Source organism: Lactuca virosa, chromosome 5 (assembly GCF_052849685.1).
Source record: "Lactuca virosa cultivar CGN04683 chromosome 5, Lactuca_virosa_CGN04683_v6, whole genome shotgun sequence".
Lineage (NCBI taxonomy): Eukaryota > Viridiplantae > Streptophyta > Magnoliopsida > Asterales > Asteraceae > Lactuca > Lactuca virosa.
In genome coordinates this window covers 263,667,970-263,740,058 of record NC_136430.1, presented here as the reverse complement: position 1 = coordinate 263,740,058, position 72,089 = coordinate 263,667,970, and the positions used below count along the sequence as shown (strand labels likewise).

General features: G+C 38.0%; 1 protein-coding gene across 1 annotated transcript; it reads left to right on the top strand.

Moving 5' to 3' along the window:
• The first annotated feature begins 33,708 nt into the window (after positions 1-33,708).
• Positions 33,709-39,196, top strand: LOC145114909 (homogentisate phytyltransferase 1, chloroplastic-like). The gene is made up of 12 exons (XM_079051029.1): positions 33,709-34,163; positions 34,550-34,800; positions 34,927-35,010; positions 35,120-35,194; positions 35,275-35,358; positions 35,465-35,554; positions 35,637-35,738; positions 36,025-36,120; positions 37,234-37,305; positions 37,404-37,499; positions 37,634-37,738; positions 38,919-39,196. Exons 1-12 carry the CDS (start codon positions 34,073-34,075, stop codon positions 38,958-38,960), a joined length of 1,188 nt encoding a protein of 395 aa, XP_078907155.1. The 5' UTR covers positions 33,709-34,072; the 3' UTR covers positions 38,961-39,196.
• Positions 39,197-72,089: the final 32,893 nt, after the last annotated feature.

Below are 72,089 nucleotides of genomic sequence, written 5' to 3'. Positions count from 1 at the left end.
TGAACGAAGAAATAGGTCTCTACGCGAAGCAGCAAGGACTATCTTAGCATATGCGAATCTTCCACAATACCTTTAGGCTGAAGCAGTATCAACCGCATGTTTCACTCAAAACAGATCTTTCATTCATCGTCAATTTAACATTACTCCATATGAAATTCTCAACAATCGAAAACCTAACGTCAAATTCTTTCATGTTTTCGGATGTAGGTGCTTCATTATGAATCTCAAGGATAATCTTACAAAATTTCAAGCTAAAGTAGATGAAGGGATTTTCTTGGGATATTCGCATAATTCAGTCGCATATCGTGCGTTGAACAAAAGAACACGAAAAGTTGAAGAAACTTTTAATCTTACATTTGATGATTACTACATTAAACAAACTACATCGCAGTTTGAAAATCATCCTATTCTGAAAAACATACAAGATGAATCTGAATCCTCATAAACCTTAGATATTGATTATGATTTAATTTTTGGAATTTCAGATCATGCTGTTGATGCTGAAATAAATGCAAGTGATAATCATATTTCTGAACTAACAAAGTTTACTGATGATTCAACATCAACTTCTCCAGAGAATGGCGAAAGTATGCAAAACAATCCAGTGGAGGGGGAGCAATTGGATTCGAATACTATAGTTGAGGAAGAGCATTCTTTCGAGGGGGAGAATGGAAGAGTGAATGCTAATGTTGAGAGGGAGCATAATGTTGAGGGGGGGCATTTAGAAAACATTGAGAATAATCATGATTTTGATTATGTTTGTTCGATTGCAGGTTCACAAAACGATGATATATACGAAGATGCACCTTTGGATTTTGATCCAGCATATCCGCCAATGGAAAAGTGGACAAAAGATCATCCGAAGAATCAAGTAATTGGGAATCCACAAGAGGGTGTGTTAACAAGAGCTCAAGTTCGTGCAAAGAATGAGGTATTGAATACTCATCAAGAATTTTGCATGTTCAATGTTTTCATCTCTAAAATAGAACCAAAAACAGTTAAGGTTGCAATGGAACACTCAGATTGGGTTGTTGCAATGCAATCTGAATTGTCTGAATTTGAACGAAACAAGGTTTGGAGATTAATTCCTAAACCTGAAAATGTTTCGATTGTCGGGTTAAAATGGATATTTAAAAATAAAACCGACAAAGATGGAAATATTGTTCGAAACAAAGCCTGACTTGTTGTTAAAGGATATTCACAACAAGAAGGAATCGACTGTGAAGAAACTTTTGCCCCTGTCGCAAGACTCGAGGCGGTTCGTATATTTCTGGCTTATGCAGCTCACAAAGACTTTGATGTTTATCAAATGGATGTAAAGTGTGCATTTTGAAATGGAGAGCTAGAAGAAACAGTTTACGTGGAACAACCTCCAGGTTTTATTAACGAAGAATATCCAAATCATGTTTATATTCTAGATAAAGCAGTTTATGGGTTGAAACAAGCACCACAAGCATGGTATGCTACTCTTACTTCATTTTTAAAACAATCTAAATTTAAACAAGGATCTGTTGACCCCACATTATTTTGAAAGAAAGTTGGGAATCATCTAATGATTGTTCAAATTTATGTTGATGATATTATTTTTGGCTCAACTGACCCTGCTTTATCTAGAGAATTCGAAGATTTGATGAAAAGTAAGTTCGAAATGAGCATGATGGGAAAAATCAATAATTTTCTTGGATTGAATATTCGTCAAAACAGAGAAGGAATTTTTATTAATCAAGAAAAATATACGAAGAATCTGCTCGAAAAGTTTGGATTGACGAATAGCACAAAGTTACGAGCTCCAATGGCAACTGGCATAAAGTTGACACCTTCGTTAGATAAACATGCAGTTGATTTAACTCTTTATAGAAACATGATTGGTTCATTACTTTATCTTACAGCAAGTAGACCTGATATCATGTTTTCTGTGTGTAATTGTGCAAGGTATCAGTCTAATCCACGAGAACCACATCTCACTGTTGTGAAGAATATATTTCGTTATCTTAAAGGAACAATTTCGTTAGGATTGTGGTATCCTTCGAAAACTGGGTTCTTTGTACAAGCATATTTGGATGCAGACTTGGGTGGATGTAATTTTTATCGAAAAAGCACAAGTGGTGGATGTCAATTTCTCGATGGCAAATTGGTGAGCTGGCAGTCGAAAAAGCAAACATGTGTATCAATTTCAACAGCTGAAGCAGAATATGTGGCGGCTGCTGCTTGCACTTCACAAATTATATGGATTCAAAGTCAATTGCGTGATTATGCAATCAATATGAAAAAGATTCCATTATATTGTGATTCTCAAAGTGCAATAAGAATTTGTCATAATCCTATGTAGCATTCGAAGACTAAACATATAGCACTTCGTTATCACTTCATAAAGGATCACGTGGAGGATGGAAATATTGAAGTACATTTCGTGAAAACAATTGATCAGTTAGCTGATATTTTCACGAAACCGTTAGATGAAAAATCCCTTGTGAGAATTATAGAAGGACTTGGAATGATCGATGGAAATTTTGTTCCATGCGAAAAAGAAGAATGATGGTTAACAAGGAATGAATCAGAGGCGCTGAATAAAAGACAATGCAATGTCATTCAGCATTCAGAGGTTACTGTTCATAGTCAACGCTTCGACCCCTTCGAATTCGTAAATTTCTCACTAATTTTAAGGGTTGATTCAGAGGTTACTGTTCATAGTCAACGCTTTGACCCCTTCGAATTCGTACATTTGTCCCTTTTCAGGGGATGATAAAATTTCGTGTTTTTGCAAGAAGTACAGTATATTTTCATTTTCGAAAAATTCAAAAATCCAAACAGATTTTTTTTTCATTACATTTTCGAAAATTCAAAAATCCAAAAAGATTTTCGTTTGTTTTGTCATTTAAATTTTCGAAAAATTCAAAAATCCAAAAAGATTTTCGTTTGTTTTGTCATTTAAATTTTCGAAAATTCAAAAATCCAAAAAGATTTTCATTTGTTCTGTCTTTACTTTTGAAAAATTAAAATAACAAAAATATTTTGATTCTTTGTTCTTTTTAGTATTTTGTTGCAGATAATCATGAAGATACAGAGTGGATTATGCTAGCAGTTCTAGGGTCAGGTACATTTTTCGTATGAATCGATATATTTTTCATCATTTGAACTAGTTAAGTTGTCCCTAGAAGCATGCTGCTGCATGTTGTCCAAAAGCCTCCAATGACTCAATGTGTGTGTACGAAAGCCTTAATGAAATTATTCATATGAAAATTTCTTCCCAATCAGGCTTATATTCACATTAGTCTCTGAGCTACCTGACTCTTCTCAAAATGAGTTAAGAGTTTACTGTTTGGTCCAAAATAACAGAGGTACTTTTCGTGTCTTACATCAATCTTTTTCACCCATAAAGTTCTTACACGATCACACACGAAGACATATGTCCGAGAGGTCTCTGATCAAACCCATCGAGACTTAGACATATCAAAAATCTGTGTTTATGATCTGACATCATGAGACCGTGATGAAAGTGAAACCCAATTTTCACCACATTTTTAAGGAATTGACGGGGAACAATGTTCCAGAATTTCACGAAACTTTTGTTTCTGTACCAAAATTCGAAACTCCAAATCATATTCATTTCGAATGAGTGGTCTTGTTCAAACATTCGAAACCCATGATGTTTGTTACCCAACAAGATCCAGCACAAATTTTTGTTCTTGAATATGATTTTCGTGTGAGTTTCATTCGAATGTCAAAGCCATTTCAAATTAATCAACGCAAACTTGTCACTGACTACACTGGTCAAACAAGTAATTTCGGTTACAGTTTATCAACTTATGTTTAGGTTGACATGTAACGAAATTTTTGAACTACCCACGAAGCTTATTAAAAGAAGCCCTTCAATACTTATCAACAAGTATTTGATTGTAATTCACGGGAAACTACACAAGCTATTGATCATTTCTCTTAATGATTAATGAAGTAATCTTTGCCCGGGATTTCATCTGCTTTTGTGTCAATGATTTGACATCACCATTTCCCAAATTTTTATTATCTTTGTATCTCGTCTACATTCTTGGGAACACTGCACTCACGAAATCCTGGAGGCTCTGAGTAATACCAACTCAGGCTGATGATTTCAAACTTCTGGCATATGACTTCGCTTTTCATCCCAAAAGTGAAAGAACCTTGCTTCCATTCGAAGGGTTCTGACGATTACAATATTCTTGGGGATAACAAGACAGGCTGTTTATAAATGACGTATGGTATTCTGTCCGATTTTCAAGGCGATGTGACAGCTACTTTTTGACGCATGGCTACTTTTACGCAGTAATGGTCCGATTTTCAAGGTGCCACGTCGGATATCATTAATTACCTATCCCGCTTCAAATTCAAACTTTAGGGTTACATATAAAAGGGGATTCAAGGGTTCATTATCAGTTTACGCGATCAAAAAGAAAAATTCCCAAAATTCTCTGATTATCAACATATTCAAATTTAAGGGTTACATATAAAAGGGAATTCAAGGGGTTCATTTTCAGTTTACGCGATCAAAAAGCAAATTTCCCAAATTCTCTGTTCATCATCATCTTCAAACCCTAAAAATGGCGACTTCTGCTCATGTTGATTCTCATACCACTGAAGATGCCTCTTCATTACCAATAATGAAGATTCAAGCAACAAACTATTACTTGGAGGGTGATGTTTCTCAATACCCGGAAGATTTGAAGATGCTTATTGTTGCTTTGAAGAACTCCGTTTTGTCTACGGCGATGTTCAACTCATTCTCTGTTCCATTATCCTGGCTTTCTCAAGCAAGATCAACTGCTACGTACAACAAAGCTTCTGACACGATTAATTTTCATCTGGTGAACGACAAAAAGGTCAGGCTATCCAAGAAACTATTTTGCCAAATTCTTGAAATTCCGAATTCACCTCCATATGTTGCTTTCACATTCCCTCAAATTGTCAATATGTTTAATGAGATGGGATATCAGCCTCCACTATTAAAGATCGGTGATTTTAAGAAATCTGGTCTTCCCAGACTATGGAATTTCTTATTTGGGATTTTTCTAAGATGTTTGACTGGGAGAACAGTTGGTCTTGATAAAGGAAGAATGGAGGTTTACGCAATGGTTGCTGGAATCTATTATGATCTTCAAGTGGATTATTCTACCCAATTATGGAAGGAATTTCAAAAGGGTGTAGAACACACGAATGCTATTCATGGTATTTCGTGTGCACGATACTGGAGCTTGATTTTGCAATACTTTTACAACAAGGAAGGGATTTTGGTACCCAATGATGAAGAAAAAGCAGTTTTTCAATCGTACCACTATCCGAAGGATGTCCCAGATAGTGCTGAAGTTTTTCCATCAGTTGCTCGTATTCCCGATGCAATGCTTAAAAGAGTTGATCCTTCAAATTCTGTTTTGGTGGCATATTTGAAGACCATTGATTCTATAATCGAAACTAGCATACTATTGGGCAGATGATAAGAAATCCAAGAAGACGAAGTAGAATGCTACTGAGTTAAAATCTTCGAAATCTCCAAAGAAGAAGCCTGAAACAGTTGAAGTATTTGTTGATGAGACTCAAGTGATTGAGAACATTATTGAAGAAACACAAGAGCAGGTAATACTACCTTCGAAGACTGGTATGTTTCGAAGAATCAAAATGAAGTCAACCAATAAAAGCAAGTCTCCTACACATAAAGTGGTTCGAAAACCTCAAATCACTCATCAAGGTGTATTAATTAAAGAAGTGTCAGCACCTGTTTCTCCGGTGTCCAAGAAACGAAGGGCTGAGGATATGGCAAAACATTTGTCAAAGAAGAAGAAGAAGAAGACCCGAAAACTTGTGATTTCTACTGAGTCAACAGAAGATGATGGTGAAAGGATTCCGGAAACACCAGAGACAGTCGTCATACCACCGGAAGATTTGGTTGCCAAATCAGTTTCTGTCACACCCCAAAACCAAGAACGGCGGAAACGTTCAGGGGTGGAGGACGTCATGTTCAGTATCACAACAATGCAAAGTAGTAAACAAGCAACAACATCATCCATTGCATTAATAATATAATTTAATACAAGTGTGTTCTGTCAAGTTATATAGACACCAAAAATATGAATCAAAATAAAAGATGAGTCTTGAACGAGCTCCATCTTCTCAAAACCTGGCACCGGTACGTGTCTACTGGTGACCTGAGAATACAAGTTATTTTGAAAGAGTTTATCAGCTTTAAAGCTGGTGAGATCATAAGTATGTTAGTGTCTTTATTTGTATGAAAGTGTTTGTAAGTCTGTAATTGTATAAGTTTGTAAAAGTTTGTAATTGTTTTGAACTCTCCTAGAAAACCCTATGTTTCCTACTAACAGTAGCCTTCTACCAAGGCATCTAGTATCTGTGTGTGAGTCTCTTGTAAGAGTGTGCATTTTCCCAAATCTGACTATCATTAACCAAAAATATAGTTTTTAAATTATTTTTTATTGTGTGAAGATCACAAAGTAAATGTAATGGGATAATGAAATAGTACTGTAGTGTTGTATTAAGTAACTACAGCTGTACTAACTACTTTAAACTAGTTGTTATTTAAAGTACCATGTGATCGGCCTGTATCCTGCTACCGACTCTAGAAAAACGACGATGTAAGACGTCGTAAGAAATGACGTTTGGCACCCGTAGACTTGCAAGTCCCACTGTAGCGACCAGCAAGGTGTAGGATAGTCAATCCAGTATAGATCTATACACAAACTCATACGTTCCCCACTTAAGGAGATTCTGGATACAAAACGGTCATGACAGGTAGTGCCATGCCCCGTTACGTGGCTCACATAAATGTAGTAATGTTCTAGTATATGTATGTGCTAGCTGTATTGTGTGTTCTCTCCCTGTCTAGCATGAATTGTTTGTTTCTCATCATAGTATTCTATTGTTTGTTTCTCATCATAGTATCTATTGTTTGTTTCTCATCATAGTATTTTATTGTTTGTTTCTCATCATAGTATCTATTGTTTGTTATTAACTCATGTATGAACTGACTCATTGTATGTTTCATTGTTCTAGTAATAGTATTAGTATCTCCCTAAACTATACCTATTATAGTTTACTAGTAATGTTGTTTGAATGTATGAACATGTTTGTATACCTTTGCTACCCAAAGGTATTGAACTGAATGAAGTAACCTTTTATATCTATACACATATACATGATATATAACTAGGATTCAAACGACCTTCGGATAAATAACCTGAATACCCTAAGTCCACAACCAAACAAGGAACAGGAAGTAAGGTGAGCTATCAGTCCTAAGTCCTTTCAATCCTACTTATATAACTATATCTATATAGATAAACAGAATATAAGTTAAAATAGTTTAATAAAAGTATTTGATATGAAAAAGAGTTTGTAAAACAGTTTGAAGTAAAACAGTTTGGTAACACAGTTTGAAAAGTAAGAAATCCACTTGTTTGGTAGTTATTAATCACATGTGATTGATATAATAACTATAATAGTTCAACTTGTATTCCCCCCCCCCCATAAAAGCATTTAAAAACATTTAAAAGGTTAATTGAGGGGTACGAACTCACCTATAGTGAGTGGTTTGGATGCACGGATGGTATAGGATGCTAAGTGTCATGTGAAGACTTGAACACACACGCGGATCCTATTTAACATATAATGATACATATATGAATATAATTAGTGCTTAAAACAACTAATTTATTGAATTGAGACCACCTTAGGGACTAGTAAACACTTATTTTGAAGTGTTACAACCATATATGATTGTATATAAGGGGTATATGGCTATACAAGGGAGTGTATGGTCAAAATGCACAACTTTTGAGTGTATGCGGCCAGGGTGTGTGTGCGGCCGCACACTCCCTATGGAATGTGCCAAAACGTATTTTAAGGCTTTAGGACTCATCTAGGAAGGTTTCTTACTTCATGCTTTAGCCTTATATGGAGTTTATTGCCATTTTTGGACCCCAAAAGGGTGTGTGCGGCCACCATGATGTGTGCGGCCGCACACCCTTTATGAAGGTGATAAAATCATGATTTTCTAGTATATCATCAAGTGTTCTTAGCATATAACAAGTTATGATAAGAGTATACACGTTATAGAGGCTTGAAAGGGTGATTAAGGTCTAGAACTAGTGTGTGTTCTTGGTGTTCTTGGTGTTCTTGACTAAAAATGGATGTTTTCATGGATCAAACCAAAGGGTTTTGCTAGTTAAGGTCGTATATCAACAAATAAAAGGAAGGATTTCTACCTTTTTATGAAGATCAAGATGAAGATTTGGATGATACTTGAGAGAATTTCGAGTTCTAGCTTTGAAGAAGTGGAAAAGTGTTCAAAATGACTAAGTGTTCTATATATAGGTGGGAGTGTGCGGCTGGGATGGGTGTGCGGTCGGCTGTGTGCGGCTGGCTGGCCGCACACTCGGGTGTGCGGCCGCACACACCTTGTGTTGGTGTGTTTGGCTCATTTGCAAGGTGTTACACTCACAAAGCTCATCCCACGATTCCTACCCTGATTATACTATATTTTAAACGCTCTAATTGACTCTAAACAGTGCTAGAAAATAGCAAAAACGAGTCTAGCCTTCATTGATTTGAATAAGTGTATAAGATAAAAATTTCGGATTGTCACATCATCCCCCCGTTAAAGAGAATTCCGTTCCGAAATTAGAGTTTAAGCAAATAAGTAGTTACAAATAACTAAGTAAAAAGACGAGGATATTTCAGTTTCATCTGATCCTCTCGCTCCCAAGTGAATTCAGGTCCTCGCTTGGCGTTCCAGCGAACCTTCACTATTAGGGTACGACTTTGTTTCGTTTGCTTGACCTCCCGGTCCATGATCTCTACAGGTTCTTCCACGAAGTTGAGGCTCTCGTTGATCTCGATCTCGTCGAGTGGGATTACAAGAGTCTCGTCGGACAGACACTTCTTCAAGTTCGAGACGTGGAAAGTAGGATGTATGTTACTGAGTTTGCGGGGTAAGTTAAGTTCGTAAGCTATAGGGCCGATTCTAGCGAGAATCTCAAAAGGCCCTATGTACCTTGGATTTAGCTTTCCACGCTTTCCGAAGCGTATCAAGCCTTTCCAGGGTGAGACCTTCAATAGAACACGGTCGCCCACCTGGAATTCCAACGGTTTCCTTCGTTTATCAGCATAGCTTTTCTGTCGGTCTCTAGAGGCTTTCAATCGTTCACGAATCTGAACGATCTTCTCTATCGTTTCCCGAATGATCTCTGGACCCGTGAGAGTGCTTTCAGGAACTCGTCCTTTAGCTAACTGGGTATCACCCACCTCAGCCCAGCACAGAGGGGATCTGCACTTTCGGCCATAGAGGGCCTCGAATGGAGCAGCCTTTATGCTCGTATGATAACTGTTGTTGTAGGAAAATTCTACAAGGGGTAAATGAGTATCCCATGCTTTCCCAAAGTCGATCACACAGGCTCGCAACATATCTTCCAAGGTTTGGATCGTTCTCTCACTTTGTCCGTCGGTCTGTGGATGGTAGGCTGTACTCATGTCCAACCTAGTTCCTAGGGAACTTTGTAGCGACTGCCAGAACCTCGAAGTGAACCTACTATCTCTATCCGAGATAATGGATATGGGAACACCATGCAGTCGTACAATCTCCCGTATGTAAGTTCTTGTAAGCTTCTCCATCTTGTCTGTTTCCTTGATAGGCAGGAAGTGTGCGGACTTGGTCAATCTATCGATGATGACCCATATGGTATCAAGTCCACCCGTTGTCTTGGGCAACTTGGTTATGAAGTCCATAGTGATCCGCTCCCACTTCCATTCCGGTATCTCAGGTTGTTGTAGTAGACCTGAGGGTTTCTGGTATTCGACCTTGACCTTAACGCAAGTAAGGCATTTACTCACGAAGGTAGCAATCTCTGCCTTCATGTTAGGCCACCAGTATAGCTTGTTAAGATCCAGATACATCTTATCTGAACCTGGGTGGACGGAATAACGAGTGTTGTGCGCCTCGTTCATGACCAAGTCTCTGAAACCACCGTATTTCGGGGTCCAGATCCGATCCATGAGATAATAAGCTCCACCACCCCTAACCTCCAAGTTCTTATCCATCCCTCTCAGGGATTCACTCGCCACATTTTTAGGTTTCAAAGCGCCGAGCTGAGCTTCCTTAATTTGTGTGGACAGGTGTGAATAGATAGTCATAGTCAAAGATTTGACTCTACGACCAGAATATTCTTTCCGACTTAGAGCGTCAGCTACTACGTTGGCTTTACCCGGATGATAACGAATTTCGCATTCGTAGTCACTGAGTAGCTCGACCCACCGTCGTTGTCTCATGTTGAGCTCCTTCTGGTCGAATATATGTTGTAGGCTTTTGTGGTCGGTAAAGATAATGCTTTTTGTACCGTACAGGTAGTGTCTCCAAATCTTCAGAGCAAACACAACTGCTCCTAGTTCAAGATCGTGGGTAGTGTAGTTGACCTCGTGTGTCTTTAGCTGTCTCGAGGCATAGGCAATGACCTTGCCTCGTTGCATCAGAACACAACCGAGCCCTTGATTAGACGCATCACAATAGACAACAAAGTCTTCTATCCCTTCGGGGAGGGATAGTATTGGTGCGGTGCACAAGGCTCGTTTGAGCGTTTGGAACGCTCTCTCCTGCTTCTCTTCCCAGTCAAAGGCCACGCCCTTCTGGGTCAGTGTTCTAAGAGGTTTTGCAATTTGGGAGAAGTTCTGAATGAACCTGCGATAGTAGCCAGCGAGGCCTAGAAATTGACGAATTTCGGTAGGCGTCTTCGGTGCTGACCAGCTCTCAATGGCTTTGATTTTGGAAGGGTCCACGTGTATTCCCTCTTCGCTAACCACGCGCCCTAAGAATTCGACTCTTCGGATCCAAAATTCGCATTTCGAGAACTTCGCATAGAGCTTCTCCGAACGCAGCGTTTCTAAGACCTGTCGCAGATGTTGACTATGTTCCTCCTTACTACGAGAGTAGATAAGTATGTCATCGATGAAGACGATGACGAACTGATCCAAGTAAGGACGACACACCCTATTCATTAAATCCATGAATACTGCGGGCGCGTTAGTTAATCCGAACAGCATCACTACGAATTCATAGTGCCCATAACGAGTTCGGAAGGCTGTCTTCGAAACATCCTCCCCTAGCACTCGTAGTTGGTGATATCCGGATCTTAAGTCGATTTTTGAAAAGAAGCTCGCCCCTTGAAGTTGGTCAAATAAATCGTCAATACGAGGCAAAGGATAACGATTTTTGACGGTTAGTTTGTTGAGCTCCCTGTAGTCGATGCACATACGAAACGATCCGTATTTCTTCTTGACGAACAAGACCGGAGCTCCCCAGGGTGAGAAGCTTGGTCTTATAAAGCCCTTGTTGAGCAGTTCGTTAAGTTGACAGGACAGTTCTTGCATCTCTGCAGGTGCTAGACGATAGGGCGATTTAGCTACGGGAGTAGCCCCTGGAACTAAGTCGATTCTGAACTCGACTTGACGTTGCGGAAGTAATCCTGGGAGTTCTTCTGGAAAGATATCGGGAAAGTTGCGTACTACTGGAATGTTATGGATGTCTTTCGTTTCTTGGCTCACATCGACCACATGAGCAAGGAATGCGCGACATTCCTTTCGCAAGAATTTCTGAGCTTGAATGCTCGAGATGATACGAAGGTTCGTGCCGGTTTTGTCGCCGTATACTACTAGAGTTTCGCCAGACGACAGATTAAGGCGTACAGCCTTTTCGTAACACATGATGTCGGCACGATGAAGACTCAACCAATCCATGCCGATAATGACGTCGAAACTTTTAATTGAGACCGGCATGAGGTCGATCGAAAATGAATGGCTATCTAGAGTTAGGGTACACCCTATGAATATACTGCTAGTGCTCTCTGTCTTTCCATTATCCATTTCTACAGTGAACGGTTCTTTAAGTGCTCGTGATTTTTGCTTATGTAAATGAGCAAATTTTTGGTTCACGAAGCTCCTCTCCGCTCCACTATCAAACAGTATGCATGCATAAGAGTTATCGAGGAGAAACGTACCAGTGACCACTGTGGGGTCGGCAACCGCTTCCTCGTGGCCTATAGCCAGAACTCTTCCCGCTCTTCCGACATTTCCTGCCTTAGGGCAGTCCCTCTTGTAGTGGGCCTCCTCGCCACAACTGTAGCAAGCTTGGCCCATACCAGCGCCGGGGACTTGGTTGAGTGGTCTCGCCGGTGCCTTGCAGAAACGGGCAGTGTGCCCTTTCCTGTTGCAGTTTGAACACTGCATTTCCCGGCAGGCTCCCGTGTGGTGGAAGTTGCATTGGTTGCACTTAGGCAAACTTCCAGCGTACTGCTTTACCGGAGCAGCAGCAGTGGCAGGTGCTATAGCAGCATGAACTGCCACGACCCGCTGCTTTTTGGCAGCCTTCTTCTTTTTCTTGTCATCCCAGAACTTCCGCTTGGAATCAGCGGTTCTGGCGGGTTCTGAGATGGCCAGGGTTGTTGTTGCGACCGGGGTACGAACCCCATGGTCTATAAGCCGTTGTGCCAATCGCTTGGCACTATCGAATGTAGTGGGGTTTGAAGCCAAAACATTTCCCTGGAATGGAGGCACCAACTCCCATATGTATCTTTCAATATTCTTTCCCTCTGTATGAACCATGTTGGGACAGAGGGCCACCAGTTCACAGAACCTGGCGGTATAAGAGACTATGTCGGAGCCCTTCATGGTTAGGCTCCACAGTTCCTCCTCCAGTTTTTGGATCTCGCCCCTCGGGCAGTACTCCTCGATCATCAGCTCTCTCAGAGCTTCCCAGCCCATAGCATTAGCCACCACGAGAGATACTGACTTGACATGGCTATTCCACCACGTCAGGGCTTTTTCCTCAAAGGTGCAAGCGGCGAACGACCTTGCTCCCCTCTGGACAGGAGCAGATTTCGAAAACCGATTCGGTCTTCTCGAACCATTGCGAAAGGGCAATGACTCCGCCAGTCCCTCTAAAGGACTTGGGCTTGCAGTTAGTGAAGTCCTTGTAGGAGCACTCTCTCAAGCACACAGGAACTTCAGCATGAGTAGATTGAACAGGAGTTCCTCCTCCAGTGGAACCCGAAGAATGATATTGTGCCATGGCTGTAGCCACAGCCGCAGCTACAGCAGCATTTAGAGCTGCCGTATCGAACTGAGGAGCAGGTGGTGTCGGTGCGGGATGATCGCGTCTTGTTGATTTACGAGGAGGCATCTTTCAACTATAAGTTTAGAAAGATGAAGACATTGATAAGAATTTAATAGGAAAATTGATGAGAATGACTCATGGACTAACTCTCCATAGTCCAACAGCACAAATGAATAGCACGATTGAATGCAGATCTAGAACTAACAGATGATAGCATTTGGATACAAATTTCCATGAGATTAGATATCTGTCAATAACACTGGAATTACAGATGTAATGAGTTCGGGAAAAATGACCTAGAAGTAGGTCTTACATCAACCAAGATGGGAAAATTTTGACAGAGTACAACCTAATCAAGACCTAACGGGTCTAAGATTTACAAAGATAGGAAATTAGACTAGAGTTTTTACACAAGCTAGGTTATATCCTAAGGAGAAGTCGATGAGACTCTAACGGCGACGAGAACTACTAGAGTGAGTTCTTGAATCCGACAGAAGACGTTCTATGTCCCTCACGCGCCTATCAGATCTTGCTTGCTGAGCTCGGAGTTCCCTGACTTCAGCTTGGGTATCAGCAAGTTCTCTTTGCAGAACTGCGTTGCGGACCTGAGTCCTTTCATGAGCAGACTCTAGTTGGCGAATGCGGATTGTGTTAACGCCAGAGTTGGCGTCAATCTCCACGACTCGATCGATAGTCGCTCGACCCTGTACAGTGCTCCGAGAAATCCAACAAACCATGATGGGTAGAACCCTGTCAGCTGAACCTCCCTCAGTGAGGTTGTAGAAGCTTCTGTCTCCATTGTAGGGGAAGGGTTGACCCTGTTCCTGACTCCATCTATTCAAGTTTGTGGCCTACAGAGGTGTGGGTCCTTGAAATGTTGGATGAGGATTCAGGTTTGGGTCTTGAGCAGCTGGGGGTAGGTTGTTGACTTCTGCCTCTGAGTCAGAACCATTAGAAAAACCTTCAGCTTCGTGATCATCCAAAGGGATTGGGTAATCATCTTCTGTCTCATCTCCCAGCCATCCTTCATTGCCGTTGTTGAGGTAGTATGGGTCTCCGGGGATATGGAATCCAGCCATGCTATCTACGCGAGAAAAGGGATAAAGAAATAACTAAATAGACGAACTAATTAGATAATTATAAAATGATCTATATCAGTTACTTCAACATTTGCGTAGTGCATACCAGTCATATGTAACCAAGACAGGATAGACCTTCGAATAAGTGACCCTAACTCTAAGCCCACAACCAAACAAGGAACAGGAAGTAAAGCAAAGATCACAGATTCTAAGTCTATGATATCCTAGATACATATAACCTTAGCGTATCCACACTTACGCACATGCTAGTCAACCCTCGGATAATATAGTTGATCAGGCTATATCTTCCCAGTTTTGACTATATGTCTCTAAGTCTACTTGTGTTGTCCAACAATCGTAATACTTTTGTTCTGTCCTAGTGACACTGATTTTAGTATGAATGCAGGTATGTATACTTGGTTAAATATTTTATTATTTAAAATTATAAACTCTTTATCAGAGTATTTTAATCCCGCTGTGTTTATAGTTCGTATATCTTTTATGGGTTGATATACTCGATTCACTATAAACAATGCTCTGATACCACTCTGTCACACCCCAAAACCAAGAACGGCGGAAATGTTCAGGGGTGGAGGACGTCATGTTCAGTATCACAACAATGCAAAGTAGTAAACAAGCAACAACATCATCCATTGCATTAATAATATAATTTAATACAAGTGTGTTCTGTCAAGTTATATAGACACCAAAAATATGAATCAAAATAAAAGATGAGTCTTGAACGAGCTCCATCTTCTCAAAACCTGGCACCGGTACGTGTCTACTGGTGACCTGAGAATACAAGTTATTTTGAAAGAGTTTATCATCTTTAAAGCTGGTGAGATCATAAGTATGTTAGTGTCTTTATTTGTATGAAAGTGTTTGTAAGTCTGTAATTGTATAAGTTTGTAAAAGTTTGTAATTGTTTTGAACTCTCCTAGAAAACCCTATGTTTCCTACTAACAGTAGCCTTCTACCAAGGCATCTAGTATCTGTGTGTGAGTCTCTTGTAAGAGTGTGCATTTTCCCAAATCTGACTATCATTAACCAAAAATATAGTTTTTAAATTATTTTTTATTGTGTGAAGATCACAAAGTAAATGTAATGGGATAATGAAATAGTACTGTAGTGTTGTATTAAGTAACTACAGCTGTACTAACTACTTTAAACTAGTTGTTATTTAAAGTACCATGTGATCGGCCTGTATCCTGCTACCGACTCTAGAAAAACGACGATGTAAGACGTCGTAAGAAATGACGTTTGGCACCCGTAGACTTGCAAGTCCCACTGTAGCGACCAGCAAGGTGTAGGATAGTCAATCCAGTATAGATCTATACACAAACTCATACGTTCCCCACTTAAGGAGATTCTGGATACAAAACGGTCATGACAGGTAGTGCCATGCCCCGTTACGTGGCTCACATAAATGTAGTAATGTTCTAGTATATGTATGTGCTAGCTGTATTGTGTGTTCTCTCCCTGTCTAGCATGAATTGTTTGTTTCTCATCATAGTATTCTATTGTTTGTTTCTCATCATAGTATCTATTGTTTGTTTCTCATCATAGTATTTTATTGTTTGTTTCTCATCATAGTATCTATTGTTTGTTATTAACTCATGTATGAACTGACTCATTGTATGTTTCATTGTTCTAGTAATAGTATTAGTATCTCCCTAAACTATACCTATTATAGTTTACTAGTAATGTTGTTTGAATGTATGAACATGTTTGTATACCTTTGCTACCCAAAGGTATTGAACTGAATGAAGTAACCTTTTATATCTATACACATATACATGATATATAACTAGGATTCAAACGACCTTCGGACAAATAACCTGAATACTCTAAGTCCACAACCAAACAAGGAACAGGAAGTAAGGTGAGCTATCAGTCCTAAGTCCTTTCAATCCTACTTATATAACTATATCTATATAGATAAACAGAATATAAGTTAAAAGAGTTTAATAAAAGTATTTGATATGAAAAAGAGTTTGTAAAACAGTTTGAAGTAAAACAGTTTGGTAACACAGTTTGAAAAGTAAGAAATCCACTTGTTTGGTAGTTATTAATCACATGTGATTGATATAATAAGTATAATAGTTCAACTTGTATTCCCCCCCCCCATAAAAGCATTTAAAAACATTTAAAAGGTTAATTAAGGGGTATGAACGCACCTGTAGTGAGTGGTTTGGATGCACGGATGGTATAGGATGCTAAGTGTCAAGTGAAGACTTGAACACACACGCGGATCCTATTTAACATATAATGATACATATATGAATATAATTAGTGCTTAAAACAACTAATTTATTGAATTGAGACCACCTTAGGGACTAGTAAACACTTATTTTGAAGTGTTACAACCATATATGATTGTATATAAGGGGCATATGGCTATACAAGGGAGTGTATGGTCAAAATGCACAACCTTTGAGTGTGTGCGGCCAGGGTGTGCGGCCAGGGTGTGTGTGCGGCCGCACACTCCCTATGGAATGTGCCAAAACGTATTTTAAGGCTTTAGGACTCATCTAGGAAGGTTTCTTACTTCATGCTTTAGCCTTATATGGAGTTTATTGCCATTTTTGGACCCCAAAAGGGTGTGTGCGGCCACCATGATGTGTGCGGCCGCACACCCTTTATGAAGGTGATAAAATCATGATTTTCTAGTATATCATCAAGTGTTATTAGCATATAACAAGTTATGATAAGAGTATACACGTTATAGAGGCTTGAAAGGATGATTAAGGTCTAGAACTAGTGTGTGTTCTTGGTGTTCATGGTGTTCTTGACTAAAAATGGATGTTTTCATGGATCAAACCAAAGGGTTTTGCTAGTTAAGGTCGTATGTCAACAAATAAAAGGATGGATTTCTACCTTTTTATGAAGATCAAGATGAAGATTTGGATGATACTTGAGAGGATTTCGAGTTCTGGCTTTGAAGAAGTGGAAAAGTGTTCAAAAATGACTAAGTGTTCTATATATAGGTGGGAGTATGCGGCTGGGATGGGTGTGCGGTCGGCTGTGTGCGGCTGGCTGGCCGCACACTCGGGTGTGCGGCCGCACACACCTTGTGTTGGTGTGTTTGGCTCATTTGCAAGGTGTTACACTCACAAAGCTCATCCCACGACTCCTACCCTGATTATACTATATTTTAAACGCACTAATTGACTCTAAACAGTGCTAGAAAATAGCAAAAACGAGTCTAACCTTCATTGATTTGAATAAGTGTATAAGATAAAAATTTCGGATTGTCACAGTTTCTGAGGAGGTACGAACTTCAGGCATCCCTGCACACGTATCTAATACGGATGAAAATGTCAATATGGGTGATGGAGATGCGACGCATGAAGCTCAAGGTCAAACTACTTCTGCTCCATTCGAAAGTATTATTTCTTTATCGCAATCCACTATTCCCACTACATCAACCACTGATTCCCTAACCTTCGAACATATTATCAATCAACCATTCACTTCTATTTTTTCTTCTTAATCCACTGACACACCCAAACCGACTTCGACTGTTCAAGAAACCATTGTTATGGAGACAGAAACTGATACTGAGGGGTTTGGAGGTATGTTTGAAGAATTGGAATTTCATGAAGAAGAAGAGCAGTTTCCAGATCATATGCTGATGACCATGAAGCAATTTAAAATTCTGAATCAGAAGTTGAATTCGATAATTCAATCTCAAGCTGATCTGGGGGGTGGTTCATCTGTATCAAGTTTGGAGGTTGATACTATGTTAAAGATGTTCGAAGCCAGAGTTGTGAGCAAAGTATTTGGAATGCTTACTGACTCTGAATCTAGACTTTTGGAGAAAATTGATCTCAGTGATCAAAACAATGAAATTTGAATCAATTCTCAAAATTCAAAGTTTGTTGGAGATCTGAAAGAGTTGAAAAATGTCGCAAAGGAAAGGCATGTTCTTTTTGTTCAAGATGTGAAGAAAGTCAGGGAGGATGTAAATTTGCTGATTCATGAACTTCGTGAAGATATGCAAAAAGAAGTTGCTACTGTTCAACAAGATTATGCATCCCTGAATCAAAAGGTTGATATAATTTGTGACGCTGTCACCAAATTTGTCAAATTGTATGAAAGTTTGAGTCCACAACTAACTCAACTTTCAACATTCGAAAATGCAAACTTTGAGGAAGTGCTTACTTTGCTTAAGGAGTTAAAAGAAATTTCTGGCAGGCCGGTTTCTTCTTCCCTGATTACTCCTGAATTTTTATCACAAAAGTTTATCCAATTCGAAGCCATTCTCAACAAGCAACTTGCTCCTCTCTTTCGCATATCAAGTCTACTTCCAACAAAAAATGCCCCGCCTGTTTTCACAGGGGTGCAAGGGGGAGAAAGAAAAACTAGTGAGTCGAAGGCTAGTGGTGAAGATGCGAAAGTCGTAGGAAAAGTATTTTCTTCAAAAATCCCGACAACAAAGCCAGTTATAGTTTCTGCTGGGATGGTTACTTCAACAGTTGTTACAACGTTACCTATTACAAGACCTATTTCAAAAGGAATTGTAATTGGTAAATCTACAGAGATTGGTGAGAGTGGTTCGAAACCAAAAGAGGCAATTGACAATTCAGCTTTGAAAGATAAAGGGAAATCGATTGTTGTGGAAAAGTCGAAAGAAGAAAAGAAGGCTGAAGCAGAAGCTAAAATCGAAAAACTAAGGTTGATTCAAAGCATTATGGCTCAACGTGCTAGTGATCCGAAAGGAATTGACAAAGGTGATCCATCAAAACACTACAATTACGAAACTATTGAGGCCAAGGTAGCGTATAATCACATGTATTCGTTTGAGAAGAAACCAAAACAAAGTTATTTGGTTACGAATACAGATGCAAGCCAGTTGGATTTTCCAATAAACGAAATGATGTTCATCATGCCTCAGTTCAAAGCAGAAGGAAATTTTAAAGAAAAGGATGAAGGTACACACATGAAAATTCGTTTTCATGCTGTTCTTGCACAAGCCCCTGAGGAGGTGTGGTCATTGGTTAAAATCAAGAAAGTGATCAGTATGAAAAAGGATGTGGTATTCGAAAACACAGTCCAAAATTTCAAATATGTGGTTGCCAGGGCAAATGGAAAGATTTGTGAGTTTACTGTTGCAGATTTTCCATTAATGAACTTGTATGATCTTATACAAGTCGCATTAATTTTGAAAGACAAATCATTTTCATACCTTCAAAACACAGAACCTGATGAATTCAAGCTTGGAGTTGCTCACATCAAGATTTTTATCGAAAACTATTATGAGTGTTTGGCATTAACAGATGTGGAATTAGCAACTGCCATAGGAATGGAAATAAAAGCACCAATGGCACCAACGAAGACTCAAACAGAATTGAAAAAGTATGCAGATGGTGAAATCTGTTTGAAGCCTTTTGGAATGGTATTCGTAGGAAAAGACAAAGCTGGAAAAGCTAAACGGTTCTTATTCCAGGCATGCGAAGTGGAGAGATATTCAACGTCTCAATATACGAACTTAATTGTTCGTTTGAATCATTGCAAGAAGAACAATGAAGGAGATAAGAAAGAACTGAAGAAGATTATCTCCTGGTACACGGAGATTCGAAGAGTGATGTTGTATTCCATCCAGCTTCTTACTAATTGAGAATTTCGACTTTGATTACAAAGGGGGAGATTGTAAGGGTCAAATTGTTGTAATTAGTCGAAATGTATTTTGAACTCTTCGAATGTTTTGTAATGTATTTTACTAAGGCGCTTTTGTTCGAAGCGTTAGTGTCTATGCCTTAGTATATTTTTTGTACGCTTTCGTTTCCCTATAAATAGGGATATTTACTAGAGTTAGAGAAGAGTTTTGACAGACATGTCTTTATTCTCTGTAAACATTCGAAAGCGTAATAGAGCTGAAACAAGATCATATTTACATCTGGTGTTCAATCTCGCATTCATAATTGATTTCATACTCTGATTCATTTAATACTCGATTCTTTGATTCATCAGATAGTCAAAATGAGAATATGGAAATATTCCCATAGGTGGAAGTTATTCATTAAATCTGTGTAAGATTAGGAAACTTAATGTAAGAAGGATGTTCAAAGCAATGTACTTTGAATTTGAGACTTCGTTTCCATGGAATGATCTCCATTGGAATACTCTATAATGTCTGTTGACAAGTCTTTGTGACTTTGTGCATAATCATTACAAGAGGATCAATGCATATAAGTTTAGAATCTAACAGATTTAGGTAAATGGCAGGAATTTGGAATTCTTGCATTTGCGGTAGGGATTTGGGATTGTGAAATGAGAATCATTGGAATTATGTTCAATCGATCTATTTCACAGAGTAAAGATCATAAACAAACTTAGTGTGCATACTTGGTGTATGGCATAACTAATGTTTAGACAAACATAGTGTGCATACTTGGTGTATGGCATGACTAGTGTTTAGAAAACATAGTGTACATGCTTGGAGCATGGGACAACTATTGTTTTTAATTCAAGTATAAAGTTGATAGTTTGAAACAGTATGCAATGAATAATGTGTGATCAACATGGTGATAAATAAAAGGTATTCTATTTATATTCATAAATTTTGAGACCATATTGGATTCGATTATTCTTGTGTTTCACTTTGCATGTTTTGACTTACAGAATAACTAGGTCGTTCTTCCCGAATGACTAAGTTATTCAAACCATCCACAATCGGTCATATGTTGGAAGTAGATATGAATCAAGACTGTCATGAAACTGGTTTGTAGATGTCCAAGGTAGTGGACATAGTAAGAGTTGCTGCAACATTGATTAGTGCTTATAAGTTCTGAGTATTGGATTAAACCCACGCTCATTTGACTCACTTCATGGATTTTATCACGAGTGATCATGAGACGATAATATCTTATATTCTTCAAACCTAGAGATATGAGTTGTTGCCTATGAGTTGGTTATACATTGATTGTACGAAAATGCATTGGTAACTCGATGTTATAAAACGTGCCTTTGTGTATGATTCAACAAGTAGTAGAACAAGCATATGAGTCGACGTTTATCCATTCCTTTTACCCTTAAAGGGATAAAAGCGATATTTGTGGGCCCCTCGATGATTTAGTGATGACACCCCGAAGTGCTTGGCCAAGCCAGGACTGATTTGATTTGTTCAATTAGTCGGTCGTCGTAAATCGGAAATCGGGAAACACCAAATGGACAGAGAGAATGATCATAATCCATGTCTCAGTCCATATGATATCTATAATGGAGGAATATATGATCCCTTATCTAATGGACGCGTCATTGATTTGTTCAGAGTTCCACGGCAGCTTTCAAGAGCTACGATTGCTAGTCGGGTTTTGGAGTCATACGCAATAATAGTTTTAGACTTATCCAAGTGAGAGACTGTTTGGATTAGTGTCTAAGCCCATAACTATAATTGGTATGTACTTGACCCGATTTGGCATGGTCCATTTGGGTTGCATGGCATTTGAACAATTTGGATAGACTTTTGTGAGAAAAGGATATTTATGATTTGTTAATATATTATAAGTTCTAATATATTAATATGAAATCATATTATTTAAATAGTATTGATCAAGAATTAATTTGGAATTAATTTTGTGGTCAAAAGGAGACTAATTAAATATATGGGGATTGATTGTGTAAATCATTCATTATTATATATGTGGGCTTATGATTCATAGGTCTTCATGTTGGGCTAAACCCATGGAGTAACCCATGGATACTCCATGGAGGTTTTAACCCATGGAGCATGAAGAATATGGAAAAACATGAGTTACATGGTGTAACCCTGAGAGCCACCATATATAAGGACCCCATGGCTCAAGAAATTGGAACTAGTGTGTGTACACATGGGGGCTAACCGATTTGAGCATAGGAACCTTTTCTCTCAAGTTATTCCAAGATGTTGGTGATGTTGTGTGAACCATTTGAGGTGTCACACTTGAGGCACTAGGCTCTTAAGCTCCATGGAATCAAGCTACATAAAAGGTATGTCTTCTAACTTGTTTATATTACCCAAGTATAAAGAATGTATGCTAGTTAGGGTAATACCTTGGAAAGTTCAAGTTTGCATGTATAATAGAGAAAACATAGATCTAAGGTATTTAGGGTTGCATGTACACCATAGGAGTGTTAGAATGCTCAAAACCCATCAGTAACCTCAGATCTGGAATCTCCCTAGCCTCTAAGTCCATAAAGTTTTCAGTTTTGGCAATTATGAGCCTCTCCTCAAGTTTAAAACTCCATTGCAAGCTTGGTTTTGTCATTATAAGACTTTAGAACCTTGCATGCACGTAAAGTTTGCAACTTTGCATGATAAACATGCCTTGGGAGGCTGGATCTGCAATATGGAACCTTAAGATGGCTTAATAAGCATCTGTATGGATATGGACTGAGGGGACTCGGCGAGTTGCATGGTCAACTCGGCGAGTCCGATGAAGATTGCCTTGGGCTCGGCGTGTCAGTCTAGTGACACGGCGAGTTGGCAAGTTATGCAAGGAACTCGGCGAGTAGCTGAGGGTACTCGACGAGTTGAGGTCAACATGGACTGTTGACCTTGGCAGTTGACTTTGACTTTGACCAAGGGTTAACCAGTTGACTTTTGAGGGTATTTTGGAAAATTGGATATTTATAGCAAATGACATCGGTGTATATAGGTGTGAGAGTTGGAGTTACTTTTGGAGGAGTTTGTAACACCAGCAAAATTAGGTCAAAAATAAATTTGTTCAGTAACCATAATTGAGTATACTAAGTGGTAGATATCGTAACTAGGTTTCCAAAAATATAAAGAACACTAAAATCCGAGTTATAACGAGGAAGTTATGACTGATCGACGATACGCGACAATACCGGTAAAACACTGTTAAGCATAAAACGAGAAATTTCAATAAAATACTTTTCAACCGTAGGTGTCTAAATGAAAGTTATAGATATCCCAAAACCGTGAACATGCATAAAAAGAACGCCCAAATCTGACTTCATATGAGGAAGTTATGATTTTTCGAAGTTTCGGACATAGCAGTAGACAGCTAAAAACTCGAAATCGAGATCGAGCGACTTTTTGCCAACAAGACCTAAACGAGAATCGAAGATCTCATCAATGGTATTGTAACGGTAAAAAGTCTGACGAAAACGGACATCAAATGAAGAAGTTATGGATTTTTAACGGACTTTTCCTGTCCCGGCCTGTTAAAAATGTAATATTAAAAATAAATCAAAATTAGCCGACGGAGTCTAAATGAGAGTTGTAGAGCCTTTTCACACCTACACGTGCATATAAAGAACGTCGAAATCGGAGCTCGTACGCGAAAGTTACGGATTTTTCAAGTTTGGGACACAAAACCCGAGGCTGACTCAGCCTCACGACGTGAGGGAACCATGCTCACGACGTGAGGGAACCATGCTCATGACGTGAGCTCGTGACTGATGGGTTCTAGAGTGTCAGCCATGTCAAATCGTTGAAGAGGATCATGTTGACTAAGCCTCACGACGTGAGCAATCCAAAACTCACGACGTGAGACCCCAAATCAGCCCCTATAAATAGAAGCTTAAGGGTGCCGGGTTTGGTGCTCATCTCTTTCCATCTAAGTGTCATTACTCTACGTGATTACCTCGAGAAGCCTTCCTGAAGCCCCGGTTTTTCATACTCGAGTCCCGAAGGAAGTTCTACACTCCCGAGATCTCCGAGAATCCCGAGATTTCAACTCTCTCTAGTCGAAGTTCTGCTCGATTCTTCTCTCGACTACTTCAAAACAACCACTTTAATCAAGTGAGTTCATACCCCCATTTCTACGCTTTTAACTGATTTTAAATGCTTTTGAACACTTTACGGGGGAGAATACAAGTAAACACACGGTTAATCCTGTGTGAAAACATCTATCTTTCGTTATACATTTCAGATTGTTTTTAATAACTATCATATGGATCAGGTCTAACATACAAAACATCTTACTTTACTTTACCCTCACGGAATGAAATATGAGTATAAATATCATAAGCTCTATTTATACGTTTACATCATATTTAGGGTAACCACTTTCGTCATGACATCTTTATACATACAAGAACATACAAATCATTTTATGCCTTTATTATCATTATGAAAAAGGATAATCGTTACAGAAACAAACATATACATTTTAATACGTGACTTAATTGAGAATTCGTGAGGCATTCATCTTCAATATACCTTTTAAAGGTACCATTAGAAGTCCTGTTTATAACCAGAATCTCCCGTCCGGAGAACGTGACAAGTGTGTATAGATCTATATGGGACTAATGATCCCGCGCCCTGACTGCTAGCTACAGTCCCCGGGGTGACAAGTGTCATCTCATTTCGACGCCTAAAGAACGTCGCTACAGGCAAATTATGATAGTACGGTTATGAAAACTCACTGGATAGACAATTATTATGGTATTACGTTTTAATGGGGAAAAGTAACAAATACAGTTCTTTTCACATTCAAATACAAATCTTCTTGTAGTTTTGTTTTATAATAAGAATATACATCATCTTTTGAGCATGTCATATTTGCTTACAGGTTACGATCTTGGACATTTAAGACTGCATCTCATTTAGGAAAATATAGGATTTTCCTGGTTCAAATACATACAGTTTATACAACGATCTTTCATACTCATTACATACATTTGTTAGAAAATATCGAATTTTCTGGAAAACGTACACGAACTTTCGAATGGCATACATTTTATCAAAACACTACTTATGAACTCACCAACTTTGTTGTTGACACTTTTTCTTTGAAATAACTTGTATTCTCAGGAAAACGCTAAATCAGGTAGCAACTACTTTTTGAAGACTAACGCGCTGGCGTTAGTAACATATTTTGGATCACCATATTGTATTTGATATTTAAACATGTAACACATACAATCATGCAAACTTTTCAAATATATTTATATTATGGTGGTGTGTACTTTCTTTACTATTCAATTGTTATGATACTGTACATGACGTCCTCCGCCCCCGAACGTTTCCGCCGTTCTGGTTTGGGGGTGTGACAGATTGGGATCAGAGCATTGTTTATAGTGAACTAAGTATATCAAAACCATTTATTTTTGATATACAACTATAAACACAACTGGGCAAAAACACTCTGACTGAGAGTTATACTTTTAAGATGAAATTTTTCTAAAGTATACATGCATACATCATATAACAGGGTCAGTATCATGATGAAAACTATATAGAAGTATTATAGATGAGTTGTGCACTACAGTCATGCCTTGAGATATGTAATCGGAACTGGGATGAGTATAGCCTGATCAACTATATTTGTCCAAGAGCCGACCAACATATGACAGGGGATAGCTACAGTGGACAACAAGTCTAAAACTTACCAAACTTATAAACCTTAGAATCAAACATAACATTTAGAATACTATAGAAGTATTTTATGCATACAATAGTTTAACTTTGATGTTCAACCTTATGTGCCTTAATTCTAGACGATTCTTATACCCCTATTCTCGTACAGACACAATGGCCGGATTCCACCTACCAGGAGACCCCTACTACCCGATCCAAGACAGTGGAGAAGGGATAAAGAATGATCCAGAAGAAGAAATGCAAGAAGATTCAGACTCAGATCCCGAAGACAATAACCTACCCTTAGTGGCTTCGATCCAAAACCCTAATCCTCGACCAGAATTTCATGGCTCGACACCTCTATGGGCAACCAACCTGAATAGGTGGAGTCGCGAACATGGTCAACCCCTTCCATACAACGGAGACCGAAGCTTCTACAATCTGAGCGAGGGAGGCTCAGCAGACAGAGTCCTTCCTATATTGGTTCGCCGAATTTCTCGCATTGATGAACAAGGAAGGACAACCATCCATCGAACTAAGGAGAATGATGCGAACACTGGAGTCAATACAGTTCGCATCCGACAGTTAGGATTAGCTCATGGAAGAATCGTAAATCAAAATGAGGCCTGGCAGAGAGAGCTAACTGCAACTCAAACTGAAGTTAGGGAACTTAGAGCACGCCAGGCAAGGTATGAAATGTGTATGCTCGAGATGGAGCGTCAGTTGGCAGAACCAAAGGCTCACCAGAACAGTTCCCATCACGAGTAGGGGATACTCTACTCGCTCCTTCTTTTGGTTTGTGGAATAACCTTCGTACGTACTCCAAGTAGTACTCTTTTCATGTAAATATTCCCGTCTAGCAATTACTGTTTCACTAGATCTCTAAGCTGTCAAGTTTTTCCCTGTTTGGTATACTGTAGACCTACTCCAAGGTCAAATTTTCCGAATTCTATGTAACTTCTATACCGACTATTATGACAGACTTCTTGTTTCTTCTAAAAAGATCATCATTATCAACCCATGCTTTGGGCTGTGTAAACAGTTCGTGTCATAAACTGTTATAGCAACTCACTACACCGTCCCTGTTGATCTAATCTAATGCAGTTCAATGTTATTGAACTCGACAACACTGGCGAAGTTTTGCCACCATTTCGTCTGTAACCCTATAGCTGGAAATGCCTTCTCGCTATTCAAACATAATCAATCCTTCAATAAATCCAACTTTCATCATCACGGACCCTGCCGTGAAATGCATTGCACTAGGTGCAACAATAAGGGACACACCGTCCGCTACTGCAGGGAACCAACCCAACCGACCGCTCCAGCCACAAATGTCGTAGTAGACCATATTTGTTATGAGTGCGGAGTAACGGGGCACTTCCGAAGGGACTACCCGAAGGCAAACAACAAGAATACTGGGGGAAGTGGCCAAGTAATTGCAATGGACCAGGAGGAAGCCGTTGCAGACTCCACTGTTGTTACGGGTACGTTTTTCCTCGATAGAACATTAACATGTATTTTGTTTTATAGTGGAGCGGAAAGGAGTTTCGTGAGTCTTAAATTTAAAAGTCTTCTTAAATAAACACCCCAATCATTAAGCAAAACCTTCGTAGTAGTAATAACAAGGATAGACTAAAAGCACTGAAAGCACACATGTAGAATGCACTATCCCACTAACGAACACTTGTCCTTATCGACTTCATAATTATTACGATAAGAAGTTCCCAAATAGCTACTAGAAATGGATTGGCTTGGTCTTCACCATGCCAATTGCATGTGCTATGAAAAGACCCTTCACTTTCACCGTTGGCTAATGAAACTCTATCGATTTATAACGACAAACCCGACACAACTCCCAAATCGTTTCTAGTTTCAAAATCCCGTGGAAATCATATGAGGAGTGTTATATCCTTTGCAACCTTCCCGAAGTATTACCGACAGACTATTTAGGAATAGCACACGCACGACGAGTCAAGCTCAAACGAAGAGGCTAGGAATGATTACGGTTAACCTATCACTACAAAGTGTGTATGCGAATGGTATACACAAAGCGATGATAGACGGACCAGGTATGAATTCAACTATGAAGTTCAAGACAAAGCCGACCTGTATTACGAGTAATCAATACTAACATTTAGATGAACATAGATAAATAAACCCAAATCCACACGACCTCTACCGATCAAAACAATAGACAAAATAATGAAGATCCGCTGGAACACCCACGCTAGGATCTGGATTCACTAGAGAACAAGAAGATCAAATGGAACAGAAGTACACACATCTTTCCTCAACGATTGAAGTCCCAGTCAAAATGCGAATTTCGGGACGAAATTCTCTTTAACGGGGGGGATAATGTAACACCAGCAAAATTAGGTCAAAAATAAATTTGTTCAGTAACCATAATTGAGTATACTAAGTGGTAGATATCGTAACTAGGTTTCCAAAAATATAAAGAACACTAAAATCCGAGTTATAACGAGGAAGTTATGACTGATCGACGATACGCGACAATACCGGTAAAACACTGTTAAGCATAAAACGAGAAATTTCAATAAAATACTTTTCAACCGTAGGTGTCTAAATGAAAGTTGTAGATATCCCAAAACCGTGAACATACATAAAAAGAATGCCCAAATCTGACTTCATATGAGGAAGTTATGATTTTTCGAAGTTTCGGACATAGCAGTAGACAGCTAAAAACTCGAAATCGAGATCGAGCGACTTTTTGCCAACATGACCTAAACGAGAATCGAAGATCTCATCAATGGTATTGTAACGGTAAAAAGTCTGGCGAAAACGGACATCGAATGAAGAAGTTATGGATTTTTAACGGACTTTTCCTGTCCCGGCCTGTTAAAAATGTAATATTAAAAATAAAATCAAAATTAGCCGACGGAGTCTAAACGAGAGTTGTAGAGCCTTTTCACACCTACGCGTGCATATAAAGAACGTTGAAATCGGAGCTCGTACGCGAAAGTTACGGATTTTTCAAGTTCGGGACACAAAACCCGAGGCTGACTCAGCCTCACGACGTGAGGGAACCATGCTCACGACGTGAGCTCGTGACTAATGGGTTCCAGAGTGTCAGCCACGTCAAATCGTCGAAGTGGATCATGCTGACTAAGCCTCACGACGTGAGAAATCCAAAACTCACGACGTGAGACCCCAAATCAGCCCCTATAAATAGAAGCTTAAGGGTGCCGGGTTTGGTGCTCATCTCTTTCCATCTAAGTGTCGTTACTCTACGTGATTACCTCGAGAAGCCTTCCCGAAGCCTCGGTTTTCCATACTCGAGTCCCGAAGGAAGTTCTACACTCCCGAGATCCCCGAGAATCCCGAGATTTCAACTCTCTCTAGTCGAAGTTCTGCTCGATTCTTCTCTCGACTACTTCAAAACAACCACTTCAATCAAGTGAGTTCATACCCCCATTTCTACGCTTTTAACTGATTTTAAATGCTTTTGAACACTTTACGGGGGAGAATACAAGTAAACACACGGTTAATCCTGTGTGAAAACATCTATCTTTCGTTATACATTTCAGATTGTTTTTAATAACTATCATATGGATCAGGTCTAACATACAAAAGATCTTACTTTACTTTACCCTCACGGAATGAAATATGAGTATAAATATCATAAGCTCTATTTATACGTTTACATCATATTTAGGGTAACCACTTTCGTTATGACATCTTTATACATACAAGAACATACAAATCATTTTATGCCTTTATTATCATTATGAAAAAGGATAATCATTATAGAAACAAACATATACATTTTAATACGTGACTTAATTGAGAATTCGTGAGGCATTCATCTTCAATATACCTTTTAAAGGTACCACTAGAAGTCCTGTTTATAACCAGAATCTCCCGTCCGGAGAATATGACAAGTGTGTATAGATCTATATGGGACTAATGATCTCGCGCCCTGACTGCTAGCTACAGTCCCCGGGGTGACAAGTGTCATCTCATTTCGACGCCTGAAGAACGTCGCTACAGGCAAATTATGATAGTACGGTTATGAAAACTCACTGGATAGACAATTATTATGGTATTACGTTTTAATGGGGAAAAGTAACAAATACAGTTCTTTTCACATTCAAATACAAATCTTCTTGTAGTTTTGTTTTATAATAAGACTATACATCATCTTTTGAGCATGTCATATTTGATTACAGGTTACGGTCTTGGACATTTAAGACTGCATCTCATTTAGGAAAATATAGGATTTTCCTGGTTCAAATACATACAGTTTATACAACGATCTTTCATACTCATTACATACATTTGTTAGAAAATATCGGATTTTCTGGAAAACATACACGAACTTTCGAATGGCATACATTTTATCAAAACACTACTTATGAGCTCACCAACTTTGTTGTTGACACTTTTTCTTTGAAATAACTTGTATTCTCAGGAAAATGCTAAATCAGGTAGCAACTACTTTTTGAAGACTAACGCGCTGGCATTAGTAACATATTTTGGATCACCATATTGTATTTGATATTTAAACATGTAACACATACAATCATGTAAACTTTTCAAATATATTTATATTATGGTGGTGTGTACTTTCTTTACTATTCAATTGTTATGATACTGTACATGACGTCCTCCGCCCCCGAACGTTTCCGCCGTTCTGGTTTGGGGGTGTGACAGAGTTTGACTCTATCTTCCGAGCTACTTGCGAGGTGAGTTATCCTCACTATACTAAGGGGTCTAAGGCACGAAGGCCGACCCATTGGATATGTTATCCTAGCAGTGTTAGATGTTGATTATGAGTTAGTGCTGCATGCTAGTGATTATGCCAGTTAGGTAGATCGGTAGGACTACCTGTGTTGTTATATGATTATCTGCATGCTCTGTAGTTATGTTATATGTTGATATGTTATTTGGGATGGGTTGAGGATGTATTGCTTCGTGTGGTGACCAACAAACCCTAGGAGCATTCCATATACGAGTTGTGGGCCCGGTAGGTAATCCAGACTCGTACTGTGGGCTCGGGAGCATTCCAGATACGAGCTGTGGGCCCGGTAGGCAATCCAGACTCGTACTGTTGGCTCGGTGGCAATCCAGATGTGAGTTGTGGGCCCGGTAGGCAATCCAGACTCACATTGTGGGACCAGGGGTATTCCAGCCTGTAAAGTTGTGGGCCCGTTACATGTTGTTATTTGTTCCTGTGTTATTGGATTGTATGTGTATCGGTATTTTAGGGGTAACTCACTAAGATTTCGGGTTTACAGTTTCAGTTTATTGTTTCAGGTACATCAGGGGATCGCGACAAGGCAAAGGTGTGATCGTACATTTCCTCATGTTTTATTTATGTTTCTGGGAAAACTCTGATATTGAGCTATTTTGAAAACAAATTGTAATAACTGAATGGCTTTATATGATTTAAAAAGTTTTAAATTGACTCGAATTTTATGGATGTTACACCAACGTACTCCCCCTTGTACGCCTAACGTACTCAACTTAACCCAAAACTGTCCAAACTTCAAACGCTCATAACTTCTTCGTTTCAACTCCGATTTTGACAATCTTTATATCCACGGAAAGGTATTGAGGAGCTCCACAACCCTATCTAATTACTTTTGACTTTAAACACATCAAACTAAAATCCATAATTCATAAAAGAAGTCTGAAACACTACTTTCCCATTTTACCTTTTGACTCCAAAGCACAAACCGAACTCTTGGATCACATAATCTACATTATCCACATCCAAATGGGTCTAAGCCTCTTGTTACCAAAGCTCGAAGCCTTATGATACTTGATCTTCGGGTCACAACCCCGAATTATGAAACGACTCGAAATAGGGTGTTACAATTGTAGAAATCAATTTCGACTCCAATTAAATACGTTCGACTCTATGTAAATGCATTTGATTCTAAGAAAGTTGCTTTCATTCCAAACTCGTTTCCAATTTGTTTTCAGGACATGAACAACAACATTAGTCGAATTCGAGTTTGACTCCAAGGATCTGCCAATTCGACTCCAAATTTATCTTCCCTAAAGACTCGAACGAACATACATACACCATCGAAATCGACTCCAAATCATACCAGTCGCATTCGACTATCAAACAATACCATCAACATCAATTCGATCGACTCAAACGAACACAGATACACCATCGAAATCGAAATGTAACACTTGATTCTAATTTTAACTTTTAATTTATGCACTTTGCCTTTCGAAATTCAGAAACCTTTGCTATCAGATCCATCGATATCAGACAACCATTAAACCTTTAACTTCCGACATCCATTTCTACTTTCATCTCCCATTCACAATATCGAACTATCGAACAATCAATTTTAACTTTTCTTGGTTAACAATTCGTCATTCTTATTCTCCATGGAACTCCAATGTTGACTTTGAACATGTTTTGATATCAAGAGATTGAATAAGCCCTTCGATAATCAAAGACTAATCAATCACACTTCTCAGGAATTTCGACAAACACCTCAACTCCTCAATTCCACTACTTTTCATATCAAAATTCAACAAATTTCAAGAAAAACTTTTATGTTCTTGACTGTTCTTCATCAGTTCTTTGACAATCTACCACATTTTTGATTATCTTCAGCAAATCGATCACGATCAACAAATTTCAATAATCATCATCAAACCAGGTCAAATCGATTTCTAAGAACTCAAATGAATCAAATCATATTTGAGAATAGATAGTTCAAAGAAACTTTTAATCGTTGAATAAGCGAATAGACAATAAGAAACAAATCAGATCACATAATCGATGAATATTTGTATAAAACTTGTGATCAGTTGATTCTAATCTTGATTTGAAACTGGTATCAGATCGATTATATGAATAGCTACATGTGAAAGATCGGAAAAAAGAGATATAAATGAGATTGAAAAACAAATTTGGATTTGATGAATTCAAGTCAATATTGGGCTCAAATTTTGGTCGATGAACAGTAACAGATTAATTGATTGGGCTCAATCTGATTAAATGAACAAATACATATTGATGATTGGGCTAAAAGATTAAGAATGAAATATGAACAGTAACAAAGATCGAAATGTAAATGTCAATGAACAATATCAAATCATGATTTATTTAGGCTGAACAAAAAATGATTGGGCTTGATTAACAAAAGATAATTGGATCATCAAAATCCAGAAATGAAAAACAAATAGATCCAATGGAATGAAACCGGGAGATTCCGAGTGATCATCGAGAGACTCACCAAAAACTATTCACATTGTGTTGATTGTTGCCAAATCGAGAACCGTTTCTTAAAAAATCACATCAATCTTCGAATACCCGCTGTGATACCAATTGTAGTGAATTACGAACATTTGATTTGACATTCAGAATTGTAAGAACACAATAAACATGGTGATTTAGGTGCTAAAAGATGTATTCGATCATAGTAATGAGTACAAAAAGAGATCTAGATCTTGTTCTACATAAATATCCCAATCAGTAATCACAATGAACTACATCTCTCAAGCACACTCTACTAGTGGTATGCAACTCACTATATATAGAGGTGCTAACAAGAGTCTCTCTCTCTCTCTCTCTCTCTCTCTCTCTCTCTCTCTCTCTCTCTCTCTCTCTCTCTCTCTCTCTCTCTCTCTCTCTCTCTCTCTCTCTCTCCAATCCCACATGTGTAAGTGTGTATTCTCAAGCCAAGCCATTACAAAGTTAATCAATGAATAACTTTGCACCCTAACAGATTCAACCATTTCATTATAAATGAATAAACATAAAAATAACCATATGAACTTTAAGAATGATTCCCTATTGTTCTACTTTTATATATTTCTCAAATTGATTATCAACTTCGATATCATGCATTTCACCATTTTGAGTTTTGGATGATATATACTTTACTATCAATCGATTTTCAACTAAACAACACTTTTATACGCTACTCCAACATACAATTATTTTCGAATTTGATAATATTACATTTAAAAGTTACGTGTGGAACAGTGGAAGTTCTTCTAAAAAAATATCTATACAAAAGGAAAAAAAAAAAAAAAAACTTTTTTGAGTTTCTTTTCCCTATTTTTTGTTATTTATTTTTCAGGACAAAATGCTCCGTGCTCCACTTTCTCAGAATGGGCCCCTTGGTCAATTAATATTGAAAAGACGAACTTCTTCGAAAGAAGGCTTCAATGAAATTGGTCCAAAATGTAGTGGGTCTATTTAGCAAAACCGGAATGTGCGCTGGGTCCTTTAGGCTTTAAGCCTAGGTACAACTTTCTTCTCCATAGACATGCAACTAGCCAAACTATACAAGCTTAGCACACAAACTTTGATTTGCCAATTGTGGGATCCTCTGATTGAAACGTGTAATAGAGTTTCAGACTGCTGACAACGATACACTCTCTCTTCTTCACTCTCTGCTCTCCTGTTGACTCTTTTCTCGCACTGAACACACACTGCTTGTTAGTTCATTGTTTCGATTAAAGTACATTCACGAGAATCAGGTCATTTGTTCGTATGAAGTACAACCTGATTTGGGTTTGATTGGAATTTGGGAGAAGCAAAATATGAAGTCTTTGATTATTGGATCTTTTACTAATAACGTTTCCGTTCGTTCTCCGCCATTACCAAATTCACCTTCTTCATTCGTATCAACAGGTATTTCATATTTTCATTTGCATTTTTTACTGGATTCAATGGTTTTTCAATCTGTTTGCTCTGAAATTATTTATGAATTAGTTAATGTCTCAATATGGGTTTTTGTTAATTCGTTAGAGAAACTAAAATACCATCGACGTTTTTGTGGGGATTTCGCCATTGATAACAAATTCGTTTTGTGGTTATTGTGAGATTTGCTTCAATCCCTTCTAATTTCCTGAAATAATTCACAAATATTGAGTTTTTCTTCTTAACATGTAAAACAAATGTCCCCTTTTTGTTACTTGTCATGAACAGGGCTGTGATTTAGCTATCTGTTCATGTTGTTTCTTCTTATACTGTGTCATATTTCTTGGACTCATTATTCTTAAACTTTATAATTTCAGGTTCGCTTCATGTATCATTAAGATCATCGAAGGGTAACAGAGTCATTAGATGTGAATCAAGTCTTGTGAGACACAATCTCAGCAGTTTTAATGAAAATTTTCTATTTTCAAGAAAACGCAACACAAATCATGTTCCAAATGCAGTTTCTGAACAACCTATTGAACCTGAATCTTCAAGCCCTCAAAAACTCCTTCCAAATGCTTTTGATGCTTTCTACAGATTCTCAAGACCTCACACAGTTATAGGAACAGTAAGATTCCAACTTTTTACTTTTCACAACAAGCTTTCTAGAGGGTATTCTCGTCTTTTGTACAACTTGTAATCTTTCTTTTTCTTGTAAAAGCATGAATGACTTATGTGTCATCTTCTTAAACAGGCTTTAAGCATACTTTCAGTTTCACTCCTTGCAATTCAGAAGCTTTCAGATTTTTCTCCACTATTCTTCATTGGTGTCTTTGAGGTTCTTGAATTTTTTATATACAAAATTGTAAAAGAAAAAAAAAAGTTAATCTTCTCTGTATTCCAGATTAATTCAGTTTCTTTTTACATGGTTAACATTGAACTTTCAGGCGATTGTTGCTGCATTCTTTATGAATATATATATTGTTGGCTTGAATCAGCTATCTGATATAGAAATAGACAAGGTACGTTTTAAAAAAAATCAAAAAATATATCTTTTTAGCAACTTAAATCCACTTCATTTAATGATAAATACATTTCTCAGGTTAACAAGCCATATCTTCCATTAGCATCTGGAGAATATTCTGTTAAAACTGGTGTTATCATTGTATCTTCATTTGCATTCATGGTAAATAAACTTTATTTAATTTAGTTTTGATAAAATACCTAAAGTGTGTTATTTTTATACATAACAACTTCAACTGACATTATCAATTTACTATTCTACCCCTCAGAGTTTTACTCTTGGATGGATTGTTGGTTCATGGCCTTTATTTTGGGCACTTTTCATAAGTTTTCTTCTTGGCACTGCATATTCAATCAATGTAAGTTAACATAATTTGATTATTATATTAAAATTAATCATTTTTCAAATCCAAATAATTAGTGGTAAATTGGTAATTTCAGATGCCAATGTTGAGATGGAAGAGATTTGCTCTTGTGGCTGCAATGTGCATTCTAGCTGTAAGAGCTGTAATTGTTCAAATTGCATTTTATCTACACATTCAGGTAATTATATCAATAAAAATTACTTTAATAGGAAAAATGAAAGTAGGATGCTTTAATAAACAAATCAATGAAAGTACATTGATGTTTCTTGCATTTAACGCTTTAATATAAATCACTTTTGATATTTTACTAATAATCAAACGATTCCCTTCAAATTCATGTGTAACAATTTTTATATTCTTGAAGTTTTTAAACTAACCTCTTGAAAAGAAGAGAAATATGATATAATTGTGATCTTTTTTCACTTTCATTTAATATTTTAATTACTAATCTTTTTAATTTCTAGACTTTTGTGTATGGAAGACTTGCTGTGTTTCCAAAGCCTGTGATATTTGCTACTGGGTTTATGAGCTTCTTTTCTGTTGTCATAGCATTGTTCAAGGTAAACTCCTTTATCCACTTCTAATCATTTATTGGTTCTTTTAAAAGTCAAACATGTGGATTTTTTATTAACTTAACAATGTTACCATTTGACTACTTTTTGATAATGTAAAAATCAGTTATATAATAGTAAAGAGTAAAATACAGATAAACATGTTGGACATATTTACCCTTCACTACTTTTACTTTCAATATTTTACTTTTATCAATTTAGCCAATTCACTGTTTTCCTATAGTGGTTAAACTTAAACCATTATACCTTTTTTGAAGATTTAGTAAAAAAAAAACATTTTTTCCTTGTTACCTGGTTTGGTTCTGATATCAGGACAAAATACAAAAAAAAAAAAAAAAAAAAAAAAAAACACACACACACACACACACAACAACAACAACAAACAATTAACATTTTTATCGATTTAGCCACTAAGCTATTTATTTTTATTGATTTAGCATCCGAATATATACGTAAAAATTTTCTATATTTTGCAATTTAGGACATCTTGTCTGGATAAATGATGTTAAGGTTATGTTTGACGTACTAGTTGAAAAGCTAGCTGTTAGCTGATAGCTGATAGCTGAAAAGCTAGCTGTTAGATAAAAAGCTAGTTGATAGCTGAAAAGCTAGCTGATAAAAAATGACGTTTGGTAAAACTAGCTGAAAAATGTGAAATGACATAAAAGGACATTTAAAAGAATGTGTTTTTATAATTAAGGGGTATATTTGGAAAATTATAAAAAAGCTCCTAAAAAACTAGTGTAAGTAGCTTTTTAAAAAACCTAGCTTATAAGCTACTTTTTAGCTTGCCAAACATGACAACTTAAAAAAAACTCAAAAAATAAGCTAGCTTTTCAGCTAGCTGTGGCACACCAAACACAGCCTAAATATTTGAGAAAAAGACAACACAATTGGGAAAAACTTAAATAAGGGCAAATTTGTAAAAAGTTTGAACTTCACGGGGAAAGTCTCGTTACCTTTCTCTATTAAGTCGTTCTTTCTGCATTTAGTCATAAAGAAACATATATATATATATATATATATATATATATATATATATATATATATATATATATATATATATAAAGTAAATAAGAAAAGTACGTTGATTATTGACAGGACATACCTGATATTGTTGGGGACAAGATATTTGGTATTCAGTCTTTTACAGTTCGTTTGGGTCAAAAACGGGTTAGTGTTTACCTACCAAGTACAGTTTCAGAAATACTAATTATAGAAAATTTAAAATTCATATGTGATATGTGAAGTGACGTGTCATCTTTTTATAGGTGTTTTGGATTTGTATCTTATTACTTGAAGTGGCTTATGGTGTTGCCATTTTAGTTGGGGCATCATCTCCTTTCCTTTGGAGCAGATACATAACGGTAATAAATCAATAAATCAATAATTCATCACTCTTTTATAGTAAAATTTATGTGGGGTTTTGAATAAAAATATGGTCAAAGATGGTAGTTCTATTGAATAAAAGTATTAATTTTTTTATTTTTTATTTTTGTAGGTTATGGGCCATGCGATTCTTGGGCTAATGTTATGGGGTCGTGCTAAGTCAACTGATCTAGAGAGCAAATCAGCAATAACCTCATTTTACATGTTCATATGGCAGGTAAATGTTTTAACTAACTCAACAAAAGTTTTTCTAATTATGCAAAAACAGTTTGTTTTTCTCAATTTATATGAACTATACAATAACGTTTCATTTTATGACCAAAAAATGCAATATTGTATTGGTAAGAGTTTTAACTGGTTGAAACGTGGTTACATAATTCGTGTCAGTTGTATAAATTGATAAAAAAGTGAAATAAAACTTAAAATGTTGTTGCATAAATTGGTAAAAATACAAAACATTGTTGCATGTTTTGGCAAATAACTTTTATTTTGAGTGATTAAGTTTTCGACCCATTTTATGCAACTTCTTCCAAAAAAACCGTCTTTTTTTTGTTAAAAAGGCTAAATGCAACAATTAGCAATGTACTTTCATTGATTTTTCTATAATAGTGTCCTACTTTCATTTCTTTGTTTACAAAAGGAGTTTTGACCTTTTTGACCATCGAAGTATCAAAATTAACTATTTAGTCATTGAAGATCTGATTAATGCTAAATTGGACCCTAAACTCTCATTTTTGGCTCAATTTGCCCCCTGCAACCTGCTGTAGGTTGTAGCCGGTTACCTGGTCCCCTACCTATGTGACATGCTAAAATAGACTCTAACTTCTATTCATGCTAAATTAGACCCTGAACTTTGATTTTTTTTTTTTTTTTTTTTTTACTAATTTCGGTTTTATGTTGTTTTGAAGTTCTTTATTTTCATTTTTTTGATTTTTTTAGTCAAAACTAAACTTGGTTTTATAAATAACTAAATTTATAAAAAAAAATAGAAAACAAAAGGTCAAAAAAAAAATAGAGTCAATTTTGATACTTCAATGGTCAAAAAAGTCAAAACTCCTTTACAAAATTATACTTCGAAAATATTAAATGCAATTCAAATACAAAACAATTAGTTTCACTGCTATAATTAGGTAATTTTTTCAACCTATGTCGTAATAAAAAAAAATTCAAAGTACAATGCCATAACTAGGTAGATTTTTCAAAGTACAATATTTGAATAAGAAAAAAAAAATTAACAATACAATCATGTAATTGAAAAAATGAAAATAAAATGCTATAATACACAAATAAGTAGAAGTATATTGCTATTTCTTGTTTTATTATGGTTATGTTTGCATCATTCTTTATAGTTCCCATTATTCATATCCATTGGATAAAACCGTTTTTTGTGTTTGAAGTTGTTTTATGCGGAATACTTGCTCATACCGCTTGTGAGGTGATGTGTAACTGCATTGATGTGGGGCCCACTCTTGTTGTTTATTTATTGTTATAGTTTTGCCATCATTCAAAGGAGCTAGGGTTAGGGTTAGATTTTTGAGACTTGTAAGTTGTAACAATTGACTTTATTTTATGTTGTGAAGATTTTTTTTTTTTTTTTTTTTTTTTGTGTATTTGTATTCTTTTATGGCAAAAATCGTGTTTTGTTAGTTGTGATTAAGTTGTTCTTTTGACTTTATTGCTGGAATAGTCACATGTCTATTAAGTGTTTTTTTTTATTTAATGCAGAAATAGGATTTAACCGTATAAATTAGAAAAAATGTTATGATAAAGTAGTAAATAAATATTGGTGGTTCATAGACAATGGTGAAGGGGAGAGGTTGCGGTGGGGCCAATGCAATTTAAGAAGCTAGACCATGTCGACCCTATTTGCCAATACAAGAAAAAAAATCTAGTAAATATCTTTCTTTATTATTTACTAATAAATAATAAATAATAACATGATATTTGTAATTTAATTAATAATACAAAATTGTTAGTTTATATTTAATAAAAAAAATGTTTAAACATAAACCTGTTTATAGCATTTATAATCGATTTTATTTATGAATATATATATTTAAGTGCATCGTTTTTGCAATGAAACACTAATATATTGTAAAATAGTATAAGCTAATAACATGTGGATTTAGAAAGATGTTGATGGCATTGCTAATCGTATGTCACTTGAAAGAAGGAAGGTTTGCAAGATAAATATTTGAAGTGATGTAGATGCTCTAACATAGAGGGAAGTATGTTTGATTTTTTTTTTTACAAAAAAATATGTAAAAAGTGGGATTTTATATGAATTTTGCAATCAACATTATATAATGTTAATCGGCTAAAATATAGAAGTATACTTCATGACAAAAATATTAATTATCTCGACACATATTGCCATACTTGAAAGATCTAATATGTTTAAGAATCATATTAGAATCATATTGTTAATTAACATATGATATTAATGGTTATACTAACAACAACTTAATACAATTGATTATTTATTAGAAATTGATTTTAATAAATATTCATAAACTCTTATAATGAATTGGAAAAATATTTATTTCATGGAAATAATTATTTTACAATACAAGTAACACATTATTTCATAAGGTATGAATTAATAACTCATGCACAACTTTTTAGACTAGTTGAACATTTTTGTCTTTTACCTAAAGACAAACTTTATATTTTATAAAACTTGGGTTTATAAAATTTAAACTCTTTCTCTATTCTTTTAGCCAAAACCGTGGCTTCTTACTAGGGTAAGAAGTTTTGGTCTTTTGATTAAAATAAAGAAAAGAATGCATGGGTTGGAAAGCATGAGAGACAAGTAGGCTTAGGTGCATGAAGATCTTAATGGGTTAAGGACTTGTGGGTAAAACTTTGACTTTATGAAGGCTTGCAAAGGCTTTCATTTGGCTAAGCAAAAATCGTAACCTGCTCCATCTCTCTTTCTTTAGAATTGTTCTTGCAAAATACATAAAGAGTTGTTACTTGTTTCATGCTCTCTTGAAGATAAAACTTGGGTTTTATTCTTCAAGTTTAAGAGTTAACAAAAGGAACTAGCATTCTCATCAAGTTGATCAATTGTTGGTGTCTTAAAGTTCATCCATCTTCTTCAACAGCCAAGCCTCCCCTAGAGGACCCAAAGTTCATCAAAGGTTGTTTTTGCTTCTTCCTTCTATGGTTGTGTTTTTATCTTTTCATAACTTGCAAGAAGATCCTTGGTGGGTTGTGACTTGTCATTAAGTTCGAAAGTTTAAAGACTTCCGTTGCTAATATTTTGAGTTTTGGAAACTATTTTTGAACTAAAACTCAAGAACTGGTATCAAAAAACCACCTTACAAGTTTGGTTAGATTTTTTTTTTGATTTATGGAAATTTTAGTTTTTGGAGAATATGGATAACTTGGTTTTGTTTAAAAACAAGTTCATACATATTTTTTTTGACAACTTTTTTTAATTGTTTTTTTTTTGTGACAAAAATTTACATGCATTTTTTGTCACTTAAAGTTGTCTTAGAAAAATAAATGTTGTTTTATGATTATATGTATTTTAGAGTGCATAAACAAGCATTGGACCATTTGTGTTGTTGTTTGTGTTATTTATTTGAAAATGGTTTGTAATATTCTTTTATTCACAAATGTATGTAATAAAAGTAGCTAGTTTTTATTCTTGTTATTTTTATGTAATATATTAGTTTTAGGCTAGATTTATTTTATGAAAAATGTAACAAGATGAAGATGGAGACCATTTTTGAAGACTTCGGGTGGAGGCCATGGTTTTATAAGGTTTTTATAAAAGTTCATAATTTTTATAAAGATCTTACAAAATTGCAACAAAGTTGGTTATTATTACAAGTGGGAGCTTGAAGATCACATGAAGAACAATTTGTATTATTTGGTCCATTTTGTCCCTTAGGAAGGACTTAACACTTTTGTGTTGGCTCACAAAAGTGTTAACTATTTTAACGCTTGTTTATGTCAAATGCATGCTTGTTGTAACACTCATAAAAATCATGATAAATTTAAACTTTTTAAAACCAACCAATTTCATAAATTGTTTACAAATATAGTTTTCAAAACATGTTCAACATCAGAGTCTCCCAAAATCATATGTCAAAACATGAGGATGTGTACAGTCACGCCCTCTTCTTCCCACGATCATCCGAAATACCTAAAACATAACCCAAAAACTATAAGCCAACCCTTAGTGAGATCCCCAAAGTACCAACACATAACATAAGCATAATACAGACAACATGCATACATATCCTTCAGCCTGACTGGAACACCCTAGCAGCCTATAGTCTATCTGGTACGCTCACAAAACCTTCAGCATGACTCGTAAGCCTCACCGGGCCTTCAGCCTATCTGGAACGTTATCCGAGCCTTCGGCCTGACTGGTACGCCTCTCGGGCCTATAGTCTATCTGGGACGCCCGAGTCATATTGCTAATTAACATATGATATTAAGGGTTACACTAACAACAACTTGATACAATTGATTATTTATTAGAAATTGATTTTAATAAATATTCATAAACTCTTATAATGAATTGGAAAAATATTTATTTAATGGAAATAATTATTTTACAATACAAGTAACATATTATTTCATAAGGTATGAATTAATAACTCATGCACAACTTTTTGGACTAGTTGAATACTTTTGTTTTTTATCTAAAGATAAAGTTTATATTTTATAAAACTTGGGTTTATAAAATTTAAACTCTTTCTCTATTCTTTTAGCCAAAACCGTGGCTTCTTACTAGGGTAAGAAGTTATGGTCTTTTGATTAAAATAAAGAAAAGAATGCATGGGTTGGAAAGCATGAGAGACAAGTAGGCTTAGGTGCATGAAGATCTTAATGGGTTAAGGACTTGTGGGTAAAACTTTGACTTTATGAAGGCTTGCAAAGGCTTTCATTTGGCTAAGCAAAAATGGTAACATGCTCCATCTCTCTTTCTCTAGAATTGTTCTTGCAAAATACATAAAGAGTTGTTACTTGTTTCATGCTCTCTTGAAGATAAAATGTGACATCCCCAAATTTCTCGGCCAGAAAAGACCGATTTAATTTATGCTTTTAAAATAAAATCAGAGTAATCTTTTTTTTAAAAGATGTTGCAGAATTTGTCGCCAAAACAAACATGATAAAAATTTATCAAAACATTTCTTAAAGAAATATATATGTTCAATATATATCAAAACCTCGGGATGTCATGTTCCGATACAGACTAAAAGCATAAACAATATATTATAAGCCTTACAACAGTTATTTACAACTACTGACCTACAATCCAAAAATCTCTCATCATCATCCGACTATGCTCGGGGTCCACTACCTGTAATATAAAAAGGTGAGTGGGTCAGGCTTGGGATCCTGGTGAGCATATAGGGTTTTCAACCCACAAATAATAATAAATTTATTAAATTCATCAACCAAAAATAAATTTATTAATTTCATCAACCAACAATAACCCTGATTACCCATTCCCGTTATCCACACCTTACGTCCCTAAACACCTATAATAAGGGACCTAGTCTAAAGATTTTCATCGGGGTGACAACACTGCTTTAGGGATTCCTCAGCAATTTATGTCAAATAAGGCAACCATGAGGGGGATGGAGTACACCAGCGAACATATAGTTCACCAACACCTACAGGTTGCGAACCTGCTAGCGTTTCACTGGACTGTCTAGAAAGGTCAGTGGTCGTCATCTATACTCCGCTAGATGACAACAACAACAACAACAACAACAACGAGGCCTCTCATCTTTTTAACGCACATCAACTATTTCATCTACCCATGGTTTACCCAACATATTTGCAGATAAAATACATATACAGTTTTAAAAACTTGTTTAAAACATTTATTCAACACCCATCTCAAATAAACAAATAATATAATTACACATAACACGTATTTTATAGAAAATACTTTATATCTATGTGTAAGATGAAAGTGACTATACACTCACTTGATAAGACGATTATTGGACAGCGTTTCGTCTCTTAAAATAATATTCTTCGATAAAACCGGAATATTTTCTCAAAAACCGGGCTTCTCGCGGGCAGAATTTCGGCTCGAAAACTCTTTTTCTCGGGATCTTCGGGGCTTCGGGACTTGCTTCGGGTGTCGGGATGATACCGGGACTTCGGGGGGTTAAAAGTAGGCTAAAAGTGTATGTAAAGTGAAAGAGAAGTAAGAGTTTGCAAACAAAATACGGCAGCCTTGTTTTCTATTTATAGGGGTTGAACCATCGATTTACGCTGGGCGTAATCTTCAGGTACGCGGGGCGTACTGCCTCGTCGACCTGTACGCTGGGCGTACAACTAGTACGCTGGACGTACGATGTGGATCAGCTCGGACGCGTCAAGGCTACGAATTCGTGGCACTCATGCGATGGAGTAGGCTACGTGGCCCAACTCAGATCATGAACAAGAGTACGCTGGGCGTACTCCTGTACGCTGGGTGTACTCCGAATTTCCAAACTTCTAAAATTCGTATTTTTCGCATACGAGCCCCGTTTTTGACGTTATTTATATCGACGCGTAGGTGAGACTATGCTCTACAACTTTTATTTAGACTCCGTCGGCTAATTTTGACATTATTTTTAAAGTTATATTTTTAACAGGCCGGGATAGGAAAAGTCTGTTAAAAATTCATAACTTCTTCATCCGACGTCCGTTTTCGTCTGTCTTTTTACCGTTGCCCTAATATCGACAAGATCTTCGATTCTCGTTTAGATTGTTTCGGCTAAAAATCACTCGATCTAAATTTCGAGTTTTGGGGTGCATATTGCTAAGTCGAAACTTAGAAAAATCATAACTTCCTCATACGAAGTCAGATTTGGGCGTTTTTTTATTCACGCTGTCGATTTAACAAACTCTACAACTTTTATTTAGATCGCTAAGGCTAAAAATCGCTCTATCGTAAATTCACTATTTACGTCACGTAGTGTCGTACCGGTTCTGTCGCGAAACTTCGACATGTCATAACTTTTTCGTTATAACTCGGATTTCGGGATTCTTTATATATCCGGAATCCTTGTCACGACCACTAAAACTTCCTTCATAGATATTGGGTTTATCTAATATTTATTTTCGATGCTTATTTTTATTCTTAATTCATTATATCAAAATAATTAAGCATAAAACACATAATACTCAAATAATACAATTTATTATTTCAAAACAAATTACAAAGGTTGACCTAGACTATTACATCATTATTAATGCCTAGCCTAGAAACACGGGTGTTGCAATTCTCTCCCCCTTAGGATGATCCCGTCCTCGGAATCACACATCAGCAAAAAAATGCGGATATCGACTCATTATGTCACTCTCCGTTTCCCAGGTGAGATTTGGCCCATTCGTATGTTTCCATCACACAAGCACTAAATCGACCATCTTGCATCGTAACTTCTTAGTCTTACGGTCAACGATTGCCTCCGGTTCTTCAATTAACCTCTTGCTTTCATCCAATCTTAATTCAGAAATTGGAATGATGTCGGGTACATCTCCCGTGAACTTCCTCAAATAACACACATGGAAGGTGTTATGAATACCATCTAGTTCTTCTGGTAATTCTAGCTTGTAAGCTTGGTTCCCAATTCTCTGAAGAACTTTAAAGGTCCAATAAACCTTGGACTCAACTTTCCCCTTTTACCAAATCTTATAAGTCCCTTCCACGGCGAGACTTTAAGTAAAACCGAATCTCCAACTTCGAATGTTATCGGTTGTCTTTTCTTGTCATCATAGCTCTTTTGACGATCTTGAGCTGCTAACATCCTTTCCCTATTCACTTTCAACTTTTCAGCAGTCTGATGGACTATTTCAGGTCCCATAAACTGCTTTTCCCCAGCTTCCAGCCAACACGACGACGTTCGACACTTTTCTCCATACAAAGCTTGGTAAGGTACCATCTTGATGCTTGAGTGGAAACTATTATTATAGAAAAATTCTACCAGAGGTAAATGTTCATCCCAATTACCTTGGAATTTCTGGGTACATGCTCATAGCATATCCTCCAATGTTTGAATCGTTCGTTTGTTCTGACCATCGGTTTGCAAATCGTAAGCTGTACTTAGACACAATTTCGTACCCAATTCCTCTTGTAGACTTTTCCAAAACGTCGACGTGAAACGGCTGTCACGATCTGATACAATCGTTAATGGAACACCGTGAAGCCTCACAATTTCCTTCACGTAAGAATTCGCAAGCTTATCGATAGACCATTTCTCGTTGGTTGCTATGAAGTGCACACTTTTAGTGAAGCGATCAACGACCACCCAAATCATGTCATGACCGTTCTTTGTTCTAGGCAGTTTAGTGACAAAGTCCATAGTGATGTCTTCCCATTTACTCATGGGTACAGGTAAAGGTTCTAAACTCCCATATGGTTTATGATGTTGTGCCTTAACCCTCGCACATGTCACACACTCGGCCACATACTTTGCAACATCGAGTTTCATCGTCGGCCACCAGTAGTAGGGTTTCAGATCCCTATACATTTTCATGCTGCCGGGATAAATTGAGTACATGGTCTTGTGAGCTTCTTCCATCAGAAGATCTCTTATTCCTCCCGTCTTAGGTACCCAAATCCTGTCTTGGAATACCTTCAACCCTTGGTTGTTTGTACCGAACACTAACGTTTTGCCCAAACGTTCTTCCTTTTCGGTCATTTTCTCTGAAGCTTCCTCTTGAGATTTCTTTATACTTTCCACAATTGTCGAGACAAATTCAATTCTCAACGCTCTTGGCCTTTTCTTTTCAAGGTTTACCTTCCGATTAAGAGCATCAACGACAATATTTGCTTTACCAGGGTGGTAAAGTATCTCACAATCGTAGTCCTTGAGTAACTCCAGCCACCGTCATTGCCTCATGTTCAATTCCTTCTGATTAAAGAGATATTGAAGACTCTTATGATCAGTGAAAAGTTTACATTTAGTGCCATAAAGATAATGCCTCCATATTTTTAGGGCGAATACTACCGCTGCCAACTCCAAATCATGAGTGGGGTAGTTCTTTTCATGCTCTTTCAGTTGCCTCGATGCATATGCTATTACTTTATCCCTTTGGGTCAGAACACAACCTAACCCAACTCCAGATGCATCGCTATAAACTGCAAAGTCATCAACTCCTTCAGGTAAAGAAAGAATCGGTGCTTCACACAATTTCTTCTTTAACTTCTCAAAAGCTTCCTTATGCTTCTCATTCCAAGTATAAGTAGCTCCTTTGTGGGTCAAAGTTGTCAATGGAGCGGCTATCGAAGAAAAGCCTTGAATAAATCTTCGATAATATCCAGCTAATCCTAGAAAGCTTTGGATCTCCGTAGGACTCTTTGGTTGTTCCCACTTCATCACAACTTCAATCTTCGCTGGGTCAACCATTATCCCTTCTTGGTTAACCACATGACCCAAAAATTGGACTTCTTAAATCCAAAATTCACATTTGGAGAACTTTGCATACATCTTCTCCTTTTTCAGAACTTCTAGCACTCCACGCAGATGCTTGTCATGCTCCTGCTTGCTTTTTGAATAAATCAAAATATCATCGATGAACACTATCACGTATTTATCGAGGAATGGTTTACAAACCCTGTTCATCAAATCCATGAAAGCTGCTGGAGCATTGGTTAGTCCAAACGACATAACCAAGAACTCATAGTGTCCATATCTTGTTCTGAACGCAGTCTTCTCAATATCCTGCTCTCTTACCTTTAGCTGATGATATCCTGACCTAAGATCGATCTTCAAGAAATAGCTCGAACCTTGCAACTGATCGAACAAGTCATCAATCCTTGGCAACGGGTACTTGTTCTTTATTGTTGCCTTATTCAGCTCTCTGTAATCTATACACATTCTCATGCTCCCATCTTTCTTCTTCACGAATAACACCGGAGCTCCCCAGGGTGATGAACTAGGTCTAATGAAACCTTTGTCCAATAATTCCTGAAGTTGTGTCATAAGCTCCTTAATCTCCGTTGGTGCTAATCGATATGGGGCTTTTGCTATTGGTGTTGTTCCTGGTAACAAGTCTATTCTAAACTCTACTTGTCTATCAGGGGGCAATCCAGGAAGATTTTCAGGAAAAACATCCAGATATTCACACACCACTGGTATACTTTACACATCATTTTTCTCCTTCTTAGCATCGATCACGAATGCCAAGTATGATGTACATCTCTTGGTCAAACACTTTCTGGCTTTCATTAGGGAAATGATTCCAGAGTTTACTCTGCGCTTGTCTCCATACACCATAAACGAATCTTTCCCTGGCGGGTTTACTTTTACTATCTTTTTCCTGCACAATATTTCGGCATCATTGGCGCTAAGCCAATCCATTCCGAGCACGATGTCGAAACTATTTAACTCAATAGGCAATAATTCTTCGTGGAACTTATTCCCATCCAAGTCAATGAAGATGTTTTTCATACGATGGCTAACAGGTACAAACTTGCCACTAGCAACCTCGACTATTAAAGCATTAACTAATCTATCAACAGGCAAAGCTAGTTTTCTACCAAATTCATGCGAAATAAAGGAGTAGTTGGCTCTAGAATCAAACAAAATTTGGGCAGGCAATTCGTTTACGAGAAAGGTACCTGATGTGACATCCACTGCATCCTTTGCAGCTTCTAGTGTCATCTGGAAAGCTCTGGCTTTTGGCTTTGGTGGGAGATTGGGCTTTGTTGCATCCTTCTTCTTCGGGCAATCCTTCAAAATGTGCCCCTCTTCATTGCACCCATAGCAGACTTTCTTATTAAAGGTGCATTCATTGGCATAATTCCCAAGCTTTCCACATTTGTAACAAGTGACTTCCTCATTACAATTCCCAACATGTTTCTTCTTACACTTGTCACACCATTTCGCTTCGGCTCCTCCTCTGGATTTTCTCGAACCAGACTTCGAGAACTTTTTCTTTTTATTGGAACCTGAAGTTCCCTCAAACTTTCTCTTTTCGCCAACTTCAACCTTGCTGGCGGCTCTCCCTTTAATCATATCTTCAATAGACTTGGCAACCCAGATAGCTGCCTCCAAAGTAAGTGCCTGACGCACTGGCACTGCATACTCCCATGGAAGTCCCTTTGCGTACCTATCTATTTTCATCAGCTTATCTGGGACAATACACAAAGCAAATTCCATTTTGTATGTGAAGTTATTTGTGTATTCATCAATGGTCATACTTCCCTTCTTCAGTGTCAGGAATTGGTTTTCTAGCTCAAGCACATTTTGGGCCGAGCAGTACTTGCGCTTGAATTGCACCAAGAATTCTACCCAAGTCAATTGCAGTGGCTCGTTAGGGCTTAGGGTTTTCCCCAGAATGTTCCACCAGCGAACAATGCTACCTCTGAACTGACGCACCGGAAATATGGTTTGTAACTTGCCTTGATAACCACATATCGTGAAGGCTAATTCCATTTTTCGAGATCCAATCCATTACTCCGACGAGATCTTCTTTTCCAGTAAAAGTTGATGGCTTGCAAGTCATAAAGTCTTTATACTTGCATCCATTTCTTTCCACTCCATCCTCGTGGTTATTTCTCCTAACCACAAGCGGTTCACTTTGACCAACAGATCTACTGTAATTTCCTTCCCCATACTGACTGTCATTTAATTCCGGTTGTTCAACATGAATTGAGGGTTCACTCCTGTTGTTCATCAATATCTGCCTCATTTCCTCCCTTTGTTCAGCCATCATTGTCTGAATCATGGCTTGTACTCCAGCCATGGTGATGGGTTCTAGTGCAGCTCCTGCTATAGGCACCTGTTCCATCACTTGGGGTTGAGGTTGTTGGTTTCTGTTTGCATCTCCAGCTCCACTTCGAGTTCTTGCCATTATAATCTATACACCAAATAAGGCGAATTTAGATATTTATCCGCGATAGATATTTAAATTCTCCTTATCACTCCGAAACGTTTACATGCTAGTTATAATATCGTAGTCATACGCTTAGAGTCCTAAACACATAAGGTTTCCAGATCCGGTCGGCAACAGACCATAGATCCAAACAATTAATGGCATATCTGGCAAACATATAGCATTTAGCACATAAAAGTATTTTAGGCATCTTTCCTAAAATATACTAGTGCTCGTGTCTAAAATATGGTAGACACTCATCTCACGATCATCACTTAGCATTCTAAGTTTAAGTCTAGAAATCCTATAAATTCCTAGTTCGCTTAAACTAATGCTCTAATACCAACTGTGACATCCCCAAATTTCTCGGCCAGAAAAGACCGATTTAATTTATGCTTTTAAAATAAAACTAGAGCATATAGGGTTTTCAACCCACAAATAATAATAAATTTATTAAATTCATCAACCAAAAATAAATTTATTAATTTCATCAACCAACAATAACCCTGATTACTCGTTCCCGTTATCCTCACCTTACGTCCCTAAACACCTATCATAAGGGACCTAGTCTAAGGATTTTCATCGGGGTGACAACACTGATTTAGGGATTCCTCAATAATTTATGTCAAATAAGGCAACCATGAGGGGGATGGAGTACACCAGCGAACATATAGTTCACCAACACCTACAGGTTGCGAACCTGCTAGCGTTTCACTGGACTGTCTAGAAAGGTCAGTGGTCGTCATCTATACTCCGCTAGATGACTACAACAACAACAACAACATCGAGGCCTCTCATCTTTTTAACGCACATCAACTATTTCATCTACCCATGGTTTACCCAACATATTTGCAGATAAAATACATATACAGTTTTAAAAACTTGTTTAAAACATTTATTCAACACCCATCTCAAATAAACAAATAATATAATTACACAAAACACGTATTTTATAGAAAATACTTCATATCAATGTGTAAGATGAAAGTGACTATACACTCACTTGATAAGACGATTATTGGATAGCGTTTCGTCTCTTAAAATAATATTCTTCGATAAAACCGGGATATTTTCTCAAAAACCGGGCTTCTCGCGGGCAGAGTTTCGGCTCGAAAACTCTTTTTCTCGGGATCTTCGGGGCTTCGGGACTTGCTTCGGGTGTCGGGATGATACCGGGACTTCGGGGGGTTAAAAGTAGGCTAAACGTGTGTGTAAAGTGAAAGAGAAGTAAGAGTTTGCAAACAAAATACGGCAGCCTTGTTTTCTATTTATATGGGCTGAACCATCGATATACGCTGGGCGTAATCTTCAGGTACGCGGGGCGTACTGCCTCGTCGACCTGTACGCTGGGCGTACAACTAGTACGCTGGACGTACGATGTGGATCAGCTCGGACGCGTCAAGGCTACGAATTTGTGGCACTCATGCGATGGAGTAGGCTACGTGGCCCAACTCAGATCATGATCACGAGTACGCTGGGTGTACTCCGAATTTCCAAACTTCGAAAATTCATATCTTTCGCATACGAGCCCCGTTTTTGACGTTATTTATATCCACGCGTAGGTGAGACTATGCGCTACAACTTTTATTTAGACTCCGTCGGCTAATTTTGACATTATTTTTAAAGTTATATTTTTAACAGGCTGGGACAGGAAAAGTCTGTTAAAAATTCATAATTTCTTCATCCGACGTCCGTTTTCGTCTGTCTTTTTACCGTTGCCCTAATATCTACGAGATCTTCGATTCTTGTTTAGATTGTTTCGGCTAAAAATCACTCGATCTAAATTTCGAGTTTTGGGGTGCATATTGCTAAGTCGAAACTTAGAAAAATCATAACTTCCTCATACGAAGTCAGATTTTGGCGTTCTTTTTATTCACGCTGTCGGTTTAAAAAACTCTACGACTTTCATTTAGATCACTAAGGCTAAAAATTGTTCTATCGTAAATTCACTATTTACGTCACGCAGTGTCGTACCGGTTCTGTCGCGAAACTTCGACAGGTCATAACTTCTTCGTTATAACTCGGATTTCGGGATTCTTTATATATCCGGAATCCTTGTCACGACCACTAAAACTTCCTTCATATATATTTGGTTTATCTAATATTTATTTTCGATGCTTATTTTTATTCTTAATTCATTTTATCAAAATAATTAAGCATAAAACACATAATGCTCAAATAATACAATTTATTATTTCAAAACAAATTACAAAGGTTGGCCTAGACTATTACATCATTATTAATGCCTAGCCTAGAAACACGGGCGTTACATAAAACTTGGGTTTTGTTCTTTAAGCTTAAGAATTAACAAAAGGAACTAGCATTCTCATCAAGTTGATCAATTGTTGGTGTCTCAAAGTTCATCCATCTTCTTCAACATCCAAGCCTCCCCTAGAGGACCCAAAGTTCATCAAAGGTTTTTGTTGCTTCTTCCTTCTATGGTTGTGTTTTTATCTTTCCATAACTTGCAAGAAGATCCTTGGTGGGTTGTGACTTGTCATTAAGTTCGAAATTTTAAAGACTTCCGTTGCAAATATATTTAGAGTTTTGGAAACTATTTTTGAACTAAAACCCAATAATTGGTATCAAGAACCACCTTGCAAGTTTGGTTAGATTTTTTTTTGATTTATGGAAATTTTAGTTTTTGGAGAATATGGATAACTTGGTTTTGTTTAAAAATAAGTTCATACATATTTTTTTTGACAACTTTTTTTAATTGTTCTTTTTGTGACAAAAATTTACATGCATTTTTTGTTACTTAAAGTTATCTTAGAAAACAAAGGTTGTTTTATGATTATACGTATTTTAGAGTGCATAAACAAGCCTTGGACCATTGGTGTCGTTGTTTGTGTTATTTATTTGAAAATGGTTTGTAATATTCTTTTATTCACAAAAGTATGTAATAAAAGTAGCTAGTTTATATTCTTGTTATTTTTATGTAATATATTAGTTGTAGACTAGATTTATTTTATGAAAAATGTAACAAGATGAAGATGGAGGCCATTTTTGAAGACTTCAAGTGGAGGCCATGGTTTTATAAGGTTTTTATAAAAGTTCATAATTTTTTATAAAGATATTATAAAATTGCAACAAAGTTGGTTGTTACTACAAGTGTGAGCTTGAAGATCACATTAAAAACAACTTGTCTTATTTGGTCCCTTTTGTCCCTTAGGAAGGACTTAACACTTTTGTGTTGTCTCACAAAAGTGTTAAGTAGTTTAACGCTTGTTTATGTCAAATGCATGCTTGTTGTAACACTCATAAATATCATGATAAATTTAAACTTTTTAAAAACAACCAATTTCACAAATTGTTTACAAACATAGTTTTCAAAACATGTTCAACATCAGAGTCTCCCAAAATCATAAGTCAAAACATGAGGATGTGTTGTCACACCCTCGCCTTCCCGCGATCATCCGAAGTACCTGAAACATAAACCAAAATTGTAAGCCAACACTTAGTGAGATCCCCAAAGTACCAACACATAACATAAGCATAATACAAACAACAAGCATATAGAGCCTTCAGCCTGAATGGAACGTCCCACCAGCTTACAGTCTATCTGGTGTACTCACAAAACCTTCAGCATGTCTGGTAAGCCTCACCGGGCCTTCAACCTATCTAGAACGTTCTCCGGGCCTTCGGCCTGACTGGTACGCCTCTCGGGCCTACAGTCTATCCGGGACGCCCGGGTCTCTTGGCCTTCAGTCTATACTGGTCTGCCTCAACCCAACCATACATAAACCATATCGACATATACATAACAAATAAGCATACATATAACCAGTCAACAGACAAATAAACAGATCTTACAGATCATTAAGCACAACATCATCCTATATACTAGGATACAGATCTAATAGATCGCTACAGCATACCAACATACGATAAACCAGGATAACAATCCAATGGGCCGACCTTGGTGCCTTCGACCCAAAAAGTATAGTAAGGAAAACTCACCGCGCAAACTGAACAGAAGCTGACGAGGTCTCGACTCCGAATCTCATCTCTCTAACCAACACCTATTCCCAAAAAATGACCAATTTCCATCAAAATCCCAAAATACCCAAAATACCCTTAAGGTCAAACTTGGTCAAAGTCAAAGTCAACCAACTAAGTCAACTGAGTCAACCCAGCGGAGTCAACCCAACCGAGTCGACTCAACTGGATTGACCCAGTGCGAGTACGCGAGGCGTAATCCGAAGGTACGCTGAGCGTACTACAAATCCTCCCAGTTGACCACCATCGGGGTGGTTGACCTCGTACGCGGGGCGTACTCTCGCAACCTTCAAAACTCAATAAGTGCTTAATGGCTTGACCACTTACGTCCATATTTTAGATCCAAGGCTAAAATACACTCTACAGTCATAAAGTTTCCAACTTTATGACTTTACATGCCCATTAAGTGCTTAAATCAAGGTCTTAATCCATTAAGACCTTCTACAAGATGCATGGAGCAAAACTAACCATTGAGACTTCATTTTTATGACTTAGGACCCCTCCTAGGGTCTGAAAGAACAACTCAAATAGTCATGTGACAACCCGAAACTTTTATCTCGCACACTTAGCCAATTGAATCAAAGTTAAACGTGTTTTGTTGACTTCTGGCACTGTTTGAGGGTTCGTTTAAGTGATTTTCAGCTCGAGTATGACCAAGGTTGAGTTTAGGAACGAGTTAGAAAGCCATAGAGCGACAAAATCAGGCCATACACACCCTTAGGGGGAGTGTACGGCCGTACACATGGGTGTGCGGCCGCACACTCACCTCTTGGCCGCACACTCCCTTCTAGGCAGCACACCCACCCTATATAAAAGGGTAGACCCCTTTCCTTTCATTCCTTTAACAACCTGGCAGCACACAACACCTTTTTTCTCAAGACTCTTCAACCGCAAACCCTCCCAAGGCTTAAAAAACGTGAGTAATCCATCCCTTAGCTTTTTGTACTTGAAGAACCACTTCATCTAAGCCTTGATTCATCAAGTTTCATCATGTTCTTCATCCCTTGAAGGAGTGCAGCCGCACACCTTCATAAGGTTGGCCGCACACTCCTAAAAAAACCTCCAAGGTGAGAGTTTGACTTCCATACTCGAGATAGACATGACCCTAGCCTTGTTGCACCTTGGAAATGGCATTTGGACATTTTTGTGTGGGGTGTACGACCGCACACACCTGTGTACGGCCGCACACACCCTTGTGCGGCAGCACACTCCTAGTGTGCGACCACACACCCAAGTGTGCGACCACACACTCACCCTTGGACCACAAACACACTTCTAGGACCCCTAACTTGCACTACAACAGAGAATAGACCTAGGACACTTCATGGATTGCAAGTATGGACCTTGAAACACCCCAAGAACACCTTCCATCATGGGTGTACGGCCGCACACCCCTTGGGCCGCACACCCATGGCCGCACACACCTTAAAGGTGGCCATACACTCCCCTCATGCAATCCTTTAAGGTTCTAACACTTAGTGCGAGTAGTCCCAAGTTCTTAGAGTGGTTCTTCGTCACATCTAGTGGTGAAATACCTTCATTTGACTCCGTTATGTGTCATCACATGTTAATTAGGATCAAAGCGTGTTCAAGGCTTCACTTGAACATCCAGCATTTCGTGTCGATCCTTCATTCAAATCACCCGGGGTGAGTTCATACCCCTACATTTTCCGTGTTTTTAATGTTTTCAGGGGGGGAATACAAGCCAAACTCAAAGTATTTTGTTAAGTTATAAACTTATTAATGCAGTCCAACGATTTCCACGTTTAATAACATATTCGAATATTTTATCTCTTTTTGTAATATGTTGAGCATAAGGGAAAACTTCTATTTTGGAAATCCAACTTCATAGTCTTCAGAAAGGTTTTTACAAAGCATTTTCCATATCAACTCTAATAAACTATAATGGGTATAGTTTGGGATAACCCTCTAGGCAGTCTCTACTTAATCAGATTTCATAAATGAATATATATAAACTATGGCAGATTTAGTTTATGCTATATGTTTTCTCAGAAGTATAAAGTACATTTATTCAAGGATAATTACTGTTTGATACTGATTTCTCGCTAGTAAACTAGATTATACAGAATTGTGAGGCGCTACTTCAATACTGTACCCTTAGGTGTATAGTGATAAATCCTTTTAGTATAACCAGAGTCTCCTGGAGGGAGAGCGTGAGATTTGTGAATAGATCTATTCGGGACTGACAATCCCACACCAGAACTGCTAGCTACAGTTAGGCGGGCACGCCTGTGGTGAACAAATGTCATTTAGCTTAACGCCTGAAGAACGTTATAAAGGTCTCTCGGTCATATCAAGTATGGTTATACGACTCACAAATAAGTATAAACTAATTTTGTTTACAGACTCTACTCTTCATTTGTTTTATTTTAAGTAATAAAACTACTTTTATATATGTTGATAGTAATCAAGGACTTCTTAACTGGCATCTCTACCTCTAGGACGGATAACATGTTTTCTAAAACTGATGATTTGTTCTCTACTAATAGACACTCTTTCAAGACAGCTTTTCATAAGAAAATACAGGATTTTCTTGAAGAACACTTTTCAAACGGATTCAAAGAACATTTTCTCACTAAAACTAAATACTTATGAACTCACCAGCTTTATGCTGATATGCTTTCAAAACTGCTTGTATTCTCAGGGCATTAGTAAATAGGTACTTCTAGGAGTTCGGAGAAGATGAAGCGTTAGAGTCGCGTCTGTCTATTTTACTTTTGATATGAATAAAACTATGTATAAAAAAATGTAAACCTTTTTCACATATGTATTCAATGTCTGGTTGTGTTACTATGCTTGCTATGATACAATTGTTGTGATACTACGCATGACGTCAATCACCCCCGAACGTTTCCGCCGTTCCGGTTTGGGGGTGTGACAGATTGGTATCAGAGCCCTTGTTTATAGTGAACTAAGTATACCGAACCTTACATGATATACAACTATAAATACTAAGGGGCCTAAGTGCTCTAAACTAAAATTATACTTTAAAAAATACAAGTATTTTTATAAAAGTATATAAGTATACCTGAGTATCAGAATCCGTGTCGTAAGTAGACGAAACAAAAGTATTTGGATGTTGGACACTGCGGTTAAACCTGGGCAGTTATGTATTCATGTCTAGGATCAATATAGCCTGATCAACTATATTCATTCGAGACATGACCAACATGTGCTTGGGAGTGACTATGGTGTTACAGCAAGTCTAAAACTTACCTAGATACTAGAGGAGTTCTAGAGCCAAACATAAGGATTAAAATACTATAGGAGTATTTTAGGATGCTATAACGACTAAGCCAAAAACTTACCCAAGGATCCATTCTTCAAGGATCAAGCAAGTGGCCATGATACATTGGAAGTATTATTAGATTCGATGCCTATTAACTATTCCTTTACCATCACCGCGCGTAGATAGCATGGCTGGATTCCATCTTCCTGGTGACCCGTATTTTCCCAACCAAGGAGATGGTGGATGGATAGAGCCAGAGCCAGAAGGAAACCATGAAATCCCTTTGGACGATGACTTTGCCGAACCATTCCCTGAAGAGACTGACTCGGAACCCGAAGTCGAGAATCTACCTCAAGCGGCCCCAATGCCAAACCCTAACCCTCGAGTTGAATTCCAAGGCCCAACGCCCATGTGGGTTGGGAGATTGAATAGTTAGAGCCATGAGCAAGACCAACCCCTCCCATACGACAGAAACCGCAACTTCTACAATTTGAACGGGGGAGGCCCTGCAGACAAGGCCCTTCCAATCCTGACACGCCGAGTGGCTCGCAATGTGGAGCTACATATGGCAACCCTTCAACGAACTATGGAGCTTGAGACAGACTTGGATGCCAACATAAACTGCATTCGCAATCTCGAAGTTGCTTATGGGAGAATTAGGAGGGACGATGAAGCTCTACAACAAGAACTAGCTACCACTCGAGCTGAGGTCATAGAGCTCCGAGCACGCCAGGCAGTATACGAGAGCCGCCTGCTTGACATGGAGCGCCAGCTGACTAACTTAAGGATCCGTCCGAGGAGTGCCCGTCGCCGATAGGAGAATACTTTACTCATCCTTCCTTTTTGGTCTAAGGAATAACCTTCATATCCATGTTCTGAGTAGCTCTTTCCCGTAAACATCTCTGTCTTTCATATCATCAAAATATTCTGTTTGTTGTTAGGACTCAAACCTATTGTTAGGTCATGAGTTCCGAAATATGTAATCTCAGTTTCAGTTATGACGGCAACAATCGTATTTCAGTTAAAGCATGTATCATAGGATGTGCTCATACCTTAGATGATCATTCCTTTTCCCCATCGATTTCATATCAGTCTCCATGAAAAGCTTCAATGTCCTAATCGGCATAGGACGAATGAGTCCCCCATCGTGCCGATGTCCTTTGCTTCGAGAAAAGCGATTCGTCTCAATCTTCCCTTCAACGAAATCCTCACTGGTCTCAGTGATAAGATTTTTCGAACCTTCGTATCATTTCCTGCGTCAAGCCTAGGAGCATCTGCGGAAGGAATGCTATGCATTCCTGACTCATGTTGACGATAAGACGCAAAAAGTTAAAGACCTCGAGAGCACCTCCAAAGTCTGCAATTTTCCTGATGTCTTCCCCAAAGACATTCCAGGGATTCCTCCCGACCATCAAGTTGAATTCCGTATTGACATGATCCCAGGAGCTACCCTTGTAGCTAACCATCCATATCGTCTAGATACCAGAGAAAATGCGAGTCATCCAGCCAGCTCAATGAGCTGAGCAACTAGAAGTTAGTAAACTTATTTTATGTGAACTCTATTGTGTTCAGATCTTTTCTATTCTTGCCAAGACCACATCATGGGGATGTGGGTCGAATCAATGAGAGTCAGATAAGCAAAACGGGAAACCTCAAGGCATAGATAAACATTTGGGATACATCCAGAGGCAACCATTATTGCTCACAAGCTTCTTTTCTTGACATGTAGCAGATCATGCCTCCAAAGAAACGTAACCAACCCACCGGTAAGACACCAATCCTTCAGATGGATTCAGCTACGTTCCAAGCTACTGTCACAGCAGCCGTAGCAGCCGCCCTAGATGTTCTTAATGCTAACAACACAAATGTGGGTGGATGTGTTAATGGCAGTCCAACCCATGGTGTTAACCAACCTCAACAACAAGTGTCTACTGGGAAGGACACCCTTGATCCCCAACCTAACATCCCGAAGCGAAAGTTCGAAGGAAGTTGTTCAACCCAAGGACCTACTGAAAGGCAACGAATTGGGACAGTCAATACCCCAGTCAGCCCTACTATTCCAACCTCAACCACACCCTACTTGGGAAATCTCCCGCACTGCAGCAAATGCGACTACCTTATCATGGAGTCTGTTGAGTGCTGCATTGCACCAGATGCAACAGGAAGGGGCACACCTCCAGCAGATGTAGGACCCTAGTCGAGTTCGTCACTCTGGATGCCAATGATAGGGCTAGTCCAACCTGTTACCTCTGTGATAGTGTAGGACATTTCAAAAGAAATTGTCCAAGGACTAAGGATGGCAAGGAAGCTCGCTTCGCGAAGACCCCGACTCAACATATCCCTTCCACTACCGATGCTAGCATAGTTCAAGTGTGCAGTGTATGTGGCGAAATGGGACATTTCAAAAGAGACTGCCCAACAGAGAAGAACGACGAGGAGACATAAGGAGTCTGACCTCAGAAGAAGGGAATCATCAAAGAACCATACAATGTTTTGGGTACGTTTCAAAACCTCAATAATTATTCATAATCGTGGTTTCTTTCCCGTCCAAATTTAATCACGACGTACTCTTAAAAGTTGATGCCCTAAGGGGTAAATTATGGTATCCTAGTGTATACATTAGAGTCAGTTGTGATTATACATGACTTGTATACACCAAGCAATCATAGGAAAATCTAGTGAGAACCATTCCATCGAGAACCCATAGTTTCAAAACATCTGGACCCTCCCATTAGTAGTACCCATCAAGTCCAAATCAAACGCAGAAAATACCAGAGACGTTCATTTAGGGATGCCAATGTGCTAGCAAAACGATCCTCCTGGACTAACTTGACTCGCGATTCTACGACACCATCCTGTCTAGCTCGACTGAGTCTATGTTATACCAAACCCTTTTGTCTTAAATCGTTCGATCGCGAAACTCCCGTCGCTCGTGACAACAACTAGATGCGAACTTCGAAAAATTCATGCCTCTTCGAAACCCGAAAGTATTCATACAAAGAGTATCATCCACAAAGAGAAACGACTGAAAAGATCGTACGAAAGGGGCTACGCCGATGAGAGTCAAAAACCCTTGAAGTTCCAGATTGGTGGACGTGTCCTTTTGCAGGTCACACCCTGGAAAAGCCTGATATGCTTCGGAAGGCGTTGAAAGCTAAAATTAGGATACGTTGGACCGTCCAAGATCCTTGCTAGGATCAGCCCCGTAAGCATACAAACTCTAGTTACCCCGAGAACTCAACAAAGTCCATTCCTCCTTCCTCGTGTCGAACCAAAATGAGTGTCCGTCCAATGAGACACCTACGATTTCCCCTCGACAACCTCGAGTCAGACGAGAGTCTACACTTTGTGAGAGAATCATCCGAGCTCACAGATCGAGAAGTCAAGCGAAAGAAATAACGTCACATCCCGATAGTGAAGGTCCGCTAGAATGTCAACCAGGAACTTGGATTCACTTGGAAGCACGAGAGTCCCATGAACCTTAAGTACCTCCATCTTTTTCAAGACCATGAGTTATATTCTTATTCTTGAATTTCGGGACGAAATTCCCTATAACGGGGGGATGATGTGACAACCCGGAACTTTTATCTCGCACACTTAGCCAATTCAATCAAAGTTAAATGTGTTTTGTTGACTTCTGGCACTGTTTGAGGGTTCGTTTAAGTGATTTTCAGCTCGAGTATGACCAAGGTTGAGTTTAGGAACGAGTCAGCAAGCCATAGAGCGACAAAATCAGGCCATACACACCCTTAGGGGGAGTGTACAGCCGTACACATGGGTGTGTGGCCGCACACTCACCTCTTGGCCACACACTCCCTTCTAGGCAGCACACCCACCCTATATAAAGGGTAGACCCCTTTCCTTTCATTCCTTTAACAACCTGGCAGCACAGAACACCTTTTCTCTCAAGACTCTTCAACTGCAAACCCTCCCAAGGCTTAAAAAACGTGAGTAATCCATCCCTTAGCTTGTTGTACTTGAAGAACCACTTCATCTAAGCCTTGATTCATCAAGTTTCATCATGTTCTTCATCCCTTGAAGGAGTGCGGCCGCACACCTTCATAAGGTTGGCCGCACACTCCTAAAACAACCTCCAAAGTGAGAGTTTGACTTCCATACTCGAGATAGACATGACCCTAGCCTTGTTGCACCTTGGAAATGGCATTTGGACATTTTTGTGTGGGGTATACGACCGCAAACACCTGTGTACGGCCGCACACACCCTTGTGCGGCAGCACACTCCTAGTGTGCAGCGGCACACCCTAGTGTGCGACCACACACCCAAGTGTGCGACCACACACTCACCCTTGGACCACAAACACACTTCTAGGACCCCTAACTTGCACTACAACAGAGAATAGACCTAGGACACTTCATGGATTGCAAGTATGGACCTTGAAACACCCCAAGAACACCTTCCATCATGGGTGTACGGCCGCACACCCCTTGGGCCGCACACCCATGGCCGCACACACCTTAAAGGTGGCCATACACTCCCCTCATGCAATCCTTTAAGGTTCTAACACTTAGTGCGAGTAGTCCCAAGTTCTTAGAGTGGTTCTTCGTCACATCTAGTGGTGAAATACCTTCATTTGACTCCGTTATGTGTCATCACATGTTAATTAGGATCAAAGCGTGTTCAAGGCTTCACTTGAACATCCAGCATTTCGTGTCGATCCTTCATTCCAATCACCCGGGGTAAGTTCATACCCCTACATTTTCCATGTTTTTAATGTTTTCAGGGGGGAATACATGCCAAACTCAAAGTATTTTGTTAAGTTATAAACTTATTAATGCAGTCCAACGATTTCCACGTTTAATAACATATTCGAATATTTTATCTCTTTTTGTAATATGTTGAGCATAAGGGAAAACTTCTATTTTGGAAATCCAACTTCATAGTCTTCAGAAAGGTTTTTACAAAGCATTTTCCATATCAACTCTAATAAACTATAATGGGTATAGTTTGGGATAACCCTCTAGGCAGTCTCTACTTAATCAGATTTCATAAATGAATATATATAAACTATGTCAGATTTAGTTTATGTTATATGTTTTCTCAGAAGTATAAAGTACATTTATTCAAGGATAATTACTGTTTGATACTGATTTCTCGCTAGTAAACTAGATTATACAGAATTGTGAGGCGCTACTTCAATACTGTACCCTTAGGTGTATAGTGATAAATCCTTTTAGTATAACCAGAGTCTCCTGGAGGGAGAGCGTGAGATTTGTGAATAGATCTATTCGGGACTGACAATCCCACACCAGAACTGCTAGCTACAGTTAGGCGGGCACGCCTGTGGTGAACAAATGTCATTTAGCTTAACGCCTGAAGAACGTTATAAAGGTCTCTCGGTCATATCAAGTATGGTTATACGACTCACACATAAGTATAAACTAATTTTGTTACAGACTCTACTCTTCATTTGTTTTATTTTAAGTAATAAAACTACTTTTATATATGTTGATAGTAATCAAGGACTTCTTAACTGGCATCTCTACCTCTAGGACGGATAACATGTTTTCTAAAACTGATGATTTGTTCTCTACTAATAGACACTCTTTCAAGACCGCTTTTCATAAGAAAATACAGGATTTTCTTGAAGAACACTTTTCAAACGGATTCAAAGAACATTTTCTCACTAAAACTAAATACTTATGAACTCACCAGCTTTATGCTGATATGCTTTCAAAACTGCTTGTATTCTCAGGGCATTAGTAAACAGGTACTTCCAGGAGTTCGGAGAAGACGAAGCGTTAGAGTCGCGTCTGTCTATTTTACTTTTGATATGAATAAAATTATGTATAAAAAAATGTAAACCTTTTTCACATATGTATTCAATGTCTGGTTGTGTTTACTATGCTTGCTATGATACAATTGTTGTGATACTACGCATGACGTCAATCACCCCCGAACGTTTCCGCCGTTCCGGTTTGGGGGTGTGACAAGTCAAGAACTTTCCATGCTCAAGATAAGACATTTGGGACCAAAAAGTATCACTAAAACACCCATTTCTAGATTTGCATGATTGAAAGATCATGATGCAAGATTTATACCTTTGAAGGGTTGCAAATGAAGAGTAAATCCCAGATCCAAAGTGCTTCACTCTCCAAAGATGAGCTTCGCTTCCTTCCTTCTTCTTCTAAGCACACAAACACACACTTTTAGGCTAGAAATGGCTTCTCAAGGAGAACTAGGGCTTCAAACACGATGAGAGGGTAGAGGCTGATAAGGTGAAGGGAAATGAGGCCATAAGGATGCTTAAATAACAGTCAAACCTTAAAAATTAGGTTTTCCTCATTTAGCAAGTACGCCCAGCGTACACTGATGTACACTCATCGTACACCACGTACGCATGGCGTACTCTGAAGGCTTCTAACTACAACAATGCCCTTCAAGCCCTTTTGCATAAATTTCTTAAACTTTGGGACCAAATTCAATATAAATGAATTAAAGGGTTTAAATTTATGAGTACCTCACATCGGGATGTTACACTTGTGTTGCTTATTTTTCAAGTAAATATTTTGTGTGGTTGATAATTTATCTTTTCACAAACTCAAACTATTTTTTGGTCAAAATAAACACCGCATGGAGTTTGATTTTCAAAATTTAAAAGTTGAACATAAGATGTAACAAGTTAATGCTTTAAAATAAAAACCGGTTTTATTAAAAAAATGTTAATTACGACAAATTTTGAAATAGTAAAATATAAGTCTAAAGATTATGATTTTGAAACTTACAAACTGCAAATATTTTTTTTAATGAAATGAAGATTTATTAAACAATATTAAAAGGTTCTACAAGGCTCAAACTCAAACTCAAACTTAATATTTGGATATTATCATTAAAATTGAACCGGTCAAAATATAAAAACCAGGTTTTATATTTGAACCTCAAAATGTGATTTTTTGAAAATTGATACCATGATCAATTGGATGCATGCAATTATCATGATATCATATGTTTTAAATAGAATAATAAAACATCCAAAACCCTTTCAAAAGGCAAGTCTATGCCATCCAACTTTAGAAACATTTGCACACCATTTGTATAATGCTTATTGGATAAAGGATACCTAACCATTGTGTTATCTTTTGGTGGTCAAAGTATTTTTTGCGATTTCTATAACCAAGTTATAGGCCAATTGTACAAGTTTCTTCACTTGGATGACTTGATGGGAAACCTCTTGTGATAAAGGTCACCTATGCAAGAGTGTTCCAAGGCATAGATACGACCAAACATGTCAAATTAACAATTGGATTGTTAAGGGTCTCAAACATCTAGGAATTACAAGTGGTGTAATTAATAAAAGCTATTTACCCTGTTGAAATTGAGTAAGTGGGATAAAAGATACCTAACCATTTATTTAATTTGTAACTTGGATCATAGACTTTAAATAAATAATGTTTTTGGAAACAAAAGGGTATTATTTTTAAAGGATTAAGTACTAAATAAAACTTTGTTAAATTTTGTAGATGGCTCCACCAAATACTATAACACATCATCACCCCATGGACCTTCGATCCATGCTTGAAAAAGAAAAACTGGGTCACTCCAATTTTTTGGATTGGCACCGAAATTTGAGAATCATTTTGAAACAAGAAAAGAAAGATTATGTACTTGAATCACATGTCCCGGATGAACCACCCACTATCCCAAAGACTGCACATGATGCATGGATTAAGCATATAGATGACTCACTTGATGTGTCATGCCTTATGCCTGCCACAATGATTTCTGATATTCATCAAGATTTGGAACTCTTCACTACCTTTGACATGATTGAACATCTCAAGCAGATGTTTGGTCAGCAAGATAGAACTGAAAGATTTGAAACTGTTCGAGCCCTTCATGCCTGCAAAATAGAGGAAACTAGAAACGTGAGCACTCATGTCCTCAAGATGAAAAGTCATTTGGATCAACTGGAGAGATTGGGCTCTCCATATCCACTAGACTTGGTCGTAGACTTAATTTTGAACTCATTGCCAAAGTCTTATGACATTTTCATCATGAACTAGAACATGAACGAGTGGGATAAATCTATCTCTGAGTTGCACGAGATTCTCAAAACTGCAGAGAAAAACATCCCAAGGAAAACCCCCCAAGTGCTCATGATTCGGGAGGGACAAGTCAAGAAGAAGAATCAAGGAAAGAACTCCAAAGGGAAGCCACAAGCTCACAAGGACAAAGGGAAGAAATCTCCCGAAAACCCACCACCAAATAAGAAGGAAAAGGTTGCTAAAGATGACACATGTTTTGAGTGTGGTGTCGTGGGGCATTAGAAAAGAAATGTCCTAAGTACCTTGCTGAGTTGAAGAACAAGAAGGTCGGGGAAGGCCCTTCAGGTATATCTATTTTCATGATTGAAATGAGACTATTTACTTTTTCATCTAATACTTGGGTATTTGATACTAGTTGTGGAACTCATATTTGTAATTTGTTGCAGGGGTTCGGAAAGAATAGGAAACTGAAGACAGATGAGATGGTATTGCATGTGGGCAATGGAGCACAGGTTGCAGTCCAAGGAATAGGACATTTTGATTTACATTTACCATCTGGTCTGTACTTAACATTAAACAACGTGTGTTTGATTACCTCTATTACTAGAAATATTGTATCAGTTTCCTGTTTAAGAAAATATGGTTTTACTTTTCAATTTGTTAATGATAATATTCATTCCTTCTTGGATAGAATATTCTATTTTGAGGCTAAACCAATAAATGGAATTTATGAATTGAATCCAGATGACACTTCAAACAATAAGTCCCTTTATCATGTTAACACCAAAAGGATCAAACAAGATTTGGACCAAACATATCTATGGCATTTTTGTCTTGGGCACATAAACAAGAAGTGTATATCACAACTCCAGAAGAGTGGACTTTTAGGGGAAAATGACACTGATTCATTTGACATATATGAATCTTGTTTATGTGGCAAGATGACAAAGGCCCCTTTCTCTGGAACTAATGAGAGGTTAAGTGTTTTGTTAGGCATCATACACATAGATATATGTGGCCCTTTCAAAACAGTGTCAAGATATGATGAAAGATATTATATCACCTTCACTGACGACTACAGTTGATTTGGTTATGTGTATTTGATGAAACATAAACATGAAGCCTTTGAAAAGCTTAAATTGTTTCAAAGTGAACTTAAGAATCAACTCGATAAAACAATCGAAATCCTCCATTCGGATAGAGGTGGAGAGTACTTGAGCCACGAGTTTCAAGATCATCTTAGGAGTTGTGGGATTATCTCACAACTTACTCTACCCAGAATACCACAGCTTAATGGTGTATCTGAGAGGAGAAATCAGACCTTAATTGATATGGTTCGATCCATGATGAGTAGAAGTACTCTCCCTTTATTATTTTTAAATTATGCCTTACTCACCACAACCCATATCTTGAATATGGCACCAACTAAGAAGGTAGACCATGATGGGTTTTGAGCATTCTAACACTTCCTAAGTGTACATGCAACCCTAATAACCTTGGATCTATGTTTGTCTAATTATCATGCAAAGTTGAATTCCAAGGTTATATTCCTATCTAGCATACATGGGGAACAAATTTTAACTTGCATGAAAGATAGAATAACTTACCTTGTTGTTGCTTATGATCCTTGAAACCTTGTGAGCCTAGCACCCCAAGTGTGATGCCTCAAATGCTTCACACAACACCAAATGCTTTTGGAATGACTTTAGAGAGAATACACACTTCTAAAATCGGCCTAGCCCTCTTGTTTCTTATGTGTCGCCGATTTTGGTGGAGAACATGTTGCTTATATAGTGTGTCACATCTAGGGTTACACCATGTAAACCCTAATGTGGCATGACTCTTCATTTCCATGACCCATGGGTTTGTAACTCCCATGGAGCCTCCATGGAGCATTCAATGGGTTTAACCCAACTTGATTATCCATGGAGCCTTTTAGCCCACTATACAAGTTATGGATGATTTACATGATCAACCCATATATTTAATTAGTCATCTTTTGATCACTTAATTAATCCTAGATTAATTCTTGATCAATACTAATTAAATAATACTATTAATATATTAGAATATTAATAAACCACAAGTGTTATTTCTCTCATTTAGTCTATCCAAATGCATGATGCCATGCAACCCAAATGGACCATGTCGGATCGGGTCAAGTACATACCAGAAATAGTTATGGACTTAGACACCTTATCCAACAGACCAGACACCTTATGATATATTGTATGGAAAGGCTTCATCCCTATCTTATATGAAAGTTTGGGGTTGTGAAGCCTATGTCAGACAAGAAACTTCCAGCAAACTCGAGCCTAGGTCTACCAAATGCATCTTTGTAGGATATCCCAAAGATTGTGTAGGATATTACTTCTACATCCTTAGTGAGAATAAGATATTTATCTCACGAAAAGCTGAATTCTTGGAAAGCAAGTTTCTAATGGATGAAGCAAGTGGGAGGCGCATGGAACTTGAAGAAGATCAAGAACCACAGCCTGATGCAACCCAAATTGGCACTACTACTAAACAAAAAGTTGTTGAAGATGAAGAGATCATTACTCTTCAACCTGTTGAAACACAAGGCGTTCGCAGATCCGGTAGAATTCGTCAAGAACCTAAGAGATATGGATTTCTCATTGATGAATGCTGACGAGCCTGTCACCTACCGAAATGCAATGGTAGATCCTAAATCTGACAAATAGCTTGAAGCCATGAACGCAGAGATGTAATCTATGAGAGAAAATCAAGTTTGGGATTTGGTTGAACTTCCTCCCCAATGTAAGACTCTAGGGAGTAAGTGGGTCTTTAAGAAGAAAACTGACATGGATGGAAATTTACACACATTACAAACAAGACTTGTTGCTAAAGGATTCACTCAAACCCAAGGGGTTGATTATGATGAAACCTTTTCACCAGTTGCTATGATTAAATCTATTAGGATACTACTTTTCATAGCCGCATATCATGACTATGAGATATGGCAAATGGATGTCAAAACCGCTTTTCTAAATGGACACTTGGAAGAAGATGTCTATATGGTTCAGCCCGAAGGTTTTGTTGACTAAAGGCATCCTAATAAAGTATGTAAGCTCAAGAGATGAATTTATCGGTTAAAACAAGCATCTCGATATTGGAATCGTCGTTTTGATGATGAAATCACAAAGTATGGTTTTATTAGAAATGAAGATGAAACTTGTGTTTACATGAAAACTAGTGGGAGATCGATGACCTTCTTGGCTCTGTATATGGATGACATACTTATCTTTGGAAATCATATTCCAACTTTACGAGGTTTAAAGGCTTGGTTAGGAAAGTACATCTCAATGAAGGATCTAGGTGAGGCTCAATATATTATTGGAATCAAAATCTATAAAGATATATCAAAACGATTAATAGGTCTAAGCAAAAGTACATACATTAACAAAGTCTTGAAACAATTCAAGATTGAAACTCTAAGAGAGGAGCTGTACCCATGGCCCATGACATAATACTATGTTCATCCCAATGTCCTAGCACAAACGCTATGCTAGACAAGATGAAAGATATTCCATATGCTTCGGCAGTTGGATCTATCATGTATCTCATGAATTGTAATAGACATGATCTTGCTTATGCTATGACTATGACAAGAAAGTTCCAACAAAATCCAGGGGGGATTCATTGGATAGCTGAGAAGAACATCCTTAAGTACTTGCGTAGAACTAAAGATATGTTCCTCATCTATGGGGGCGTTGATGAAAGCTTAAGTGTAAAGTGTTACACTGATGCTTTATTCACAACAGATCGAGATGATTGTAAGTCACAATCAGGATATGTGTTCATTGTCAATGGGGGTCTAGTATCTTGGAAGAGCTCCAAGCAATGTGTTGTAGCACACTTAAGTGTAAAGTGTTACACTGATGCTTTATTCACAACTTCGACTCATATGTTTGTTCTACCACTCATTGAATTATACACAAAAGCACGTTTTATAACATCGAGTTACTAATGCGTTAACGTACAATCAATGCATAACCAACTCATAAGTAACAAATCATATCTCTAGGTTTGAAGACTTATATGATATTACCGTCTCACGATCACTCGAGATAAGTTCCATGAAGTGATTCCAGTGAGCGTGGGTTGAGTCCAATGCTCAGAACTTATGAGCACTCATGAGTGTTGTAGCCATGTCCAACAACTTAGACCTCTGCAACCAATCATGACAGTCTTGATTCATACCTACTTCCGACATATGACCGACTGTGGAGGTTCGAATAATATGATATACCAAACATAATTATTCTGGAAGTCAAAACATGCAAAAGAAATATAGTAAATGATCGACAAGAGATAGCAACACTTTACTCATAAATAAAACACCTTTTATTCATCATCTAATGTCAATTACACTTTACAAATTTCAAGGTTATCTAACTACTAAATCTAATATCATCCTTCAGCCCTATGCTCCGAGCATGCTGGAGATGCTTAACCCGAGTCAGTCCCTTCGTGCAGGGATCTACTGGATTCTCATCCGATGATACCCTCTTTGCTACAAGGAGTCGTTCTTCTATTCGATGTCTGATGAAATGGTATTTTCTGTCGATGTGTCTGGATCTCCCGTGATCCCTTGGTTCCTTGGTTAAGGCAACTGCACTTTCACTATCACAAAAAATTTCCATTGGCTCTTTAACAGCTGGTACAACTTCAAGATCTCCAATGAAGTTCTTCAACCATATCGCCTCCTTTGCTGCCTCGCTAGCTGCTATATACTCTGATTCGCAAGTTGAATCAGCCACTGTCTCTTGCTTGGAACTCTACCAAGAAATTGCTCCTCCATTTAAGGTAAAGACCCAGCCTGACTGAGAGTAGAAATTATCCCTATCAGTCTGAAAGCTAGCATCACTATACCCTACAACTCTCAAGTCTTCACTCCCACCGAGGGTAAGGACCCAGTCCTTAGTCCTCCGTAGGTACTTGAGGATATTCTTTACCGCAGTCCAGTGTGCCTTGCCAGGGTTCCCCTGATACCTGCTAACCATGCTCAAAGCAAATGCTACATCAGGTCGAGTACACGTCATAGCATACATGATCGATCCTACAGCCGAAGCATAAGGTATTCGACTCATTTCTGCTATCTCAGCCTCAGTACTAGGGCTTTGTGTCTTACTCAATCTGGCGTTACTCTGGATGGGTAACTCTCTTTTCTTGGAGTCCTGCATGCCGAATCTCTTCAGCACCTTATCCAAGTAAGTACTCTGACTAAGTCCGATTAGTCTTTTACTCCGGTCTCTCAAGATCCTTATCCCTAGAATATAGGCAGCTTCTCCTAGGTCCTTCATAGAGAAACACTTCCCAAGCCAGGACTTAACTTCCTGCAGAGTTGGGATGTCATTTCCTATGAGTAGTATGTCATCCACATACAATACCAAAAAACTAACTATACTCCCACTAGCCTTGACATATACACAAGATTCATCTTCACTCCTAGAAAAGCCAAATTCTTTGACTTTCTCATCAAAGCAAAGATTCCATCTGCGAGGTGCTTGCTTTAACCCATAAATGGATTTCTCAAGCTTACACACTCTATTAGGGTACTCTGTATTGACAAAACCCTCTGGCTGACTCATGTAAACATCCTCAGCCAACTTTCCATTAAGGAAAGCGGTTTTGACATCCATTTGCCATATTTCATAGTCATGAAATGCAGCTATGGCTAACAGAACCCTAATAGACTTAATCTTGGCCACTGGAGAAAAGGTCTCATCATAATCAACTCCCGGAGTTTGTGAGAAACCCTTTACAACCAGTCGTGCCTTATAAGTGTGTACATTACCATCCATGTTGGTCTTCTTCTTGAAGATCCATTTGCACCCTACAGTCTTACGACCTGGTACATTCTCAACCAAGTTCCAAACTTGATTGTCATACATGGACTGTATCTCGTTGTCCATTGCCTCTTTCCACTTGGCTGACTCAGGGCCTGCCATGGCTTCCGCGTAACTGTTAGGTTCATCCAGACCTATCAGTGTCTCATCACTGATAAGTGTATCACCTTCCGCAGTAATATGGAATCCATAGTAATGCTCAGGTGCATTCCTAACCCTTGTGGAACGCCTCAGAGGTACAGACTTGTCAATTGGCTCAACAGAAGTTTCCTCCTCAAGTTGAGTGCTAGGGTTTGAAGTTCCTTCACCACTTGACTCTTGAATTTCTTCAAGGTCAACTTGCCTCCCACTGTCTCCTTGGCTTATGAACTCTCTCTCTCGAAAGAAAGCCCTCCTAGCTACAAAGACCACATTCTCACTAGGTCTGTAGAAGAGGTAACCAAAGGATTTATGTGGGTAGCCGATGAAAATACACCTCTCACTTCGAGGTTCGAGCTTATCATGAGTCTCGCGTCTCACGAAAGCCTCGCAACCCCAAATATTAATGTGGTCTAGTTTGGGTACTTTACCAGTCCACATCTCATGAGGAGTTTTGGCAACTTTCTTTGTGGGAACTAGATTAAGGATATGGGCGGCAGTCTCTAAGGCATACCCCCAAAATGAGATTGGTAGCGAAGCTCGACTCATCATGGAACGAACCATATCCAACAAGGTTCGATTACGCCTCTCAGCTACACCATTCAACTGCGGTGTCCTGGGAGGTGTCAATTGTGAGACAATCCCACATTCCCTAAGATAGTCGAGGAACTCTGAACTAAGATACTCACCACCTCGATCGGATTGAAGCATCTTAATGTTCCAGCCCAATTGATTCTCGACTTCCTGTTTAAACTCTTTAAACCTCTCAAAAGTCTCTGACTTATGCTTGATTAAGTAGACATATCCATATCTACTGTAATAATCAGTAAAAGTCAAATAATAACGATTAGCATCCGTTGTGGCATGTTTGAAGGGCCCACACACATCCGTGTGTATAAGATCCAACAAACCTTCACCCCTCTCACAAGAACCTGTGAAGGGTGACTTTGTCATTTTTCCAAGTAAGCATGATTCGCAACTATCATCTGACTTTAGGTCAAATGACTCCAATACTCCATCCTTTTGGAGTTGGCCTATGCGTTTCTTGCTTATATGTCCAAGACGACAATGCCATAATGATGCTTTATCCAAGTTATTAGAATCAATACACAATACATTATTTCCTAAGTTATCAACCATATATACAGTTTCATACACACCATCACAAGGTAATGCTTTAAAATAAAGAACATTATTAAAGAAAGCATTAATCGAACCAACTTCATTATCAAATGAAAAGGTGAAACCTTGTTTATACAATGCATGAAAGGAAATAATATTTCTTGCCATTTCTGGCGAATAACAACATTTATTCAAATCTAAACTAAACCCACTACTTAGCGATAAAGTATAAACTCCAATCTTGGTGACAGGTAAAGCTTTCCTATTCCCCATGATTAAGTTTATTCTTCCATGCTCCACATTCTCACTTCTTCTTAGTCCCTGCAAATCAGAACATATAT

Coding starts and splice junctions, on each gene's coding strand:
- LOC145114909 (XM_079051029.1), top strand. CDS start 34,073: ATGAAGTCTTTGATTATTGGATCTTTTACTAATAACGTTTCCGTTCGT. Junction 35,011..35,119: donor TCTTCATTGGTGTCTTTGAG/GTTCTTGAATTT, acceptor TTGAACTTTCAG/GCGATTGTTGCTGCATTCTT. Junction 36,121..37,233: donor TTGTCATAGCATTGTTCAAG/GTAAACTCCTTT, acceptor GATTATTGACAG/GACATACCTGATATTGTTGG.